This window comes from Durio zibethinus, chromosome 22 (assembly GCF_047325235.1).
Source record: "Durio zibethinus cultivar Kanyao isolate XHJ-2024 chromosome 22, ASM4732523v1, whole genome shotgun sequence".
Classification (NCBI taxonomy): Eukaryota; Viridiplantae; Streptophyta; class Magnoliopsida; order Malvales; family Malvaceae; genus Durio; species Durio zibethinus.
Window position 1 is genome coordinate 5,008,312 of NC_143183.1, and position 72,089 is coordinate 5,080,400.

Sequence of the window (72,089 nt, forward strand, 5' to 3'; positions counted from 1 at the left end):
CATCCTGAAGAGGTGGGGGTTTATATTTAAGATGAAAATATAACGAGTATTATGAGATGCCTTCCATTGTATAATCCCCTTAGATATAAAAAGAAAATTGTATACAGTATTTATTGCTTATCATAATATTGAATGACATATGGCGGCAAATGCTGACACTACGTTCTTGACAAAACCTACTATAAGAACAAAGCAAAGCAAATTGCAGACATCAAATTTATTCTAGGTTACACATTCAACTCATAATATGATCTTTCTTCTTTATTCAAGGAAAAAAAGGGGGGATACTTTGTTCATGCTTGAAGAAATTCTCTGGATCAATCATTGTCTTAACACGTACCAACCTGTCAAAGTTCTTCTTGAAATATTTACGACCCCAAACACTTGCTTGCGCATAACTTGTATTGCCCTCAATATTGTTCATTCCGATGTCAAGATCTCTGTAATTAATATACGCTGTTCTTGGAGATTTTGAAACATAGGAACTCATGTAACTGTATAGTTTCCGAATCCAGCTTATATACGTTTGAGAATTTATGTTGTCCTCTTCTCGCCATCGTATGTTGTAACTTATTTTGTACAAGTTACCGATTCTATGCGGGAATGGAATTGCAGTCGATGGGATTTGATCCATTTTACCTCCGTAAGCAACAAAGTTTAAGGTAGCGGATGTTGCTTCTTCCTCAAGAAGTTGGTTCCATATACCCTGGAATGCAATTTCAGGAAACGGTTTCTTCACATAATCAGATTTTGATTTGAAGGAAGGAGTAGCAACAAGAAAAGAAACTCTATAACTCCTGTCAAGTAAAATATTGGTTCGATTTGGAAGGAGGCCCAAGAAGATGATAGATTCGACAAAACTCATTTCAATGCAATCTTCTTTAACCAGTCCGAGTTCAGGGAATCTTTTTTGCATCAATGGAATGAGCTCATTTGTTTGACCAAGAAACAAGGAGCTAAAGGTAGCTACAACCGTCCTTTTCCCATCTTGACTAGAGTTCATCGTTGCGATCGTAATGGAGGGGTATATATCATCTGGAAGTTTGTGTGCAACATATTGCCAACGATGAAGAAGTTTGGTTGCATTTTGTTCCAAGGTCCTGCTTATGGAGAATGCAGTCACAGTTGCTGGAACAGTAACCAACTTTATTTTCCATGAAAGGACAATTCCAAAGCTTCCCCCTCCGCCTCCTCGAATGGCCCAAAACAGATCTTCCCCCATTGATTTTCTGTCAAGAACTCTCCCTTTAACATCAATAAATTGTGCATCAATTATATTATCAGCTGCAAGACCGTATTTTCGAAACAATAAGCCGTAACCTCCTCCGCTAATGAATCCCCCAAACCCCACAGAGTGGCCAAGAGCACCTGGAAAGGCAAGAGTTCTGCTCTTTTCAGCAAGTTTATAATATAATTCTCCCATAATTGCACCTGATTGAACCCATGCCACTTTATTTTCTACATCAACATCGATTGATCGAAAATTAAACAAATCAACGATGACAAATGGAACTTCAGAGACATAGGAAAGACCTTCAAAATCATGACCACCACTTCGAGTTCTAGTTTGGAGCCCATGTTTCTTTGAACAATGGATTGTTGCTTGAACATGGGAGATATTCAGTGGTGTTACAATAACCAAAGGCTTGAGGGTAGTTGGCGTAAGAAATCTAGAATTATGAATTAAAGACTCCAAAACAGATGAATATGATGAATTGGTTTGGGTGTATATAACTTTAGAAATGGAAGATGAGTCCTCAGGATGAAGTGAAGAAAGGCAATGAAGGAAATCCTCATGGGTGTTAGCTGAAGACGTTGCCCATGACAATGAGAAGAGAGCAACAAAAAGAAATGGAAACATTGAATATTGAAGAGATTTCATCTTTGAAATGATGATTTTGTGAAGGCTTCATCGGGAGCAGACCTTATTTATTTATAGGGTTATGGAACTGATTTGACCCGCCATGTGAATAAAATTTGCGCGCGCCGTAGATGTATGACTCTAAAAGCTAGCTATTTGCAGTCAAAATCATTCATTCCCTGACAAAATTAATTAGGTTTGAATCGTTAAAAAATTTTTAGATCTATCAATTGGGTACATGTGATGAATTTATTTTATATTAAATATGTGTAAAATATAAAATTATTATATTATAATTTATATTGATAAATTAAAATAAAATATATATTTTATTTTTATTAAATTTATATATAATTTTTATTAATTTTAAATTATTATATATTATTTTTATATCCTGTCAAATATTTTTATTTTTCAATAAAAAAATTTATAATCTGGATTAAACTAGGTATTCTCTCTAACTAGTTGCTCTTGACCGGTATCGAAAACCAATAGAGATCCCATGAACCAGTTTTCAGAATAGAAAAGATTCTAATGACTTTCATATCTTTCATTATCATTTTTTGCCGTCATAGATAAAGAAAATTATTTTATGATTATTTTCTTATACTTCCAAATAAAACGCCATTTTCACTGTCTGCTGACTTCTGTTATGATTGAAAAAGTCTATATATGAAAAAAAAAAAAAAAAAAAAAAAAACCCAATCGTTGGATGATGGTAGGCAATCTTGATTTTATTTTCCTCTCCTGCATATGTATGCAAAATGTTGACATGTCTTGATTTTTTTGTATCTCTTGCATTAGTAAGCTGAATGTGTTGAAATATCACAACACTTTCGGGTTTTGCGAGAAAGAAAAGTGAGAGGGTAATTATTTCTAAGATCTTTTAAAATTTAAAATGAATATGCTTTTAAGTTAGTTATACGTTAAAAAGAAAATTAAAAAATAATATTATAAATTTAAGATTAAAAGATAAAATAATTATTATGAAGGAAATAAACGTTGGATAAATTTTATTTTATTAATTTAATTTGTAGGGATATTAATTTTTATGTATCCTTATTTTTATTTTTGTAATATTAATTTTTAAATAAATAAATTTTTTTATTTTTTTAAGAAAAATTTTATTATATTGTAATTAAACTTACTCATAAATTAAGTTGTAAATCATATCTATAAGTAAGACTCAACTCGAATCAAGTTTTTAGATATGATTTTTAAGGCCTAAACTTGACCCAATCAAATTATTATTTTATTAATTAAAATTTTTTAATTTTAATTTTAAAATATATTTAAAAATATAAAAATATTAATATAAAATATTTTTTAATATTTTAATTTTAATAATAAAATAGGCCTATTCAAGTTTATAATGGACAAGTCAAGTTGACCTTGAGCAAGACTTTGTAAGTGTTATCCAAGCTTGGTTCAGTTTATAAAAATCTTTAGTTGCAATCTAAATAATTAAATTTTTTATTTTTTATTTATAATATTTCATTGAAAATTTTATATTAATATTTTATAAGTAAAAAAACTTGGTTTCTAAAAAAATATTTTATGATGATAAAATTTTATAAAATAAACGACAAATACACGTGATAGTATATAGTCAAATTGTATGTTTTAAACAAATAACAAATAAATTTGAAGAAAAATAGGTAATTTTCATTATCAAGATATAGATTTCCTTTTTCTATCTTAAAACTAAACCAAAAAAAAAAAAATTCTTAAGAAAATTAAGGATAAAAGAGTAATTTTACTTTTATATAATTATAAAAAATTACTATTATTTTCTTCTTAGTAAATGTCTATTACTATAACTACAACAAACAAAAAGTTTTATCATTATCATATTTTGTAATTTTATCTTTCAAATTGTTTTAATTTTAATGACTGCATTAATGGTTTTGTCAACAAAAGGACAATTTTGCTATGATAATAAAAATTCAGAGATTAATAAAACAACAATAATAATAAATTAAGTCTTATATCTCATAATTTTGAGATTAATTATATGAAAAGTAAAAAAAAAAAATTATACTAGATCGTTATTTTGAATCTTCTTATATCACTCATTTTTATTAATAATAACATTTTCATTTACTTCTGTAATTTTCTTATAATTTTTTATTATTTATATCCACATTTTTTATAATCTACTTTTAAAAATTTTGATCTCTCTTAAATATAAAAATTAATATATTACTTTTTAAAGTTGAAAGACTAAAATAATGTTCACCTCAAAAACTTTTAAAGATCGTGAAAGTAATTTACTCACGGGAGAAGCCGTATAGGAGGAGGAATATTTGCAAAAAAAAAAAAAAAAGGGTAAAAGGTGGAATATTATTTGTTTTAACGTTCTTTGGTTGAAATAAAAAAAAAAAAAAAAGATATATATTAAATTTATTTAATTAAATGTTGGTTCATTTATTGATTGGTTTGTTTATTTGATTAATGTATTTTTTTACATGTAATATTTGAACACAACAAAGTTTTTTTTTTTTTTTTTGTAATTCCAGCAGGATAATTATATTTAGCGTAAAAATCAACGAATTAAATTAAATAAATTAACATAAAGTTAGACGTAATCCACGTGTCATAGAACTTGAATTTGATACCTACCAATCTCAAAACCTCCTCCATAGAGACTAGGCCACACAGGCGATTTTTGAAAAAATTATAATGAAAAAAAATAATACAATTATTTTTCATTTTTCCCCTTAAAGAAGAGCTTTCCATCAGTTCAGTCTTAAAAATTCAAAAACTAAACTAAATGATTTTTCTTAGAATAGCCGATTGAATTAAAATGATTAACCAAAAATAACTGAATTTGACTTAGGTCAGCTGGTTTGGTTGCTTTGATCGGTTTTGGCTAAAAAAAAAATTATTTATATTGTTATATAAAGACTATGTTATATTTATATTATATAAAATAAATTATAAGTATATTATTATATATAATTTTAAATTATTATATAAATTATATTGTATTTATAATATATAATATATTTAAAAGTAAATTAATTGTCAATTAGTTAATTCTATTCGATTATCACTTTTAAAATTTAATAACCAACCAAATTAATTGAATAAATTGTTTTTTTCTAATTGGTTAATATCAAAATTGAACAAACCAAATTTGATCTATTAGATATCGAATTTAATGGACTGGTGCTACCTCCTATCTCCATCTATACATATTTGGGTACTATTTAACATGATATTTGATTGCAATGTTCCATGACAAGAATGAAAATATGTCTTTAGTTAAGATTAATGGGATTAACGATTGTAACTTTGGAGCTACCATCAAAAAAATGTATTCAGCTCATCTCTAGTTTGCATTTAAACTGGAGAGAACCTTTTTATTGTTAAGATGAATTAGGTGACTGCGTGAAACCAAAGGAAGCTAATTGAGATTTTTTTCTCTGGATAAGTGGAAGGAGAAGTTTTTGTTATAGACCGAGACAAAGTCCTCATGAAATTGAGAACCTTGGTAAAATTGTGCCTATCCAAAGTCATATTTGCGTAGAGGACTCGATGAAAATTTTCATCCATTCGATGTTTCTTTGAAGTTTGAATATAGGTACATAGAATCTGAGTTTCATGTATAATATTCAGATTTAAGCTTTCACTTTTTATTTATTTCTTTATTTTTTATTTGGGCAAAATAGAAATTTGAACCCTGGGTAAAGAAAAACATGAACCTACTGCTAATCAGTTTTACTAGCAACTAGAGTTGACAAATCTAATCCGAACCACAATCTACTCAAATGTGAATTTGAACCCGACTAAAGACGATACTAGGATTTTCAATTTGAAGGGATGAAGTAAAGGGACGTTTGGTCCAAAAGAAAATTAGATTACTTTGGAAATTTTGTTTTCTGCAATTTAGTTCTTTAGTGTGGTTTATGGTATCTGATTTCTAGAGATATTTTAAGATTTTTAATAGTGTCTAAATAGCCCGAGATCGGCAACCCACATCTCCATGAGGTTTTTTAGATTCTTGAAGGAAAATAATTTTGTCTTACTTTTGATCTTAATAATAAGTTTTTGGAGTCCATTTTACTTTTGAAAATTAATATAATTGTATAATAAATCGATATCCATTATGACATGAAAGCTACATTCATAATCACATGATTAGGTAAAGTTACATATCTAATCACATGATTAGACACCAAACAATGATCGGACACGTAATAAATTACATATAATAAAGATAATGTTTTTAAAAGAACAAACATAATAGAGTACTGCCAATTTAGGATTATGATTTTTTTTTGGAGAAGCACTATGTTTTTTCATATGAAACATAGTTAATCAATTAAAATAATAACAAAATAAATTAAATATTTTCAATATCAACGATGTTTCTTAATTTGAAAGCGTAATAATAGATAAAATATTATAATAGAATACTGATGATACTTTTAACTACGTTTTTTATGTTAAAAACGTAGTATTTGATAAATAGTAAATTTTCTATAAATCAATAACTACGTTTCTTCAATAACTATATTTCTTGTAAAAATGTAGTCATTGATAAACTGTAGTTGATCATTTAAAAAATTATCAAAATAAATTTGATATTTTTAATATCAATGATATTTTTTATTATGAAAACGTAGTAATAAATATAATATTTATAATAAAATATTTAAGATATTTATAACTACGCTTTTTATGCAAAAAATGTAATGTTTGATAAATAAAATATTTTTTTAATTTCAATAACTACATTTCTTATTACAAAAACATAGTAATTCCTCATCTAGAAACACAGTAACTTACAATTATCACTTTTTTAGTTTCAAAACATCGTTGATAATAGATAAAAAAAAAAAAACAACAACAACAACAGAATAAACTAACATTTAAACATGATATAAACCACAATTTCTTTTCAAACAACATCGCAAAGCTCTAGTCAAATCCTAAATTGTATCTTTTCTATTTTACACAACATCACATCTAGCTTTGTGATTTCATCTTTTTACGGTTTATTTTAGCTTATCTTTATCATTATACGATCAGACTACTCTCTATTTTGTACTATCTATTCTATATTATTTGTTTACGCCAAATGCCTTTTTGTTATATTAGTATATCTGAATTAGATCTAGGTTAGATATTGATTGAAAAGTTATTGATCTATCATATGTGTTCTTGATGTTGGTTTTTTTGTTCTTGATCTGCAAATGTTTTCTTACTATTTCATGATCTAATAAAATATTTTCTTACTATTTGTTTTTTGTTGAATGTGGCTTAAATCTCAATTTACCAAATGCACATTGTTGCTTTGGACACATATTTTCAACATTAACAAAAAAAAATTTTTGTAAACAGTTGACTCATTTACTAAAAAAAAAAAAAAGCAATTGGTAACAGTGCTTATTTTGCAAATGAATCGGATAGAGAATATGTTTCAACTGTTGTTTATTATTGCTGTGACATTAATTGCTATGAAACTTATAAAAAGATATAAAATCTATTATGTTGATGAAACCCTTGATAAACTTTAGATTAGGTCATTGAACTTAAACAAAATGGTTTTTTAGAATGATATATAGAATGTGGATAATTATAAAATGAATAGAAGAGTTTTTGTAAAATTATGTCAGTTGCTTCAAATAAAAAGAGGATTAAAGATATTTAGACATATATCAATAAAAAAAAAAAATGGTTGTTAGTTTTCTTTACATCATTACTCATCATACAAAAAATATGGTTAAGAAGCATCAAGTAGCTTCATCTGTAAATTCATTAAGTCAGAACATGTATTACTGGAGGAGATGATTAGTCTCAAATTTTATCCACAAATTCATTTCTTGCTTTGTCAATAAAAAACTTACCTATTGTGTTAGTTGCCATAACTGCCAATTGTGCCTCTAACTCAACAATTCATTCATTTTGTTAAACTATTAAAAATCCCAATTTAGCAGTTTTAAATGTGCGAGGTTTAGGTTTTGTCTTGAAATACATTGTTGGACAACCAATGGTAGGTTTTTTGGATTTAAAAATGATTTTTTTGTCAATAAGATAAGAATTACTGCATATTAAAAACACATAAAATAAATAATTTTAATAAAAATTACTCTTCAATAATTTTTTACAAAAAAAGATTGATTGAGCTAAAACAAATTTTGTTCATTGTGCATCACTAATTACATGTGAATATAGGGGATAAACCAAAAATTCAGAATTGTTGGCCTTAGCTAATATATATTTCCAAGTTAATCTGTCTTTAAACTCTCTGAATTTCAGACCAATAAATATAATACAAGTTTTTTATACCTAATTGGTAAATTAAAGCATTCTTATAAAAAAAAATAATACATTGGATTTCATAATCAATCAACATCAATCGAGCAATGTAATTGCATTCCATAATCAATAGACAGTAATTGAGCAATATAATTGCATTCCATAATCAATAGTAGTCTAATAACATTCCATAATCAATAAACATCAACCAAGCAATTTAATTGTATTAGACAGTGTAATTGCATTTTATAATCAATAAACATCAACTGAGTAATGTAATTGCATTTCATAATCAATAAACATTAATCGAGCAGTAATTTTAATTTAATTAATATAACTTACCTCAATGATCCCGTATATAATTTTTTTTATGGAATTTTTTTTCAACTGTCGTAGTTAATGGAGATCATCCCTACAACAAAAACATCTAATATGGTTAGTTATCTTCAACCTACCACTTAAGACAAATTGACCGTCAACATTGAATTTGACCTGTATTTCTTTTTAGTTGCTTGAAGCAACTTAAGTAATCCATTAGCTTTTCTTTTTTCAAATATGATGCGTCAACCAAATATTTTTTTCATGTTCAATTAAAGTAGACATGTTTTATTGAAAATCCATTAGAACAATGTTTATCTATATAAATAAATAAAAATAATATTTATTTACATTATTTATATTGTTTAAAAAGCAAACCTCATGTACCGTATTAAAAACCATAAAGATGTTGATAAGGTCTTCATAATTTATTTACAAAAATCATTTTTAAATCCTGGTTCTTCAAACGGTGCCGTCTCAAGTACATATAAAAGCTCAAAAAAAAAATTCTACCCATTTTTCTTTTCTTTCTTCTCTCTATAGGCCGACACTCCTTTTTCTCTCTAGAAATCCAGAAAAACAATAACACCAGCGCTGAAATTAGCAAATTCATGCCGAAAAACCGGAAATTCTTACCAAAACTTGGTCGAAAAAATGAAATAGTCGCCGTGATCTGCTTCGAGATATGCAATGTTGTCAAAAATTAAGAATTTAAATCGTAAACTAAAAATTATCATCAAAAAATTCAAAGATTGATCAAAATTTCAGAATTTTCCCAAAATTTTCCAAAAACTTTGTCAAATGGCCAATATCAACCCTCAATCACGCTTATTCTGCCAAAAACCATACTTAAAACCCTTGCAATATATAATCGAACCCCAAAAAAGTTCTCAAAATTTTGTGCTCCCACTACTTAAGCTCTCTTGCTTTTTCACTCTAGTTTACAATGAATATTTTGTTCACCCCGTCCTCGATTGCTGTGAAAACTTGGGTATTTATAAGGCTTGAATTCCAACAAGAATATAATTGCAAAATCAAAAGAGATTATGCTTGTAAAACTATTAAATTTATCCCAAAAATTTATCCTAACCTTCGAAAAGAATTTTATTTTTAACAAGAGTTAATCTAAATCTAGACCACTTAAATCCATCCAATGAAAAACTTGTTCTAATTCTTGGTTTTTACATTTTTTTCCTTTTTTCCCTTTTTTCAAAAGATAACAAGAAAATAGAATATCTAAAGATAAAAAAAAATAAAGATAAAGATAAAGAGATAAACAGAAGGAGGAAGATAATAATGTATAAAAACAAAATATAAAGATAAAGAAAGATAAATAAAATATAAAGATAACTAAAGCCCAAAGTGATAACGTAAGAAGAAAAAAAAAATTAAAATTATAAAATTATAAAAAAGATTGAATAAAAAATAAATAAAATAACGAGAGCACAAAATAGGCTGAATCTAACTCAAGCCCAAAGTAATTACGGCCCCAAACCCAAATAGCAGTTCAAATTAAATAAATTCAGTTATAAGCTCATTGAACCCAAATGAATTTCGAAGTTTAAAAGATCTAATAAAATGGCACGTTTACACTAATTGAAATTGTTAATTGTTAAAACTTGAGCAAACTTTATAAAGTATCAATCCAATCTGACCTAATCCAATTCACCTTAACACCTCTAGAAATAACTTTTTAAATTTGATCATTTGGCCAAGGATTTGTCCTTAATTTCCCTTTTTTCCTTTCTTTTCTTCTAGTAGTTCGATCAAACAAGTAGTGAAATTAGTAGCATAAAAAATAATGGACAAATTTGCAATATCTTAATATTCTTAATGACACCATGCATATTCCAAGTTTAATTTTGAATTAATAAATTGCATTTTTTTTTAAATTACATTTTTGTTTATACAAGTTTAGTATAAACAAATTTGCATCAGTTTGCACTCTAAATTACATGAAATAAATCATGGACGGCTTAAATAATTTTTTTAATGAAGTTGAAGGGCTTTTCTTAATGTATTATCTCATCCTAATACAAAACAAATTTTGCCCAAAGAAATAATTATCAATTTGGCTTAAATAGGTTAAATTAACCTATATAAAAACATTTATTTTGATTGAAATATTGATAGTTTCAGATTTTAATTGTATTCATATAATCATCTTAAAAAATTACATCTAACAAGTTTAATATTTATATTTTAATATATATATAATTTTTTTCTTATCTCTATGCTGAAAAAAAAATAGATATATAGTGGTTTTTTTTTTCTTTCCCCTAGGAGTTAAGGGATGGTGAGATGGTGTAATTAATTTTTATAAGGAAAACATAATTAGTTAAAATATATATATGACAACATATATAACTGAGGAGACTAGGGTTGGTAAATCAACTCGAAACCATCGGGTTTCGACCCGAATTTTTAGGGTCAGATTTTAAAAAAAAACGGGTTTTAGGGTCGGTTCGGGTCTATTTTCTTTTTTGGAATGTCGGATTCGGGTCGGTGTGGGGTTTATATGAAATCCGACCCTATCCGACCCGAAATATTTACCAAAATGCCCTTAATATATATATATAATTTTTTTTAGGATTTCTGAATTTTAGTTTCTTTTGGCAGTCTAGGTCTCCCGTCTGACCGTCTCCCATACTTTCAGTTGTAAGTCATCCTCATCCGTTCTGCTTCTGTATTTCTGCTTCTATCTGCCAGGCTGCTTTTGCATTTTTGCTTCTATTTGCTTCTGCATTTCTGCTTCTATCTGCCACATGATGAACATGTTTTGAGCTAACTTCATGTCGAGCGCTTAAGCTCCGCTTGTGGTCACTTGTTCCTCGCTTGTTCCAATCCTAGTACAGAGCTTGAGCTTCAGATCCGATTCTACACTACATATGCTTAAGCGTTTAAGCTCCGCTTGTGGTCACTCGTTCTTCGCTTGGTTCTACAAGGAGCATGCCCGAAGGGGCTATTACGCTCACTGCGCATTTGCATCACCACCTGAGCTTCGCCCAGCTCCTACGTCGACGGCCTACCACGAACTTGATCTGCTTATCCACCCATCTAGCCATCCCACCTTTCTTCCTCTGTTTAGGTTTCATCTATTTCTAGATTCTTTCCTTTAATTCAGCAAAGGAATCCTTCAAGCCAGAAAGAAGAAAGTCAATCGGACAGAAAAGAGAAAGAAGATGAGCCAATTTTAATCCCTAAGAGCTGTCGTTTCCCCTTTTTGAGAAAAAAAAAACTGCAACAGTCAAGCTTTCCTTTTAGTAATCTCGGGTCGGGTAAAATTCGGGTAAATAATATTTAAGCGGGTCGGAGTCGTGTTTTTCAGCTACAACCTCTGAGCGGGGTCAGGTCGAGTATCAGATAGAAGCATTAAAACATCGGGTCGGAGGCGAAAAAAGTAAAAAACCGACCCCTCCGCCCCGATGCCATCCCTAGAGGCGACGCGAGAGCTCAACCAAAAAAATAATAATAAAACTTGAAGAGTATGGAATTTATCTAAATTAGACTTTCAATTCAAGGCGATTTTCTCTGACTCTGAAGCGACACATAAGTAGACATGCAATAAAAAATTAAATTAAATTGCACTTGAAAGTCTTTGTATTTGAAAAACCATTTTATGAGGAATATCGACTTAATCTGTTCAATGAAAAGGTTTGATTGACTCAAACCTGTACGTTTTTTTCTTCTAAATAGAATACAATTATTTAATTGAGGCAAAGTCGGATTGCAATGCCTTAATGCAGACAAAATGTACATTTTCACCTAAAATATGAACATCAAGATAAGTAGCAAAGTCGTATTCAATAAATGTTCATTTATAACTATATATAAAAGAAATTTTCTTTGAAAGTGACGATTTTACTTTTCTAATTATTTGTTAATTACATAATACATGTCTAAATTTATTGTAGTGCTCCTTATTTCATAATCAAAATTATTATAATATTTTTCTTATAATTTATAACAGTAAATAAAAGTAGTTCTCCATTTACATTAACAATACAGATGAGCAATATCTTTAAAAAAATTACATGAATAATTTTGAAATAAAACAGTTCTAATAGAATTGCTATTTTTTAATAGAATTTTCTTACCCTTGCCCTTAAATTTTTTGGGGTAAATCATGTACTTTTTTTTCGTTTTCAGTTTCTCGATTGTATTTTTTTTATCCATTGTATCAAGTTTGCCAGCTATTGTCTTTGGTTACTAGCTATAGTCCTACGTAACTTTCATCATTTGAAATAATGTAGCCGGTTGAGACTTGTTCAAATTGTAAGCATAATTTTAAATTGCAAAAACCATATATGAATATTAGAATACTAAATTTAATAAGATTGCATATTTGTTTAGGCAATCATTTATGATAAGCAAAAATAATATCAATTCTTTAAAAAGAGATTAGGTCTTTCTCCTTACTCTTCTTTTATTAACGGTTCTCAATGAGTAGATACCATTATTTAAAAATGAAGAGGGGACCTTAAACAATTTATATTAAAGCCTAGAAATCTCCCCATTAAAGATTTATCAGCTTAAAAGCCTATATAATTGCTAAACTACACTGATTTAATAAGATGTACAATAGGTGATCACATTAAATTATTTGGGCTCCCATACTTATCTCATATTATGATTAAATTTATCAGCATATTTTATTAAATATTAAATCATCAATTAATAGTAGTCCACTTACTGAAAAATTCTAACATTCTCTCAAGTGGGCAATATTAATTGGTTGTTTGATTTTAAGAAAATATAATTTAAAAAATAATATTCTAGGCTGATTAACTTTACTTTGATATATCCACATTTTAAAAAACAATTTAGCCATTGAAATAACATCTTAATTATCCTATCCAATAAAATTATCTAATACGAAATCATGGCAACCATTATGCCCCATATTGACATAGGACCAATCCATGGTTATAATTATCAGAGTCTTTATTGACAATGGTCTTAGTTTGGTTGTGTAGAGAAAAAATAACACCTAAATATGATCTCAATATGTTATTTTTATTGTCAGTTCTCTTATTGATTTCTCTAAACTTGCTGAAAAATCTTCACGATATCTAAATATGCTTATATGTCTTTCCTTTATCCTTGAGGTTACTGACTGGTATCAATTATGAGATATACCCAAATGACATTAAGTCATACTTAAGAAAGATATCAAGTCCTAAAATTTTATATTGTGACATGTCAATATAAGATATGCACATGCAATAATAAATATATATACAAATAGCAACTATGATATATATATATATATAATAATTGTATCCACTTAACTTGATTGTTTCTTGTGGACTTATTCATTTCAAACTATATCTTATAGGTAATTAGTAATCACATGCGATGCATTTAATAAAGTAATGAAACCCAAAATAGTAATGGTTTCAAAAGCAAATTTACAATGCAGCATTGCCAAAATTAACTCAATACCTTAACAAGTTTTATTTTTCATACCTATAGATATACATATTATGAACTTGGTAATACCATAATCCTCACAAAAAGAAAATATGTCATTATTTTATCTAATTACAATGACTCCCACTAATCCGATGAATCCCAAACATGCTTCAATTAAACTTTGAATAATAATAAGAAGCACTTCCATAAATGGAGTTATAACAAAATTATGTATTGTTTACCCTTATGCCAAATGTGATAACTACTATTATTCTTGGACTTCCATGATATCACTTTAATAAACCACTTACAAATTACTAACATATTATGAACAAATTTTTATATTCATATGTTTATACAATACAAAATTTTTAATATTTTAATGTGAGATCATTTTTAATAAACTTGGAATTCATTGAATTACCAATTTTTATATCTAAAACGTGCCTAAACCAATAGCCTATTAACTCCCCCTGATCTTAACACATATAATATCTCCAAAACATCAACTTTAGGGCATTTATGAGATTTTACTAGTTTAAAACATATGCAGATGAACTCCCACTGATTTTGACTTTCTTTAAAAGAATAGTTTTGGCATTAATATAATAATAATAATGATGATAATAATAATAAATCAAAACTTTTATATTATCATTCTTTTAAATAATTTTCAAAATTAGTTCATATATAATTTAAAATAAGGGAAGTGAAAATTAACAAAACCTTTATATAGTTCATATATAATAAAATTCTTGTCCTCTTTCAATAGTAAATCAATAAAATTTAGGAAAATTATCAAGAAAGAAATTAAACTAATAAAACAAAACATATAGTTTTGCTTATTTTTATAAGACTTCATTCCTCAAAACTCTCATACGTGTGATAAGTGTAAAACAATATTCTCCCCTTCACATGTGAGTTTCTTAAAAGAAAATATTAAATTTTTTTAAAAACAAATTGTCAACAAATGACAACAAAATGCCCTTTAAAATTGATAACTGTTAGGTTTGATAATAGTAACTAAGATAATCAAACTAATATTTTAATTGAGAGTTAAACTACTAAAACAAATATTTATTAAATTATATTTTAACAACTCTCAATTTTACTTAAGTCAAATTGAAATATCATAACAGGTCTAAAACTTTTTATGTGGAACCTAAACCTCTTAGTTATTATAGATACTATACAACAAATGTATATATTCAGATGTGATAAATTAAAGTTACTAACAATTTACACTTTTACATGTTGTACAAAACATCAAAGAACTTATCACTAGTGGCAGACATTAACTTATGATGACATTTTTCTCAGCATATTGAAATTAACTACAAAAGCCAATCAATGATCTAAGGAGATAAGACTTTAATCAAGTTAATATCCTTACTAGTCTTATTGAAACAATCGAAGTGCCACATCACACCTTATAATAATGAAAAATATAAAGATTTTCTAAAATATATCCTTTTTAGGCAGATAAATTCCCTAGATCTATATATATTTTCACTTCATAAAGTATTTCACAATTATCTATAAATTAAAAACATATAATCACTCTCTTTGGGCAAGTAATCAAATGTAGTAATTTAGAGATAATCTCATAACAACATCAAAAATTTTATAATCATTATGGTTTTACTAATTTTGTTAATTTTATTTATACATGTGATCACTCCAAGTGAGATATTAATATAAATGTACCTTTATGGATCACTAAAAATTAAAACTTAGAATGCCCATTATCATTTTTTGCACCTTAAAAAAAATTTCAAATCATGCTCCATAAGTCATGCTTTCAATCAATATAAATATTTAGTATGCCATACTACCAAGTAAATGTCTCAACAATTAAAAATTCTTTATTATGGCATTTCAATTTTTCAAGCATGACTACAAGAAATTTCAAAATTAAAAATTGACTGGCCAAAAAAATCTACCCAGGTAGATACTTTATATTTACATGAGATTTAACAAATTACACAATCTTCATACCATAAATCTCAATATAACAGTATATGATGAATGCTAACAATGCATCTTTTCTAGACAATCATATACACATTATAATTATAGTATAAATCAATCTCATGTACATGCTAATATTCATGTGAGGAATATAATATTTTCAATATTACCAAACATGAGCTATGACATAGACATTAAGGCAAGTTAATCTAGCAAGCTTTAACAACATTATTTTTCAATCAAAATTTTTAATATATTGAAATTCACAAAATTAATTTTGTCTGCTCTTATAGACTAAAACTTTTACTTGTATCCATTTACTTTCACAATTCATCCTTTCTATTATCCAAAATCTTTATGATAATATTTACCGAGTTTCATGATACCAAAAGACATGCTCCAAATATTTATCAAAAAATAAATTTTTGCTTGCTACTCTCTCAAGATATTATAATATCATTATTATAAAACAACTAATATTTTATGAAAGCATACTTGATTTAGTAAATATTTTATAAAAGCAAAAGATTTTAAAAGCTAGCCTAATAATTTATGTGAAACAAATTTATTATGCAATTATTTAACACATGTTATATCTCATAACATAATTGCACAATTTAACAACAATCTCTCCCTCAATTTCATTAAACTAGCATAAAATCTAAAAATCTTTCATAAATCATTATAGTCAATAATATGTTTCATATGTCCATGAAAAACATGAGTTTCTAAAATATATATCACATTATGCACTTTATTAGACTTTAAATTTAATGCCTATAATTCTAAATCATAATTTTATGATATATATAAATAAAACTAAAATATTGTAAGCATATTAAATATATTTATCACATATAACGCATACTTTCAAAATAACCAAACTTAATTTCACATATTACATTTTTCATAAGCATAATCCTTATAAAATCACTTTTTCAAATGATGATAAATTGGAACAAAGTAATTTAGCAAACTTATTAATCATGTGTGTGACAATTATTTTCATGGATTGATATAACTAAACAATATTTAAAGTATTCAGAAATTATCTTAGGTAAAAATACTTTTGTCATCACAAAATGCAACATTTTAAAACAATTGGACAATAATCAACAAAATATTCAATACTTAACAATTATATCTAAAAAAAACCCATGACTTAATGAAGCTCTAAAATCACTTTTAATTGGAGTTTTTTAATCTTTATCATCAAATCAACTTTGATATCCAAGACAAAATAATACAACTTTTCACATATGAGCAACAATTCATACAAATAGCACTAGCTCATGATGTGTTATTTGTAATTAAACTAAAAAGTCTAGTACATCATCACGAACTCTCCTTTGGGCAGATAGACCTTCTAGACTAACATACCCTTAACAATTATGATTCATGTACACTCCAAATTCTCAAACACAATAACTCCCTTTAGGTAGGCAATTGTATAAGGTAATTTGACAATACTCCCATTCTTGTGTGTGAGAAAATCTTGCAAACTTCAATGAGTGAGCCACTTTAGCCACCAAACACCCATATTAATCAATTGTATATTCTCACACTGAGAAATTTGGATTGCACATAATATTAATTTGCATAATTAACTAAGTGTATGCAATTTGAACACTTCTCACAAGATACTTAACCATGATGTATCTTTTTGGGTCATTAAAAATTGATCACTCTTGTGTGAGAAACTAATAATTAATACGTATCTCGATGGATCATTATAGGTATAATATTTTCTTGTGAAATACTTAAATTGGATGTGTCTCACTAAATCAATAAGTAATTTATTACATTTAATTCAAGTGTCTTTAATTTTATAGATAATTTAATATTTTCATTCAATATTTTATTTTTATGTATCATGTATCAAAAAATAAAAATTTCACAAATGAACAATGATACATAATGCCAACATAGTCATGGGAAAAATAAACCAATGTAACAATTTTAAACTCTAATTATTTCAAATAAATAATAATTCAATATTATACAATAATCAAATGAAATTATAAAATAAATTACCAATTTGATTCTAGTTGTACCAAAACCTCATAGAGTTCTAACATCATTTGCCTTTCAAAATAATGCATGCTGCATTTTAAATGGATAACCAAAATTTAGTAAAAACAAATTTTACTAAATTTTTTAATTATGCATATAAAATTTAGGCTAAGAGTACATAAATCTTAAATATCATATAGGGAGAGTACATACCTTTAATAAACTCCAAGTATGCCAAAATATTTTATTATAAAATAAAATAACAGAATTATGTGCCTAAAATATAATAATTATTTAATCATTCATAATTATTATATAATAAATATTTTATGCCATTTAAAAATTTCATAAAAATAATAAATAAATGTAGCATAAAATTTCAAAACCAACAAAACAAACGGTGTTGAAAACGGATGCAATATGAGTCCAAATAGCCCAACTTATTGATTCTAGCACTATTCACTAACTCGATACTGTGCTGACTCAGTACTGTTCATTGAATCAGTATTATTCATGACTGGACATTGTTCATCTTCTCAATCTAACTGGTTAGACCTAACCCCAATGGGTCAAATTTGACCCAATTTGGATATATTTTGATTTTTTAAGCCGATTCGATGCTTTCTTGTGTTCTTCATGAAATTAAGGGTTCCAAAACTCAATTAAGCTATTGTTTTATCAAACTCATGTGAAAAATCACAACAAAACTACAAAAACAAGATCAATTGACCAAAAGAAACTTGATTGTTAAACTCATATTTAACATGTTTCAAGCTTTCTTCAAATTTCATGTTTTCTTTGATTTTTGATGCAATTGAATCTTTTAAACTTTAATTAACACATAGATTTCCTAAGCACATGCTTCAATTCACATCAAAACACATGAATCAACATAAATTTAAGCCAAAATTTTTGGATTAAAACTTATACATAATCGAATTTGGTTTATTTTAAGTTTGGGCATATAATCCAAAATTTTATGAAACTAAATACTTTTTTTCATCTCTATAGCACTTGGGTAACAATATTCGAGGACCAATTTGAATTAAAACCCATAAAATATCAAGGTTTTAATTAAATATTGAATTTGATTTAAATCTTGAACCAAAATCTTTAAAACCCAATTTCTCTCTTTATAAAATGAATTAGGAAATATTCTATACATGGTTTTAATTCTCTCACAAAAGAGAACAAAAACCCCTAATCAATTTTGGAAAATAAGTTCAAAAAGTTGGGTTGCGACAATCATATTATTTCACCAAAAACTTAATTTCATATTAAATTAAAATTTAAAATCATAATTTTGGATCATAATATCACATGATTAGGCTTTGATACCAAATATAAGTATAATTCTAAATCCAAAAAATCATATATGAATATTAGAACACCAAATTTAATTATATTACATACATGTTTGGTAATCATAAATAATAAGCGGAAGCAACACCAATTCTTGAAAAGATTTTAGGTTTTTTCCTTCACTCTTCTTTTACTGACAACTCTTAATGGGTAGATATCATTACTTAAAAATGAAGAAGGGACATTAATCAATTTATATGAAACCTTAGAAATCTCCCCATCAAAGGTTTACCAAATTAAAGGCCTATACAATGCCAAATCATACTGACCTAATAAGATGTACAAAGCTCATGCTTAGGTGATCACATTAAATTATTTGGACTCATACTTTTCTCGTATTAAGATTAAATTTATCAACTTATTTTATTAAACATTAAAATCATCAATTAATAGTAACTCATTTATTGAAAAATTCTAACACAAATGACACCTTTGTGAAAATTGATCATGTGATTTATACCTTTTGAAGAATGATTGAATTAATGATTTTTTTTTTAAATTGCAAAAAATTGTTTAAATCGTTAAAAGTAAGAACTGAATATACTAAAAACATCAAAATATCAAATAAAACAATTCTAATAGAATTAAAATCAATTAACGTTGAGTTAAGACGAATCTTTTTTATTGAAAGTTCTATCATAAGATAATTGAGCACGACTCCCAAATGCTTAAAAGCAATTGTTGATTAACCAAATACTCAATGAGCTTACAAAAAAAAAAAAAAAAAACACCAAATCAAGCAAATTTATCGCTGAAAATAGAGCTTTACAAAAAAGAATAAGAAGATAAAATCCTTAAAATCTGGCCCCATGAATAAGAAGATAAAAGTTTTTCCTTAAAATCTGGCCGCTCCTGATCTTTTGCTTATTTTTTAGGTAGTATAGTTGCTAACCATTTTCTTTCTAACTGCTGTTGATGGTTTCTTGCCAAATAAAACCTCCTGATTCGTCCAATTAAGCCTTACTTTGGCTAACATGGCCGCTAAATTGATTCCTTTAATACAAAATTAAAAATGCCATGTCAATTGAGATTGATTGAGTTGGTAAAATTCGAATATTTCGTTACTTTAAATATTTAGATTCAAATTCTATTATCAATAATCTTGTTTTATAAAAGATTTATAAATCTAATATAAAATCTCTTAAAAACCTATGATCTGCCTAACCCTGAATTAAAAAAATCTTCTAAACTTTCATGCACCAAAAAAGCTTACCACATCATTTGCCATACATACATATTTCACCATGCCACATCATTTGCCAAACCTATGTATCGAAAACATCTTAGTGGTTGACATGACATGTCTTTATTCTGCCACTTGTTCAATGTTGATTAGTTACCAAAATGCATGTCACTCCTTTCTAAATCATCCACGTCTGCCACATGTACCTTTTGATTAGCCTGTGGATTTTAGGTGTAAACAGATAATAATAATTTTGTCCTGTCTTCATTTAATTAAACATGTTAACATTATAATATAATGTTTGAGTGCATCTCCTGTCTGTTTTGGTGGCAGCAATGGCGGGGGTGAGTTGGAGGAGAAGGCATAGAGGAGGAGACGACGTACTCTTCTTCCATTCAGCTCTTTTCTTTCGTATTTTCTATAGTTATTGTATATTTCCATTGAATTTTATTTTTTGTATTTCTTTATTTTATGTATTTTAGTACTTTGGTTCCAGTATTTTTTTTATTTTTTAACAACTTCAGCCGCCGAGGCCAAATACACTAGCTTATAAGCCCAATTAATTGACCGAGCCCCAAACCTAATTAACCAATTAGGTCATGGGTCAATTAAGTTGATAATTATTTAACCCAAGTTATTTTGAAATTTTTAATTGTTCAGCATAAAGGATCAGAAACATGATGTTATCCTATGTCTTCTAAATCTGAAGTGCTATCAATTTGCCAAAAGGACACGTCACTTTATTGAAAAGAAATAATGGGACAAAAGAGTTAAAAAGTATATGACAAACAAAATTCTACAGAGATTACAAAGCGAAGTAGGTAATGAATGGAATAAAATTTATCGACCCTTTCGACTTATATCTAATGACCTTTTTCTTTGATCATGAAAAAAGAGGAGGAATACTTTGTTCATGTCTGAAGAAATTGTCTGGATCAATCATTGTCTTGACATATACCAACTTCTTAAAGTTATTCATGAAATACTTGCTACCCCAAACCTTTGCTTGTGCATGGCTTGTGTAACCTTCGTTGTTCATTCCGATGTCAAGATCCCTGTAATTAATATAAGCTTGTCGTGGAGATTTCGAAACAAAGGAACCCATGTAACTGTAAAGTCTCCTGCTCCAACTTATATACCTTTGAGATCTCATATTATCTCGTTCTTGCCAGCCCACGTTATACACGATTTTGTAGAGGTTACCAGCTCTGTGTGGGAATGGAGTTGCAGAATCTGAAATTTCATCCATTTTGCCTCCATAAGCAATAAAACTTATACTTGCGGAATGTGCTTCTTCCTCAAAAAGTTTTGACCATATCCCCTGGAATGCAATTTCAGGAATGGGTTTCCTCACATAATCAGATTTTGATTTGAAGGAAGGACTCAGAAGAGGACTTTGGAGGGTCCTGTCTAGTAAAACATTTAAGGTTTCATTTGAGAGTTGTCCCATGTAGAGAATTGATTCAATCCAGCTCATTTCAGTGCAATCTTCTCTCACCAATCCGAGCTCAGGGAATCTCTCTTGCATCAATGGAATGAGCTCATCAATGGTACCAAGAAAGGAGGCATGAAAGGAAGCTAGAACCGTCATCTTCCCTTCTTGACTAGAATTCACCCTTGAGAATGTAATGCCAGAGTAAAAGTTATCAGGAAGCTTTGGTGCAACGGATTGCCACCGGTGAACAAGTTTGGTCGCATTTTGTTCCAAGGTCTTGCTAACTATGTATACTGTCACTGTTGCTGGAACAGAAACCAACTGTACTTTCCATGCAACAACAATTCCAAAGCTACCCCCTCCACCACCTCTAATGGCCCAAAACAGATCTTCTCCCATGGCTTTTCTGTCAAGAACTCTCCCTTTAACATCAACAAGCTGTGCGTCAATTACATTATCTATTGCAAGACCGTATTTTCGAAACAATAAGCCATAACCTCCTCCACTCAAGTACCCTCCAATTCCTACAGTGGGGCAAAGACCAGCCGGAAAGGCAAGAGTACCGTTGCCTTTTTCTACAATGTTGTAATACAGTTCTCCTAAAATCGCACCTGATTGAACCCATGCAACTTTGTTTTCTATATCAATGTCAACTGATCGTAAATTGACCATATCAACGATGACAAACGGAACTTCAGAAACATAAGAAAGACCTTCGAAGTCATGACCACCGCTTCGAGTTCTAATTTGGAGCCCATGTTTTCTTGAACAATATATTGTTGATTGAATATGGGAAACATTTAATGGTGTTACAATGACCAAAGGTTTAGGGGTGGTTGGCGTAATGAATCTAAAATTTCGAATAGAAGAGTCTAAAACAGAAGAATATGAAGAATTATTTGGTGTATAGATAACTTTGGAAATAGAAGATGAGTTCTCGGGATGAAGAGACGAAAGGCACTGAAGAAAATTCTCATTGGCATGAGCTAAATCGATTGCCCATGATAATGAGACAAGAACAACAAAAAGAACTGAAGACGTTGAAAAGTGAAGGGACTTCATCGATTGATGATTATGTGCTGAGTTTATTGAGAGTTCTCCAATTTATAGGATTACATTACATGGGGGAAAAGCTTTGACTTTGAGATTAAGCCGCCATGTGCATTCAAATTGAGGTTTCTTATTTCAAGTTATAGGTTTGATTCGAAAAAACAATTGTTGTCAATATAATTGCCGGTGTGCGTTATTCGTTTCCTTCACAAAATCATCGATAACAAGCGATTGTAAGTAATGATGCCATTTGGTTTGACGCGCTCAAAAATTACCTGACCTGGTAATCAGCCATGTGACCAAATATAAATTTTCATAATTACTTTGCATTTTTTTAAAAGTATTTTGGGATTGAACTTCCTTGGATCAAACAAATGTATAGCTGAATTTATTCGATATAAAATAGGATAAAATTTACAAATAATGGGATTTGAACCTAAAAGTTCAACATTTCAAAAGATGTGATTTGAATTTAAAGCCTTAAAATTTTAGAATCTGCTTCTTAGCATTTGCATTCATGATAAATAAATTAATTTTTTTTATAATTGGAAAACTATAGGAAAATCGAACCAAGACAAACGTCAAAAACATGTTTATTATTTTTTATCAATTGTTCGGTTGACTCTTGAAATTTCAGAATAATTCGCCTTTGTTCAAGAGACAAGTGGTATGGTGGAAGTGGCAATTTCTTTTGCAGTTCCGTGCTTATGGTCAAAACCTCTAAACTGACTCAGGTGCAGACTTTTCTGCAGTAACCCAAGATATCCCCCGCCTCAGCAGGAACCTAGCTTGCTTGCCTTGCGCAGACGCGTTGATGTTAAGCCATTTTGAATCTATTGCTTACTTCTTTAAAATTTATCCGTTGTCAGAGCTCTGCAACTCAACATTTTTTTATATTAAACCCTTTATACAACAATTTTATTGTCCAACACTGTCGTCATCCTAAAAAACCAACTAATTCCAAGACAACAATTTGGCCTAAATTACATGAAAATGTCATCATGTTTTTTTTTTTATTAACTGCATCTAAAAACCTGTAGTTATCGAAATGTTTTCAAATTTGTTAAAAAAAAAATTTGAATAATAAATCATATTAAGCATTTAATTTAAAATAAATTAATAAGTTGAGAGATTTAAATTGAATATAAAATTATAAAAATTTTAAATTTCAATAAATATAAGATAATACCACTTCAAAGGTTTCATTCATTTGTAGGCAAAAATATCACTTGACAAACTCAAAAAAAAAAAAATAGTAATAATAATAGACAATAATAGAGCAATTATGAGTTTTGATAAAATATTAAGCATTCAACTTAAAATCAATTAATTTTAAGGTGAGAGACCTAATTTGAATACAAAATTACAAGAATTTTAAATTTTAATGAGTTAACATCTCGAACATTAAATTATAGTAAAATATTTAATATGATATTTAAATTTTAAAAATATCTAATGTAATTCTTGGTTAACTAATATAGTATTCACTCATAATGTTGTTAACCCCAAATAATGATATATGATAAATAAATAATTCTTCAAATATTATATTAATTAACAAATTTATAATTTATACATTATATTAAAAAAATTTTAAATTTAAATATCACATTAAATATTTTACTATAATTCATATATCATTCATACCGTTATCCCAAATTTAATAAATGTGTATAATATCACATAACAAATTATATGAAAAATTGTTTATTAATAATTGTCTAAATGACTTTGAAATGTAAGATAATTCCTCGAACTAAAGGAAAGGTAATTATTTAATTGAGAAATTGGCATCTTCAGGGTATGATAAAAGGAGAAAATTCCTTAAGACTAAGCCAAAGTCAAACGAAAATGAGAAAAATACTATTATTTTTACAAAACAAAAGTTGAAAAGTGTGAACACTTTTAATTAATTTGTGGAAGCTTTATTGAATGAAGATAGAGGCGAAAACTTGCTTTGAACTTGAATTTTTTTTCCAGTATGCAGAACATTTTTAATTAATCCAACTAAATTGACAAAACAATATTAAAAAATATGTAGTTGAAAAGGTAAATTTTGGCATATAAAAGTAAAGTACCAGGAAAAGACCGCCTACTGGCGAACTCAACCAAGAAAATGTTGATTGGATTACGTAGACTTTGATAAAAAAGTCTGAACTAAAAACAAAATCTGAATCTGACTTTGAATATTGACTGACTATTCGGCCATATATAGCTCACCAATATATTTTTATAATCATGTGCTTATTTTTATGGTCATTTGTGCCAAATCTGGTCCAAGATTAATGTCATATGATCTTTTTCTAAAATTAGATGTAATTAATTTGTTATTTTAAATTTAATAATTAACAATTACAAGTATGTTAAGGTATGACTTAGTCTATTACACGAGAGGTTTTATTCACTTGCCAAAAAAGGTATTATCCTTCTTTAGAGTCTTCTTAACTAAGAAATTTTTTTTAAGAGAACAAAAAATATATTTATATATATGATTTTAATTTAAGTTTTAAAAGATAAATTTCTGCAAAATTAAGATAACTCCCCGATACTTGCAATTTGCCTTCTTTAATTCTTTAGGCTACAGTTTCCTTTATATCAAATATAAATTTAAGATTTGTATTTGATTTATTGATAGTGCATGTATACTATTTATTATAGGTGCATGGCTAATTATTATCATATCATTGATGAATAAATTTTTAAATTTGAAAGCTTAAAAAAATAATACACTTAAATTTTAAATACTTAATTAGGTAAAACAAATTATTAAGTTTTTTTTTTTTAATTTTCTCTCTTTTATACGTTTACTATTCTAATAAATAATTTTTTTTTCAAGAAAATTGTTAATATATAAATGGGTAAACCCTTCACACCATAAACATTGTTCTCCATTGATGAACTATGAAAGAAGGAAAACAACATACATGCTTATGTACATCTCTTAAAAAAATAATTATAAAAAAAATGTTTACGAACTTATGAACTTATATGTATATTTTATGTATTATGTATCAATCAATATCAATACTATATATAAAAGTACCAACTTCAAATTGCCAATAGTAAACTGACACAGATATTTTTGACAATTTGTTAAATTAACTATTTTCGTTTTAATTAAATTTTTTGTTAAATTAAAATATTCATTAATTTTTATTTTTTTTCCTATAGTCTAGAAACTCAAAAAAAAAAAAAATCCTAAAATCCCTAAGACTGAAACCCGAAATAAAACAAGCCCACTGCTAGATTTTTTTCCTCACAATTTTGTGTGAATTGCCTGCTTCTTTTTTTTTTTTTTTTTTTTTTTGCTTCTGTGTTGAGTCCTTGTTGCTGTGATTGTGGCTATTTATATAGGGAATTAATCCTAGTTTTTGCCAAAAAAATCCCTGACGAAATAGGAGAGTTTTTTCCCAAACTAATGAACTTCATAAATTTATTATCTTAATTAGAGTACTATTAAACTTTATTTGCAAAAGCAGGTATTATAGTATAAGTAGATTCTACGTCAGCATAATAATTCTACGTTACTCTTCTTTCTCCGACCTCCCCTTCTCTAACCCCCTGCAACTCTGCTTAACTCTTTCATTTTTTTTTTCTTTTGCCAACAAAATAGACATTGGTTAGAGATGAAAAAAGTATCCAAAAATAAAATACTGAGAAAGTAAAGTGAAAAAAATGTGATTAGAAAATAATTCAGGGTATTATAACTTGATTTTGAATATTTTACTGCTGTCCTTGTAAACCCAGCAACTTCTACAAGAAGGGATAATTCTCCATAATAAAAAGATATCTCAAGAAGTTTCAAGAAACGTGCTTATTGGATAAATTATTTGGATCTTCTTGATCACAAGATTTTTTGAATGGTAATGAAAGAATAATATCAGTATTCACCAAATTCTTTGTCCATAACCTCCCACCACGGAAGTGCTTTTCAAACTTTATTATATAAGCTTTCTCTTGTCAAAAATTTTTCATTCTTTTCTTTTGTTTAATTTTTTTAGTTCTAGTTTTGAGTTTGCTCTTTCTCTCTTATTTTTTTGTAATGTGGGCTTTTGTATCAATAAATTTCTTAGATTTTGCTGATTTTTGGTGAGCCATGAGATCATTTCCTTCCCTTACCTCTTCTCCACATCTCTCTTTAAATTTAGTTTTCGTTTTTAGATTAAGGATTGAAAAAAAAGCTAACTGATCGAGAAGAGCCAATCAAACAATATGTAATGGTTTTGAAGCTGTAAAGTAAAGTGGATATAAAAGAAGTCAAATGAGTTGCTGTTTGACTAACAAATGCCCATCCAATCCAAAAAGAAGATATGCATCGTCGGTATATTGGGTTTCAAAGCCCCCATCTTCCTTGATTTCATCTTGGACAAAAATGGTTTCTTGCCCCACCTTGACTTAGTGCTTTAAGTTAAGGGATCTTGAGATTTTCTAGTTCCTTTGATTCCTCTTTAAAGTTCTTAAAAATTATGCTTTGTTAGTTGTGTAATTTTTTATTACTTTTTTTTAATGAAAACAAATAAACTAATGGAGAAGTAGTTCCGATTAAATTTTTGACAAAGTTTTAATTAATTAAAATTTTTTTATCTGACATGAAGTCCACCTATATAAAATACCTCATTTTAGGAATTAAATCTAAAACTATTCCAATTTAATAAATAAGACTAACGAGTGCCTTAGTCCAGGAAAATACTCCGAAATGGGATTTCTAGAGCAAGCGAATCTGTTGGGCACATCCGATTCTGATTTTTGTTTCTTTATTTCCGAGCTTTTCCCAAATTAAACTGTTTGTGCTTTTGCTATATTTTTTCTTGATTCTTAAGTTCAAACATTTCAAAAAATTCAATGTGATTCTTCCTTTCCAAAATTTTTCAATTTTTTTATTTTTTTGTTTTACTTTTTTTCAATTCATTTTTTTCTCTTTTTTAAAAAATAAAATGAAATAAATCAAAACAAAAAAAAAATCAAAGCCAGCTTATATTTGGGTTTTGAGGGCCAATTAATAATTATAGAGTCCCAAAAGCAATATAAAGTCCAATTAATCAAACCCAAAGTAAATGTTAGACTTTAAACTCTGCTTAACTAAAATTTTTTTAGGAACATAAAAACTGAATTTAATCTTGAATCCGAATTAAAAGGAATTTGAATTAAATCATATAAGAAATTGTTTTATCCAAATTAATCCGATTTTTTAAAAAACATTTCAAAAGACTCAAAATAAAATGATGTGTATCTAGTTTTCATTTATATCATTACAAAGCAAATGAGAGTAATGGTACATTAGTTATTGGCATGCTACTCATCATGCATGCATGCCCAAATTCCTAACAAATAAAAAGAGTCCTTTATTTTGCAACATAATTTCCAATTAATCTTTCTAAAAAAACTTCAATTTCCTGGGATTACCCTAATGATGGTTTTTCTTCAATCTAGAAAAATGAGGAGGGATACTTTGTTCATGCCTGAAAAAATTCTGTGGATCAACCATCGTCTTCACATGAACCAACCTGTCAAAGTTATTCATGAAATACTTACGACCCCATACACTTGCTTGAGTGAAACTTGTCTTACCCTTGCTATTAGTCCCGATGTCAAGGTCTCTGTAATTGATATACGACTGCCGTGGTGATTTTGAAACAAAGGAACCCATGTAACTATAAAGTCTCCTACTCCAACTTATATACCGTTGAGATCTTATATTGTCTTCTTCTTGCCAACCCACGCTGTATACCATTTTGTACAAGTTGCCAGCTCTGTGTGGGAATGGAGTTGCAGAGTCCGAAATTTCATCCATTTTGCCTCCATAGGCAATAAAACTTATGCTTGCGGAATGTGCTTCTTCCTCAAAAAGTTTTGACCATATCCCCTGGAATGCAATTTCAGGAATGGGTTTCCTCACATAATCAGATTTTGATTTGAAGGAAGGACTCAGAAGAGGACTTTGAAGAGTCCTATCAAGTAAAATATTCAAGGTTTCATTCGGAAGTTGGCCCATGTAGAGAATCGATTCAATCCAACTCATTTCAGTGCAGTCTTCCCTCACCAATCCGAGCTCAGGAAATCTCTCTTGCATCAATGGAATTAGCTCATCAATGCCCCCAAGAAAGGAAGCATGGAAGGAAGCTAGAATCGTCATCTTCCCATCTTGACTAGAATTCACCCTTGTTACAGTAACACCGGAGTAAAATTCATCTGGAAGTTTGGGTGCAACCGATTGCCAATGATGAATAAGTTTGGTCGCATTTTGTTCCAAGGTCTTGGTGATTGTGAATAGAGTCATAGTTGCTGGAACTGAAACCAACTGTACTTTCCAAGCAACAGCAATTCCAAAGCTACCCCCTCCTCCACCTCGAATGGCCCAAAACAGATCTTCTCCCATGGCTTTTCTGTCAAGAACTCTCCCTTTAACATCAACAAGCTGTGCGTCAATAACATTATCTGTTGCTAGACCGTATTTTCGAAACAATAAGCCATAACCGCCTCCACTCAAGTACCCTCCAATTCCTACAGTGGGGCAAAGACCAGCTGGAAAGGCAAGAGTACCGTTGCTTTGTTCTACAATGTTGTAATACAGTTCTCCTAGAATCGCACCTGATTGAACCCATGCAACTTTGTTTTCTATGTCAATGTCAACTGATCGTAAATTAACCATATCAACAATGACAAATGGAACTTCAGAGACATAAGAAAGACCTTCGAAGTCATGACCACCGCTTCTAATTCTAATTTGGAATCCATGCTTTCTTGAACAATAAATTGTTGCTTGAATATGGGAAACATGCAGCGGTGTTACAATGACAAAAGGCTTCGGGGTAGTTGGCGTATTGAATCTAAAATTTCGAATGGTAGAGTCTAAAACAGATGAATAAGAGGAATTATTTTGGGTGTAGATAACTTTTGAAATGGAAGAAGAGTCATTGGAATGAAGAGAAAGGCAATCAAGAAAATTCTCATCAGCATGAGCTGAAATTGCCCATGACAATGAGAAGAGAACAACAAAATGAAATGGAGACATTGAAAAGTGAAGAGACTTCATTGTTTGAAACTGATTATTTTCGAATAGGTGGTTTTTTATTTTAAGAGTTTATGAAGAGTTCCCTTATTTATAGATTTACACTATAGAGGGCAATGCTTTGTTTTGGTCAGCAAAATTCAATCCAATTGAAGTTTCTTCTAACATGGAATAAGTTTGGAAAAGGCTAAACAGTCTAAAAGGCCCTTAAACTATAATTAAAAAATCATTTAAATTCTTTTTTTTATTATAATCAATCAATTCTTTTAATATTTATTTACATTCAATTAAGCCATTATTTAGATAAAAAGTTAATATCATTAAATTTTTTTCAATTAAGATAAAATTTCATATAATATCAATAAAATATATAAAAGTTTGACACATGACGTAATTAATATATGTAAAAATTAAATAAAATAAATATTTTTCTTTTTCTTCTTTATTTTTGTTTCTCTTCTCTCTAAAATTTCTCCATTGGTTTAATTAACTATAGTTTAGGGATTAATTGATTTAATTTTTACACAACTAATTTTCATCCAATTAAGGGTTCAATTGAATTAAAATAAAAAATTAAGAGTTCAATTAATTACAATAAAATATTAAGGGCATAAATAATTTTTTTAATTATAAATAATGGATATTTTTGACCCTTTGAAAAATGATTGTAGTCAATAATCAATATTACATGCTGGTTTGTATATGTCATTCCCTTGCCTACTAAAATCTTGATTGTAAGCAATGATGCCATTGAGAATTTGACGCACTCAAACTAAAAATTACTGATTTGCTAATTTAGCATTTTTGACATTTCTAATTGATATTCCAATTAAGGGAAAGGTTATATACACATAAATATATACATATAAATAGACATATAATTGATTTTTTTCATATTTATTTTTTTATTTTTAAAAATATCATCATCAAACAATTATGTAAATATATATATATGTATGTATATTTCTCATGTGTATATAACATTTTCTTTTGATTAATGGTTTTTACAAAAATAACACATTAACAAAAAATTTATGTTTGATGCACTAATGTTAATTTATAAATACTATATATTATTAGCAAATTACATAATTAAATTTTATTAAAAATTAATTTTAAAATTTTAAAATATAAATATATTTAATCTTTTAAATATATTTAAAATTAATTTTTATGAGATGTTATGTTATATATAATTTACTGACACTGCATAACAATTTATTAACAAATGATCTCTCGATCAAAAGTAACAAATCTTTTTACGATTAAACATGTTTTTTCTTTTGGTCAAAAAAAGGGTGTTTCTTTACAATTTGACTGCTGACTTTTGAGATATTTAATAATAAAAAAGGGCTTTGCCAGAGAACAGTTTGGTGCCCTAACTCTGCAGGCACCAATCTCGACTTTAAAGTGGAACTTACGCACGCAAGGTTTTAAATCTGTGGGACTGGCCTGCATTTTTCAAACTCTTGTGTAGCATTTCTATGGACCTCTGTCATCCTGAAAATCCAATTTTTTCCAATAAGATGACAATTTGGCCTTTATTGACACTGAAAAGGCTACATTTTCTATAGTTGCTAACCTCGTTAGTCTTGCTTGGGGCAATTATTGAAAGTTTTATTTTACAATTGTTTGAAAATCTGCAGGACGGCTACTTTAAATTATTTTTTATAATCTTTTTAAATGAATTTTGAAACTTTAAAAAAAAAATTTTGCAATTTAGTTTACTTTATTTATCATATTTAGATATTTAGAGTGAAAATGGAGATAGAAAATAAAATATATTTTTGAGAACTAAACATACCTCTAAGTATGAAGATTTCGATAGACGATATTTGAATAGAAAATATGAATAAATTGTTTCAAAATTAATTGTCTCAATTACTTCAGAGTTGAGTAGTTTTTTTCTTTTCTGATCAGCCAAAGGAGAAATTTCTCATAAGACTGAGCCACAGTCCCCCATATAAGAACACGAGGATCAAAGTGGAAAAAGGTTGAAAATAGACAAATAACAACCCTTTGAAGTCAAATTTGGATTTGAAGCCAAAGTGATAGCGTTGATATTCATGCAAAAAAACAAAACTGGTTGTTTAAAATATGAAATTTGACATATTCAGGCAAAGGCTCGGAAATAGATTTAATAACTGGACGAGGCTTTCACCCTATCATAATTGAATTTTTTTTTACGATTAAGTTCTTCAATTATTGATATCATGATGTGATGAAAGTCTTTCCTATTACACTATCAAATATATTTTAGTGAAAGACTTAATAAAAAAAATTTAAATTTGACTTTCTAGTCTAAAATTAAAAATATAATAATATCCCTGTCCTAATTCTTGTTGGCAATTACTGCCCTGTCGAGTACAAAAACTATAAGATTTTCATAAATAATTTTCAGTTTTTGATTTGGTTTTGTGGCTTAAGAACCTGTATTGCAAGAGCTGCTTCTACTCTTGCTGCAGATGGTCCTCATGCCTCTGTGAAAAGAAATACTACAAATGGCTTGTATAGTCAAATAGGGAAACTCGAAAACCTTCAATTCTTAGTATAGACATGTCCAGTGTTGTATTTTGGAAAGAAGTTTAACATTTTGTGTTGAAATCATGGACCTTATGTTTAGATGAATTTTTGGAAACAATTTCAAAGCTTGGCATGATCAGATCTCAAAGTAAGCAATTATTTCAGAAATAAAATGATGCCTTGTGACATACTGACAATCAATTGAAAATTTATTTTATTAAGCGCACTGTTATTCTATTAATTATTGTCAATATTTAACTGTACTATAGTGGTTGGATATATGCATCAGCATTGGATTTATATGATGCAAACTCCATTTCCTTCGAACTGACGGTAAGTTCAGCATTCTAATGGTAAGAGACAACCTCTACAGTCTTCAATTTTTAAGCTTCCGTCGACTACTTCTTCCTAGTTCCTCTCTTTCTTTTCTTTCTCAACGACTCTGTTTCAACAAAATTGCACCTCTATAAGTAACTAAGGAAAAAAAATTTTCAATTTTTTTTTTCAACAAAATTGTGTTCTACAATTTCATATAAATTAGCCTTTGATCATAATTGTTAAAATGAATTATCTCACATCTAATAAATATTTAATTTTTTATAATTTTATATTCAAATTGAACCCCTCCATTGACTATCAATTTGTAGTAAGTTGAATGCTTAACATGCCAAATCTGTTACGTAAAAGATTTCTTCTATCTTCATACATATATGCGATAGAGGCCTGTTAAAGTGAGTTATCATATCTTTAATTAATATTTAATTTTTTGTAATCTTATATTCAAGTTAAATCTCTTCGTTTACAATCAATTGATTTTAAGTTGGATAGTTAATAGTCACTAACAAAGCCTTAGGTAGGCAAAGTGGGGAGGTGGACAGAGGGAGGAAATTGGGATGGATTTTAGTTGGCTTTGCTAGAAAGAGAAAGGAGCCGCCGATTACGACGGAGGAAAGGTAGAAGAAAAGAAATGGGGAACCATCAAATGAAGTTGAGGTTGTTAAAAAATAAAGTAAAAATAAGGAAACAATGGTGCCGACTGCTAATTGGATGATCCATTTACGCTCCATTGCTTGATTATTGTTGTAACCAATTTGCATGTTATTGGTTTTTAATCTCTTGATTTCATTTTTTTTTTATTGAATATGGTTTTTTTTCCTTTTTTTTTCAAAAAAAAAAATTGCCTAAAACTTTAATCATTTGTCATTATTTTTTATTGTATTTAAATCACATCGTCTTGATGTCAACGGAGTATATATGAGATAATATGTAAAGAAACGAAAATTTTAAGTTTTTTAATTATGAATCATTCAAAAAAATATTTAATTAGGAATTTTTATTCTTTAAATATCGAATTAACAAAAATGATATAGTTCCAATACTAAATTACTAATCAACCCTATAATTTTTAGTATAACTTGTAGACACCAAATTTGATTATTGTATTTTTTATTAATATTAATATTATTATTATTATTATTATTATTATTAATTAATTAATTAATTTTTTAAAAAAAGTAAAAAAACAAATCTTTTGGTTTCAACTCTGGCAGTTGAAATCAAGCTGCCAGAGTGACATTTTCTTTCTGACACTGCCTAACTTGACAACTTGAAATCTGGTGATCAAAAGTTATTGGATTGACACAAATTTTTCACAAAAAAAAATCTCAAAAAATCTGGGATATTGAATCCTAAAAGCTCTATAAATAAAGCTAAGTTCTGCAAAAACAAAAAGAAGAGAGAACTAAAAAAAAGAGGGAACACACAATAAAAAAAAAAAACAAAAAAAGAAGCAAACACAAAAAAAAAATTTCGATAATGAAATTCTCGATCTAGAAAGTTGTAAATTTTTTTTGAAAAATATGGGCTTGAAAAAGTGTTTAAAAAGCAAAAAGGATCATTGGGGGAATTTTTTTAAATTTTTGGAAATTTTTTTAGGTCGTCAGAAACTGGAAAAGTTTGAATTTTTCAGCGACCATTGAATTTTTTAGCACCAGAATCTGAAAAAGTTTGAATTTTTCGATAACTATTGAATTTTTCGGCTATCGAAATCTGGGGATCTTTGAATTTTTCGACACCGTTGAAGTTTTCGACCATCGATGCATAGTGGCAACTGACCAAAAACTAGGCTCCACGGTGGCCAGCGAGAGGTGTCGGGATTTTAGAGAGAGGGGCTCTAGGGTAGAGAGAGATGGGAAAGAAAAAATAAAAAAAAAATTGAAATAGGCTTTTTATAGGCCCTCCAAAACGACGTCGTTTTGGACGTCTTGATCGAATCCGACCAGCATAGGATCCGCGTGCTAACCCGACCCATTTCGTAGGTTTTTTCTTTTCATTTTCTTTTTATTTTTCGTTTTGATTTTATTTTTATTTTTTATGTTGATTTTTATGTTATTTTTTTTATGATTTTATTATTATTATTATTATTATTATTATTATTGTAATTTTATATTATTACTTGTAATAATTTTTTAAAAACAAATAAATAAAAAATAAAGCTGAAATAAAATAAAGACCTAAAAGAATATAAATAAAAAAATTAATAATAATTATTATTTAAAGAAAATAAATTCTATTACAAGCAAAAATATTATTTAAATTTCACTAAAGTGTTGGATAATTTTACAAAATAATTTTTGCTAAAAAAATAAATAAAAAATAAATTGTTTAAATGAATCTTTTAAATGTAATTTTTAGAGAAAGTTAAAAGAGTTTAATTTTCTTTAATTATTGCAAGTAAAAATAATTTTTCGGATTTCACCGTAGAGTTGGAATAATCCAAAATTATTTTTACTAAAATAAAATTTGATTTAAACAATATAAAACAATAATAATAATTAATAATAATTGATATCTTGAATTTTTTAAAATATATATATATATATAATTGAAAGAGTTCGATTTTCTTGAAACAAGAGATTAATATTTAGATTTTACCGGTGAGTCAGGATAATCTAAATTTCTTCTTATAAAAATATATTAAAGAATAAATAATACAAAATTTTAAAATAACCATATTATTTAGATTCCATCGAAAAGTCGGGATAATCTTAAAATTTGTTATAAATTTTGAGAACTCACCAAAGAGTCGGGATGTTCCAAAATTCTTTTTCAAATAAATAATTAAAATATTTTATGACGAAGTTTCAAGAATTTTATGAATGGTCAATTTTCTAAAAATATTTTCTAAATAATGATTTTCTATAAATTCCACCAAAGCGTTGGAGAATTTATAGAATACGAAATAATAATAATAATGTTAATTTCGAAACAGAAAAAAATATTTTAAAATAAATTTTAATAAATTAAACTTAAATAAAAAAGACCCTGTTATCAAAATTATAAGATTACACATATTTAAATGATACCGTTCTTTGAACAGGTGACGTAAGGGTGCTAATACCTTCCTCACTTGTAACCATACTCTCGGACCTAATCTTGATTTCGCAAACCTAAACTTCTTTTAGTAAATTTTAATTAATTTAAAAATTTTTTTACTAAAAAATGATATTTTGGGTGGCCAATCACACCCTATAAAAAGATTGGTGGTGACTCTGAAAATTTTCACCAAGTCTAGCGATCGAATCCCCCCGGACGAAAAATCGTTATGACAACTTAGCAACTCCGTTGGGGACATGTGAAAGTCAAGCCAAAAATTAAACATGCATCATCCAAAATTTGATTTTATGATCTTTTCGATATTTAATTTTAATTTCTTTTCTCCGAATATTAAAATTATTTTTTTTGTTTCATTTGGTTTTGATATGTTATTATTTTATATTATTGTTAATTATATTGTTAATTTTATTTGTTACATCCCTCACACGTGCACATTTGCATTCATGTATGAGCTCTATACCCGAGCTCCCAAATCTATCCCTTTTTAGGAGAAAGTAGAGTACCTATGCTTTCGTGAGGTTATAATGCCTCTGCATAGGCTAGCAAAATACTTTCACTCAAGTTGAACCCTTTTCGTCGGTAACCCGTTATGGGTGAGGATCGGATGCCTTACTAGTTCAGAGTGGATGATAGTGAGGATCAATTTGGAAACATTTTTAGCCTATGTTAATTAGCAAACCATGCATATAGTGAACCTTAAGAAACCAACGTTAGATAGGGCCATACCATTTTTCATTATACCATAAATTAGGACACATGAGGGAATATTTATTTTAATGTGGTTACTAACCCTATTTTGTTTTGCTTTCCTTTTGTTTCATGATCTTGCATCATCATAAACATTTACATATGGGTTGTGTTTATCAATATGCCAATATCAGTAAGAAGATTTTTAGTCTTGCTTCGAAAACACCATCATGATGTTCTCGGCTTCAAAGCTCACCGTGTGTGAATAGACCAATATGGTGATAGCTTTATCATTAGAAGCCCAAAGTAGAATGTGAAATTGTTTGAAAGAATCTGAACAAGAAATTTTCCTAAAGAAATCAAGTTGGGACTTCAGCAAAATGACATCTCTGAGTTGGTCGAGATCTGGCATTATGTAACAACTTTTAAGAAGATGGCTTTCAAGGAAAAATATGATCATATTGCTTCACTGCTTAAGGTGCCTACAAAAAATTAGTTGATAAGAGCTTTAGTTCAATTTTGAGATCCTGCATACAAATGTTTCATATTCAACAAAATAAATATGACCCCGACGATCGAAGAGCATACTACATTGTTATGGTTGCATCTTCCCAATCCAGACAAAATCTATTGGCGAGGTCAAAAACTTGGATCTTGAAAGAAACTCGCTTGTATGATGGAGGTCCCCACTCAAAATGTGAACTCATATATCCAAACAAAAGGCAAAAGTGATTGCATCTCGTGGGAAATCTTACGTGATTACATTATTAAACACTTAGAGGATGAATGAGGCATGAGAATGATAGCTTTGGCAATTTATGGATTGATCATCTTTTCAAAGGTTTTGGGGCACATTGAAGTATCAGTGATTGACTTTCTCGAGCAGGTGGATAATAAAATCAATATTGTTCCTTTTATACTGGCAAAGACCTTTAGATCATTGAATCATTACCTAAAAAGAGGAGGACGCTTCATAGGGTGTGTACAGTTACTCTACATTTAGGCAAAAAGTCATCTTCAACATCCTATGCGTAAATTTCATCCTACTTATAGTAATAAAAGTAGGCCAATTGAAAAATATTATGATGTTGAGTGGCCAAAATCAAAGACCAAGGAAGAGTGGGTATTGATTTTGCAAGATCTCATTAGTGCTTAGGTTATATGGAGAGCTCCATGGATGCCACAAGAAACCATGTTATAAAGGTGTGGTGATAAGCCATGGGTTCCACTTTTAGGACCATGGAGAGGTATAAGCTATGCTCCGACATTGGTTTATCGACAATTAGGGTCAGAGCAATTTGTCTCGATGACTCATGGGCTTCAAGAATTAGAATTTTCTTTTGAGGAATCAAGATTTCTAGAAAAGATAAAATAGATTATCATAGAGTGGAAGCAGACTCAGAGAGTAGATTGTAGGGGATATACGACAAAGCTACACCTGAATATCTTATATGGAGAAGTCAACGGGTCACAAGCAAAATTTGTCCTAAAGAAAACAGACCATGCCACCAAAAAAACACCCATTGTGAAAAAATTCTTGAGGATATAAAGATTATGAAGCGTAAATTTGAAGAAGAAAAAGAAATATGGGAGCTTGAAAAGAAAAGGCTTCAGCATGAGATTAATAAGTGAAAAAATAAGACTGATAAGAGTGAAGCAAAATCTTGAAGGCTTGAAAGAGAACAAGAAAATATTTCTAAAAGTTGGCATAAGTCTATCACCACAACAACTACAAAGTTTGAAAAATCTAGAAAAAAAATACAGAGCAGCTTCGATCCAATTTATTATCTAAGGAAAAAGAGCTTAGTCAATCTGTGAAAGAAAAGAAGGTACTACAAGGTCTCGTAGATGACTTAAAACAACAAATGCATTATTGATGTGAAGCCATTCAAGTTTTCAGAGAGGAACGAGATCAATTTGAATGTAGAGCATAGTATTGGAAGGAAAAATATCAGTTGAAAGAATTTCAAGCAACTCGCCTAGTAGAATAGATAAGAAAAGTTAGCTTTAAAGCAAGAGACATGGCCCAAGAGGCTAAACAAGTGAAAGAAGAGGTTTACCTTGGACAGTATAGCCAACGCTTGACCAATTTTCTAGAGAATGCTTATAAGCAGTACAAGCATGTAAGGCATTTCTTTTGAAAATTTTAATATTGTAATGAAAGAGGTATTTAGTAAAGATAATGTGAAGTTATGATATAGTGGTTCAAGTTCAGACTTAAAATCTTTTGCAAATATTGGATATGTAATAAGCACATCTTTTGCATTCAAGCATTCATGCATCATATGTGTGTTTCATTTTAAAATAAAAAAAAATGCATCATGACTAAAAAAAGAGACCTCAAAATAATAAATTTCAAAGAGTTTTCTTTAACTCAATCAGGTACAAAGATAGTTCGACCATCAAGAAAATATAGATCAGACCACTTGTTATCGTTACAACACTCATTCACAAGTTAAAATCATGAAAAGAGAGCAAGCATCTAGAATAGAAAAGATAGAAAAAGCTCAATTTAATATGTAAGAGCAAATGATTAGGTCTCAACAAGAGTTGATAGAACAAATGACTAGGACTCAAGAAGAGACCTGAAAAGAAATGGCTGCAATGATGGACATGATGAGGAAAATAACCAAATAAAAAGGGGTTGCTAAAGAAATAACTACTGAGAAAGAGCCTCAAGCCTAAGAAAATACTAGTGATAAGGAAGATCCATTGTATCTACCAGGGTTTACTCCACCCTATGCTCAAACCTCTCATCAAATGCATCTACAAATGACACAGCCTGAAAGATAGCCACATACTCAGTTTAATTTACCTTCCTTCACAGCTCAACCACGTAGTCAAGGACATGTTGGTTTAAATATTGGGGCAAGTCATGTTAAGCCCATTATGGTACCAGATTTAGATGACCCAAAAGAACAAGAAAACCTAAAGAAAGGCACTTCAAAGCAATCTGAGAATACAAAGGCACAGCAGAAGTTAGACCTCTTGGAAAAAAGGCTGCGAGCTGTTGAAGGTATAAATATTTTTGGCATAATTGATGCTAATGAACTCAGTTTGGTTTCAGATTTGACAATCTCACCAAAGTTCAAAGTACCATAATTTAAAAAATATAATGGAACCAAATGCCTTCATGCACATATCACTATATTTTGTAGAAAAATGACTAGGCATACAAACAATGACAAGTTACTTATCCATTGTTTTCAGGATAGTCTTACCTAATCAGCTATCATATGGTATATTCAACTAGACAGGAGTCGTATTCAATCATGGAAAGATCTAGCCAAAGAATTTATTACTTAATATAAGCATGTCACAAACATGGCTTTAGATAGACTCCTTACAAAACATGGAAAAGAAAACTAATGAAAATTTTAAAAAATATGCCCAGAGATGGTGAGATGTTGCCACTCAGGTTCAACCTCTTCTCATTGAGAAAGAAATAACTATTATGTTCATCAATACTCTTCGAGCACCAAACTATGATAGGCTCATTGGTCATGCCACAAAAAACTTTACTAATATGGTGATTACATGCGAGATAATAGAAAATGCCATTAAAATGGAAAGATTGATGGAGGTGATCTTTTTAGATCAAAGAAAGGAGGACCATCCAAGAAGAAAGATGCAAAAATGCAAGCTATCACCACTAAAAAACCAAAATCAAGACCTTTTATCCCATACCACTCATATCCTATATACCAACCTTCTTACCTAACCATTTCTAACATTTCCCAAAACCCATACCATTACCAACCAATGTAAACCCAAACACCTACTTTTCAAGCCAATATTTATCCCCGACCACTTTCACCATGACCATCTCCTCAGGCAAATACCATAAATTTTAATAAAAAGAAATCTTGAAATAATCAAGAGCAACAACGATTTGATCCAATTCTTATGACATACACAAAATTATTCCCTCAGTTATTCCAAAAACATTTGGTGGCTTGACAACCCATAGAGCCTTTGAAACCTCCATATCTGAAGTAGTATGATCCTGAAGCTTCCTGCAACTATCATTATGAAATTCAAGGCCATTCCTTGGAAAATTGTACAGCTTTTAAACATAGGGTCCAAAGCTTGATTGATAACAAAATTTTAAATTTCACAACCAAGGTCAGACCAAGGTGAAGGCCAATCTGTTACCTAATCATGGTATAGGATCAATAAATGCTTTAAATAGTGAGACAACTCAAAATATTAAAAGAAAAGTAAGCGAGATCAGAACCCTTATGGATGAAATATTTGCTACATTTATGAAAGCAAATATGATCATCTAATACTTGAAAACTCAAATGATGGAAATTTTTCATATAAATCAGATCACACTTGTGAATTCCATATGAGGATAGTTGGTCATTGGCTTCAAGATTGTAAAGCATTTCGAAAGGAGTTGCAGAGAATGATGGATTCTTTCTTAATTGAGTTTTATGAAGAACATGAAGAAAGTTCAATGAATATTGTGATGGAAGAATCGTTCAAAAATAGGCCTTACCAAATGAATTTTGAGCCTGTTACCATCTTTTATGAAGAGAAACCAAGTGTTAAGGTTAATAAGTCAGTTCATATGAATTTTAAGCCTTTCACGATCTTTTATGATGAAAAATTGAGTGTTAAATTGACAAACAAGTTTGCACAACTATGCCAAAGGTGACAATTAAGGTCCTTAGCCCATTCCCATACAAATCAAATAAGGTAGTCCCTTGGAAATATAATTGTAATATCATATCACATGGTTTGGATAATGGTTCTCTTCAATATGGCTCATGTGATGCAAGTACATCAAACATAACTGGCATTGGGGGTATAACTCAAAGTGGGCGGTGCTATACCCTAGAAACACTTGAGAGAACATGAAAAGAAAAAGCAAAGGAAATGGAAAAGAGCTTAAAAAAAGAAAATAAAGCATCAAATGATCAAGAGACTTCCCCAACCCTAGTCTTAAATTGAGAATGTAAAAATTCGATTACAGAAAAAAAAAACTTATGAGTTTTTAGAGCTTATTAAGCACAGTGAATATAGTGTGGTGAAGCAATTAAATTACTTACCAGCTCAAATTTTATGCTCTCGTTATTGTTAAATTCTGAGCCTCATAAAAATACTTTGCTCAAAATACTCAACAAGACTTATGTAGGTCCCAATATATTCATGAAAAAACTTGATCGCATAGTGGGAAATATCACAATGGGAAATTATATATCATTTAGTGATGATGAAATCTCATTTGGTGATAAAGGTGATGCTAAGGCCTTACATATCTCCATAAAATATAAAGACCATACACTGGCAAAGATGCTCATTGATAATGGATTTTCTTTGAATGTGATGCCTATGACTACACATCTAGATTGCCAGTTGACAAGATTACCAGTTGACATGTCTTACATGAATATAAGTCATATGATAGTGAGAGCTTTTGATAGGACTCATCGCGAAGTGATAGGCGACATCAAGCTACCAATCCAAATTGGACCATACACTTTTGATATAATCTTTCAAGTCATGGATATCGTTCTTTCATATAGCTGTCTTTTAGGAAAATCATAGATTCACATGGCATAAGCTGTTCCTTCCACTCTGCACTAGAAGGTAAAATTCATAATTAATGAAAAGGTGGTCATTATTACTGGTGAAGAAGATTTGTTGGTGACTAAACCTTCTATCGCATTATATATTGAAACAGCTGAGAAAGCTTCAGAATATTCTTTCAGATCTTTTGAATTCGTTAATGCAACCTATATAGGTGAAGGATCAAAAGTGCCTATTCCATGTCTATCTAAAGCTTCCAAAATGGCACTTAAAGAAGTGGTAGGGAAAGGACAACAATTATGGGCTAACTTGCAGGGAATACAATGACCATGGATGATGCCTAAGAAAGACGATTGGTTTGGGCTAGGGTACAAGCCAACTCGAAAAGGAAGAATGAAGTTTAAAGAGAAAAAAAGAGAAAAAAGGTTGGCTTATTTTTTGGGGTAAGAAATAGAGACTGAAGGCTTATCTTTTTCTCCTCTTTATAAGACTTTCATTTTAGCTGACTATATCTATCCAGATGTAATAAGAAACATAGAGAAAGAGTTTACACCATTATTAAAAGATATCTTCACTAAATATTTTATACCAATGGTGGGTGAAGAAAAGAAGAACGAAGATCCAAACTATCCATGGATTTATCTTACTTCTCCTGGTGTAAAACTAAAAAATTGGCATGTTGAAGAGCTACCTATTATTTTTAAATTTTCTCCAGAGTAATGTGTTGAACCTAATCTAAATGCTTTTGTTAAAAGCATTAAATGTCTTATGTGTGTTTGTTTCTTCATTTTCAATTGAATAAATGACAAGTGTAGCACATTTATCCATTTATTTTACCTCTTTCATTTCAATTGCTTGCATTACTATACATCTTTCTACATTTCATCCGTTTCACTTATTTTTAGGTATCTGAATAATGAATATGAAGATCATCATGACAATATTCCATGATTTGATTTTGAAAATTTTGTTTATATTAGTGAACTCGATGATGAAGAGAATATGGAAAACTATGACATATCCTCAAAATTATTGAGATTAGTAGAACAAGAAGAGAAGCAAATCATGCCTCATCAAGAAGCTACTAAAGTTATTAATTTGAGGGATGAAAAAACTAAAAAAGAGGTTAAGATTGATACTTCAATGTCATCACCAATAAAGCAGAAGCTGATAAAGTTACTATATAAATATGTAGATGTATTTGCTTAGTTGTATCAAGCTATGTCGGGGCTAGACATTAAAATTGTAATGCGTAAGCTACCACTGAAGCCTGAGTGCAAACTAATTAAACAGAAGCTAAGAAGGATGAAACTTGAAATATTGTTAAAAATAAAAGAAAAAGTAAAAAAACAATTTGATGCGAAGTTCTTCAAAGTGATCAAATATCCCGAATAGGTGGTGAATATAGTCTCAGTACCCAAAAAAGATGGTAAAACGAGAATGTATGTTAATTATCGAGATCTAAATAGAGCCAATCCAAAAGATAATTTTTCATTGCCTTACATTGACACTTTAGTGGATAATACCACTAGGCACTCTTTATTTTCATTCATGGATGAATTTTCAGGCTATAATCAAATTAAAATGGCACAAGAAGATATGAAAAAGATTACTTTTGTGATAGTATGGGGAATATTTTGCTATAAAGTCATGCCCTTTGGTTTGAAAAATGTTGGGGCAACATATCATAGAGCCATGGTAACTCTATTCCATGATATGATGCATAAAGAAATAAAGGTGTATGTGGATGATATGATTACCAAATCTCATGAAAAAAATCATGTGACTAATCTTAGAAAGCTATTTGAGAGATTAAGAAAGTTTTAGCTCAAGCTCATTCTAGCTAAATGAACTTTTGGTGCAACCTCAGGAAAATTACTGGAATTTATTATTAGTAAAAGAGAAATAGAGGTGGATCCAAGAGCTACCACCTCGGCGCACATAAAAAAAAGTAAGAGAATTTTTAGAGAGATTAAATTATATTGCTCATTTCATTTCCCAACTTACAACCAAATGTGATCCCATATTTAAGATTCTTTGAAAACACGAGTCAGGAGAATGGGATGAAGATTGTCAAATAGCATTTGAAAAAGTTAAAGAATACTTATCAAACCCACCAGTATTAATATCGTCTGTCCTTGAAAAACCTCTTATCCTATATTTAATAGTGCATGAAAAATCAATGGGATGTGTTTTGGGGCAACATGATGAAACATAAAGGAAAGAATAAGCCATTTATTACTTGAGCAAAAAGTTTACTGATTACGAGTCAAAGTATTCATCATTGGAAAATATGTGTTATGTATTAGCTTAGATAGCTCGTCAGCTCAGACAATATATGTTGTATCATATTACTTGGCTCATTACAAAATTCGACCCAATCAAGTACATCTTTGAAAAGCCTTCATTGTCGAAAAGAATAACAAGATGGCAAGTGTTACTTTCTGAATATGACATTGTATATGTATCCCAAAAGGCAATCAAAGGAAGTGCCATTGTTGAATTTCTTGCAGAATGCACTCATGAAGATTATGTACCTGTGATATTTGATTTTTTAGATAAAGACTTAATGTTTGTACTGCACCTAGATAAAGAAAAGCATAATGAAGATATATGGAATATGCATTTTGATGGTGCATCAAATACTTTGAGGCATGGCATTGGAGTAGTTTTGATATCTCCATAAGGGAATTACTAACCAATCACTATGAAACTAAATTTTGATTGCACTAATAATGTAGCAAAATATGAAACATGTGTTTTGGGTCTTCAAGCTGCTCTTGAAATGAAGGCCCATGCTTTAAAAGTTTATGGAGACTCTGTCTTAGTCATATACCAATTACGATGAAAATGAGAAACCAGAGACTTAAAATTGATTTTATACCAAAAGTACATATCAAAATTGATTAAAGAATTTGAGAATATTTAGTTTCATCATTTACCTCGAGAAGAGAATAAGATGGCTGATGCATTGGCTACATTGGCAGTAATGTTTAAATTAAATAAAAATGTTAAAATCTAACCCATCAAATTGAGCTTACGAGAGAAACCAGCTCACTGTTCAAATGTTAAGGAAGGAGTTGATGGAAAACCATGGTATTTTGACATATTACAATATTACATATCAACAGTACCCAAAGCATATATTATATAATGATAAGAGAATGTTGAGAAGGTTGGCAATGGGTTTCTTTCTAGATGAAAAAATTTTATATAAAAAAAGTTAAGACCAAACACTATTGAGATGTATGAATGTTGTGAAAGCCAAAAAGTTACTAAAAAAAATTCATGGAGATGTTTGTGAAACTCATGCAAATGGTCACATGATGACTAAGCAAATAATGAGAGTAGGATACTATTGGTTGACAATGAAAAAAGATTGCATTGACTATGCTAGAAAATGCTATAAATGTCAAATTTATGTAGACAAGATTCAAGTTCCTCCAACGTCCTTGCATGTTATGTCAACACCTTGGCCTTTCTCTATGTGGGGAATAGATATGATAGGGCTATTACACCAAAAGCCTCAAATGGACATCGATTCATTTTAATGGTAATTGACTACTTCATAAAGTGGGTAAAGGTAGCTTTATATGCCAATGTGACAAGAATGGTAGTTTGCAATTTCATCAAGAAAGAGATCATATATCGATATGGCCTTTCAAAAAGGGTCATTTAGGATAATGCTCTTAATTTGAATAATAAAATAATGATTGAGGTTTGTGCTCAATTTAAAACCAAACACCATAAATCAGCGCCTTATCGTTTAAAGATGAATGGGGCAGTTGAAGTAGCCAATAAGAGCATAAAGAGAAATATTGAAAAGATGACAGATGTGTATAAAGATTGGCATGAAAAGCTACCATTTGCATTACACGCTTATCGAACTTCGATTCGTACATCTACAAGAGCTATACCATTTTCATTGGTATATAGGATAAAGGCAGTGTTACCCATTGAAGTTGAAATTCCTTCTTTGCGAGTTTTCATGGAAGTTGAGTTAGAAGAAGCTGAGTGGGTTCGCGCTAGATATGAACAATTGAATCTCATTGAAGAAAAGAGATTAGCTACACTTTGCCATGGCCAATTGTATCAAAGAAAAATGATGCGAGTTCATGACGAGAAAGTTCACCTACGATAATTTCGAGAGGGAAAATTAATATTGAAGAAAATTATTCTTAACCAACAGGATCCTCGAGGAAAATGGACTCTTAATTGGGGAGGCCCATATATGGTAAAAAAAGCTTTTTCTAGTGAGGCACTGATCTTAGCAAGAATGGAAGGAGATGATCTGCCAAATCCAATTAATGTTGATACAGTAAAAAAGTATTATGCTTAAAAAAATAAAAAAAAAGTAAAATGAGTTGAAAAGATATCTGAATTGAAAACCTGAAAAGACAGCTTAGATAAAAAAAAGAGAGGGATAATGAATAGAGTGGCTCAATTCTTAATATATGCCAAAAGATTTCATTGGTTTTGGGTTAATTTGGTCTGCTGCATTTTTAAAAAGTCAAATGCACCAATCAAGAATTTTCAAAAAAGAATCCATGATGAATTAGTTCATGACGATCTGAATATTTGTTATGTAATTACTTATTGTCCTTGTTATATCATTTTTTATAATACATGAAATATTTTTCCCTTTTACCGAAATAAAATACCTCTTTGTTTATCTTTCATTTTGTCCTTCTCATTAAAAAAGAGAAATGCGCAATGTGTTATAATTGTTTGAAATTCAAAAGATGATGAAGGAATAACAATGACCATAAAAGACACACACATTATTTTAAAGAAGATTTAAAATGATAAGCAAAATAGTAAAGAATAAAGGTTAATGAGAAGAGTGGCTTATGAGTCATAAAGTGGTCAACATGGAATATGGGATATGAAGAGAAATTTTTTTTATCTAAACTTAATCAACTACTGGAATGCATAGGATTCAAGAGAAGAAGAAAGGAAACAAACTTTGAGAAATTTTAAGGATTAAAGGAAAATGACAATGAAAAAAAAGAGAAAAAAGATGGTCTTTTCATTTGCATAATAAGTGCATTTGCATTATGATCATCATTTATTGCATGGCATTGCAAAAACATGAAAATGTCATTAACGCATTCATGTAACATGACAGATGTATAAGTCTAGGACAATCTAAGACCAACAAAAGAAAAAGTCAAAAGCAAGAAAAATGTGAACCCTCTATTTAGAGAAATCTTTTAAATACCATTGCCTCTCAAATTTTAACATTTAAAGTTTGTTGCCTCTAGTCAAAGGAGCTTTTTGAATTTAAAGTTTGTTGCCTCTGATGAAAAGAGCTTTTTAACATTTAAAGTTTGTTGCTTCTGGTCAGAGGAGTTTTTAATTTCAAGAGTCTCTGGTCAGAGGACTCTATCAAAATTAGGCATGATTTGTAAGACCAAATGGCATAATCTATAAGTCCTCTCAAATTTTTAATTTAAAGTTTGTTGCCTTTGGTTAAATGAGCCATTTAAAGTTCATTGCCACTAGTCAGAAAAGCCTTGTAACATTTAAAATTTGTTACCTCTGGTCAAAAGAGCCTTTAGAATTTAAAATTTGTTGCCTCTGGTCAAAGGAACCTTTTGAATTTAAAGTTTGTTGTCTCTGGTGAGAGGAGCTTTTTAACATTTAAAGTTTGTTGCTTTGGTTAAAGGAGATTTTGGAATTTAAAGTTTATTGCCTTTGATTAAAAGAGCTTTTGGATTTAAAGTTTGTTGCCTTTAGTGAGATGAGCCTTTTGAATTTAAAGTTCATTGCCTTTGGTTAAAGATGTTTTTGAATTTAAAGTTCGTTGCCTCTGGTAAGAAGAGTTTTTTGAATTTAAAGCTTTATAACCTCTGTTTAGAGGAGCCTTTCAAATTTTCTTTCAAAAAAAAAACTTTATGTTTAATGTTTAATTTTTTGTATGTGTTTACCTGAACAAAATTGTTGTCTTTTTGTCTTTGCTTTATTCTTGATTCTTAGAAATAAGCAAATAATGGCAGTTGTAGACACCAAATTTGACTACTATATTTTTTTATTAATATTATTATTATTATTAATTAATTAATTAATTTTAAAAAAAAAAGTAAAAAAATAAATCTTTTGGTTTCAACTCTGGCAGCTGAAATCAAGCGGCCAGAGTGACGTTTTCTTTCTGATACTGCCTAACTTGGCAGCCTGAAATCTGGTGACCAAATCACCGAATAGACATAAATTTTTCACAAAAAAAGATCCCAGAAGATCTAGGATCTTAAATCCCAAAAGCTCTATAAATAAAGCTAAGTTCTGTAAAAACAAAAAGAAGAGAGAACAAAAAAAAGGGGGGGAACACACAATCAAAAAATAAAAGAACAACAACAACAAACATAAAAAACAAAATTTCCTGAGAATGAAATTCTCGATTTAGAAAGTTGTAGATTTTTTTTGAAAAATATGGTCTTGAAAAAGTGTTTAGAAAGCAAAAAGGATCATTGGGGGAATTTTTAAAAAAATTTTTGGGTTCCCAGAAACTGAAAAAGTTTGAATTTTTCGGCGACCATTGAATTTTTCAGCATCGAAATCTGGAAAAGTTTCAATTTTTTTGTGGCCGTTGAATTTTTCGACCACCGCAATATGGGGATCTTTGAATTTTTTTATACAGTTGAAGTTTTCGACCATCGGTGCACGACGATAACCAATCAAAAACTAGGCTCCACGGCGGCCAGCGAGGGGCGTCAAGATTTTAAAGAAAAGGGCTCTGGGGTAAAAACAGAGAGGGGAAAGAAAAAATTAAAAAAAAAAATTGAAACAGATTTTTTATAAACCTTCCAAAATGACATCGTTTTGGACGCATGGATCGAACCCGACCTGCGCAGGATCCACACGCCAACCAAACCTGTTTCGTAGGTTTTTTCTTTTCTTTTTCTTTTTATTTTTCGTTTTGATTTTTATTTTTATTTTTTATGTTGATTTTGATGTTATTTTTTTTATGATATTATTATTATTGTTGTTGTTGTTGTTGTTGTAATTTTATATTATTACTTGTAATAATTTTTTAAAAACAAATAAATAAATAGAATAAAAAATGAAGCTGAAATAAAATAAATACCTAAAAAAATATAAATAAAAAAATTAATAATAATAATTATTTAAAGAAAATAAATTCTATTACAAGCAAAAATATTATTTAAATTTCACTAAAGTGTTGGATAATTTTAAAAAATAATTTTTGCTAAAAAAATAAATAATAAATAAAATAAAAAATTAATTGTTTAAATGAATATTTTAAATGTAATTTTTAGAGAAAACTAAAAGAGTTTAATTTTTTTAATTATTTCAAGTAAAAATAATTTTTCAGATTTCACCATAGAGTTGAGATAATCCAAAATTATTTTTACTAAAATAAAGATTGATTTAAATAATATAAAAAATTAATAAAAAATAAAATTAATAGTAATTAATATCTTGAATTTTTTAAAATATATATGTATAGAAAATTGAAAGAGTTCGATTTTCTTTAAACAAGATATTAATATTTAAATTTCACCGGTGAGTCGAGATAATCTAAATTTCTTCTTATAAAAAAATATTAAAGAATAAATAATACAAAATTTTAAAATAACCATAATATTTAGATTCCACCGAAGAGTCGAGATAATCTTAAAATTTGTTATAAATTTTGAGAACTCACCAAAGAATCGAGATGTTCCTAAAATCTTTTTTTAAATAAATAATTAAAATATCTTATGACGAAGTTTCGAGAATTTTGTGAATGGTCAACTTTCTTGAAATATTTTCTAAATAATGATTTTCTATAAATTTCACCAAAGCGTTGAAGAATTTATAGAATACGAAATAATAATAATGTTAATTTCAAAAAGAGAAAAATGTTTTAAAATAAATTTTAAGAAATTAAACTTAAATAAAAATGACTCCGTTATCAAAATTATAGGATTATGCATGTTTAAATGGTATTGTTCTTTGAACAAATGACACAAAGGTGTTAATACCTTATTTACTCGTAACCGTATTCCCGAATTTAGTCTTAATTTCATAGATCTAAACTTCTTTTAGTAAGTTTTAATTAATTTTAAATTTTTTTTTACTAAAAGATGATATTTTAGGTGATCAATCACACCCTATAAAAAGATTGGTGACGACTCCAAAAATATAAAAAGATTGGTGACAACTCAAAAAAATTTTATCAAATCTAACGATCGAGTTCTCCCGAACAAAAAATTATTATAACATAACTAATTTGTTAAAATTTCTCGCCTTTTGATATCTCCTTTTAAGAACCTTGAATGCAAAATATTTGTGTGTAAAGAATATATATATATATATATATATATATATATATATGAGGAGAAATATGTTACATTTTTTTTTTTTAAATTTATATCAAAATAAATTTTTAAATCTTAACAATTTTGATTCAAAAATAAAAAATAATTTAACAGTCATGGTTTAATGAATTCTCTTTTACTACTCCCAACGGGGAAAAAAGTTATCCTTGCTTTCTTGGCAACCAGATAATGGCCAAATATTCCTTTACAAGTCTCTTTTTTTTTTTTTTTTAACACACAAAAACCCTCTAATTTTAAAAAAGAAAATAAAAATAAATCACCTATTTTTTGTACAAAATTAAGATTATAAATTTTTATTTTCATTATTATTATTATTATTATTATTATACTTATCAACTTTAAAAAATTAATTACTAAAATCTAGTTATCAGAATTATTAAAATAGTATTCCTCCTAATATTCATCGTTTAGTTTATCTAAATAAATCTAAAAGAATATTTTCTATCAAATAAATCCAATAAATATATTTTATAGATTACAGCATCCAATCAAGAAAATTTTATCCTTATTTCAATTAGACTGTGAACATTATCTTAAAAAAAAAAAGAGACTGTGAACATGGCTAGCAACACCTCTCATCATCAGTAAACTTCCTCTAGCAATCTCATTTACCTTATTTTAACTTTATTTGTTTTGAATCATGTCACTCTCTATAATTTTTTTTTTAATCTATGAAATGGGATTTGAACCTTTGTACCTTAAAGAAGGTTCTTTCCCCTGTATTTTCTTCCTGGTTTGTCAGTGAGTTACTTTTCCCCATTTTGAAGAAGAATATGGATTCAACTCCTATGCTTGGAAACATGACAGAATTGGGTTTTGGGGTTTTGGGGTTTTGGAAGAGTTCTCATTATTGTTTGACCAAAAGGAAAAGTGTATCTTCATTATTTCTTGGCTAAATTTTGATCAGTTGCTTTTCTTTAACCCAATGACAAAGACCAGATCAGGATTGTTCCTAATTGAACTTAATCAAACCAAGGAATTTAACATGATCTAAGAGATTGGATCTGCTTGTACACACACACACACACACACACACACACACACACACATATATATATATATATTCATTGTGGCCTCAATCTATGCCTGGATTTTTATCCCATCCAATATCTGCTACAGCAATCCAATTTGGACTACTAATTATATCTTTTTTATACGATAATATAATGTATTTATTGTAGACTGAATGAGATCATTGTATAGTGATGGATTTTTTATTATTGTGGTTGGTTTTTTTTTTTTTTTCTTATGATTGCCAGTCCTCTAGAACGCCATAGTAGGAAGGATTTTCCAAATATGGGAAAGTTTTAATTTGTTTCTTGCTTTAGCAGAATCAAGAATCCTAAGAAATCTGGCCGCTTTTTTCTCAATCCACATCCGAGTGTAAGACACAGGCAACCACATAATAAAATCCAAGTAAACCCCATAACAAATCTGGCAGATGAAAAACCAGCTGAGTATCCGAGTTCTGTTCCTGCGGCTATAGAATCAATGAACATGATCGAAGCTGGTAATCATCATGGAGTGGGAAACGAAGGAAAAGGTGATGAAATATCTGGTCACCAAAGCATTGAAAAAGCGATAGAGGAGAGCCTGGCAATGAAAATAAAAAGGATTCCTGTAGCTAAAATCAGCGGTTCTGAGTCTGAAGTTGTTGCAAGGGAACGGACGGATGATTCTATCAGGAGGAACTTGGAAAATGGTAAAACAACACAATTAAGAGAAACTTTAAATTCGAATAAAGCTGGAGCAGATTCGATGGCGGTAGAAGAAGATTTCAAAGTAGAAAATTACCAGCTGAATGATCTCCAAAGAGGCAGAGGAGAGATTGAAATCAATACTCGCCAGGGAAATCATGTAGATTGTGTTGGTGAAACCAGTGATGGTGCTGATTCGAACATGGTTCAAATTTCACAGAAGAGTCCAAAATGTCGGACACTGAGAGACCCGATGATTTTGCAAGATAATGGTGCTGTCGGCAATAACCAGGCCATGAACATCTGTTCGGATGCTTCCCCTGGAACTGCCTACCAGCCTTCAACAGAAGAAGGTATTCTTTCATAAATTGGTTTCTCTTTCGTTTGCATTAGCCTTAAATGGAGACTGAATAAGTCTATCCTCCATGTTTGATTGTTTTAATTAATTGGTTTTCTAGCAACTCCAAAAGTAGCAGAGAAACTGAATTTGGAGAAGCAAGACACTGAACTGGAGGCTTACATTTTAGACAAATTAAGCTTGCTAGAGCCATCTTTCAGGACATTGTTTGAACCAAGTGTTGCAGGCACCAACTCCACTGGCTCTTCAGACAATAAGACAGGACAGGAACCTGGGAAGTCAAAAAGGAAAAAGAAAATCCGGGATGTCGTTGCAAATGTAACAAACTCATCGAGTGCGAAGAAACAGCAGCAATCTCCTGATCTGGAAGACATTTTATATGAGACAGATGTAAAAGGGATATTAAAAATGAGATGGGAAGAAGATAGGAAAAAGAGTCAAGTGAAGAACCAAAGAACAAGATCAAGATGGCCAAGATCATGCTTTTGCTGCCCCCGTAGTAACATCACAGGGAAAAATATGGAGTGGGAATTTCAGCTGGAGGAGTACAGTTCTGCTTGGTGAAAAAAAAAACAAACAAACAACCATTTCATTACATTGCCTTGCAATATTGTTTTTATAAAGGAGATGATTCTGGTTTCAATCTAGTTGGAGTAAATTGCAATGTACGGTATATTACAAATAGAGATATTAAAATTTGGGCTGTTTTCACTTTTCTTGTTCTCAAATTATTTTGCTTGAATAGAATGCAATTAATTATAAACTAAAAACATTATTCCCGATTCTTCTGAAGATGAGTTAAAAAATTTTTGTATGAATTCAAACATCAGATGATAAGAATATCAGATAAATAGTATGAAACTAAAAAGAAAATGATAATATCCAAAGAAATTCTTTACTATCAGCTTTCGATTTTTATTACATAAAATTAAAATTATAAATTTTTATTTAATTGTAATGACAACTGAATAAGGATAAAACTTTGTAATTATACTATGAATCAAATATTAAATATTATCATTGTATTTCAATTTCCTTGAATTTTACCATTATACTTTCAATTTTATTGAATTGTAATTACCACTATGCTTTAAAATTTTGTTGATTTTTGGAAATGAAATAACGAAAACAATGAAAATGTACCATTTCATTTTAAATATATGTATAATAAAGTGAATATGTTAAGTATATAATATTATTTCGGCATGTAACAATTTAAAAAAAATGAAGGATATAATATAAAAAAGATTAGTTGAAAAAAATAAAAAGAAAATGATCATAATTGAATATTTATCAATTCGGTTTTAATTATTATAATACTCGTATATATCTTAAGCTTAAATCTATATGTTGATGAAAATATAGTGATGACAAATTTATTTATTTTAAATTAAAAACTATTTATAATAAGTACCCAAATTAAAAGGTTGCAATATTTAAATAAAAATAATTTTTGTTACTATGTATTCAATAAATATATAAAATAAAGAATAATATATATATATATAAATACAATAAATTTTGAGGGGTAGTTTTATAATTGCCTAATAGATTGGGATGGATTGATTATTTTTTAAACTAATTTAAACTAGACTTATATTGAATTATGCTCAAAACTGAAAAACTTGATTGAAATTTACCCTTGTCATTTGTGTCATTTTTTAATAGTTTTCGACTTTTTAAAATATATGTTTAATTTTCTTTTTCAATAAAAGTTGTGATTGTTAAAAATATTTGATCAGATTGATATTAACATATTGTAATGCAAACAAATATAAATTACTTTGAAAATTTTTAAAAAATATATATATTTCCTCATTTAAAATTTCCTCATTTTAATTAAAAAATTTTCTGGTAACCAAGAAATGTGCAAAACACTGAACGAAATAGTTCACACTGAACTTAATAGTTCAATTGTGCACAGAGAAGGCATCCCTACTGAAGAATGTCTCTTAATTCAGTCATGGGGCATTCATAATCCTAATTTACAGATGAACAGCATACAAACTGTACCCACAGTGGCCTACCCTTCACTTTCCTTTTCTCTCTTTTAATATCAGCTGGATACCTTGCAGGAGAATTCCATTCTTTCCCTGCTTCCATATTGGTTGGCTCAGCTACAGGTGTTTCAGGGCTCTGCATTGATCTAACTTTGGTAACCAAGGCTCCATCATCTTTGGCTACTTTCTTCTCTCTTGGAATAACAACAGCTGGGTTTTCTTTTGAATGAGGGGACTTTGGTTTGGTTTCACTATTGGCTTCCCCCAGTAGGTTCTTCAGAGGAGTGTGCTGCTTCGCGTTCCAGTTAGTTACCTTTGCTATGATCTCTTCATTCTTCTTTCTTCCTGGAGACTCGTTTGCCACATGAGTAAGAGAAGGAAACCAACCAGCTTGCAGAGGTGAGGCTCTGGGATTTTGTGCATTCTGTACCGTCTGGATTTCAGAAGCAGAAGTTTTTTGGTCACCCCCTCCAGGTTCAACCAATGTCATGAAAGATGGTGGCTCAAATTCATCAGATTTATCAGAATGCTGTTCTTCAGATGCAACTTTTGACTTCTTAATGTTGGCTTTCTCTGCTTCTGAAAATGGATGTGAACCAGTTGATGGTAAAGTTTCAGTTTCGATGACAGCTTGGTTATCTGATTGGGTTGAAAGAACTGTTCCATGCACAAAAACAAGAAATGGACTTAATTCTTGGAGCCCAATGCACTCACTTTTATGCTATGAAATAAATTAAGGTATTTATTTATGGAATAGCATCATAGAAAGTCAGGGTTACATCCTAGATGAGCTTGCACTTGAATATACCACAGAAGCTCATCAATCGAAGTTCAAAAAGGAGGGAAAATGCAATGATCCATTAATTAATCAAAGAAAAAAGTAAAGTAACAGAGTCTCAGCTATAGAAGTCAAGACTATTCCTAGAAATATGCACACACAACAACAACAACAAATATATTTATACTATATACATAATTTGTCTACCAACAACTTTAAGTAGCCTAATTCAGATCAAACTAGTGCTAAACTTCATATAAGTTCATAAATGGTTACTTAAGTCTGATTCCAAGTACTTTATCATGCTAAGTTTATACCACAAAGTTCTCACCACATATTTAATGAGCAAGAAGATGCTAATGTACCTGAAATAGATCCCCAGTGGCCTTCCAAACTATCAGTTTGACTACTTGATTCAATTGAAAAATCACCTAAAGTTGAATCAAGTTGAGGTTTAACAGGGCCATTATCAGTCTTCCCTTGCAAAATTACAGTGCTACCCCCAGAAGCATCCACTCCAGACTCTCTGGTATGGCTATCATCAACAGCAACAGAACTTTGACCAGTAGGCTCAGTATATGAAGGTAAATGCATTGACTCTTTCTTCAATTGATCCTGTGTAGTTCTCTCAATCTCATTTCCTCCACTATTGTCTACTGCAGAAGCCATAAGAACTACACTAGCACACTCTCCTTGTATCTTGTTATCACTACTTATTTTGGATTCCTTTATGTCATCTTGACTGTTTGAAACTCCATCCAAGCACGGGCCTTCAGTCTCATTCACTTCCTCTGTTACAACGGGGGATTGATGATGGGTGCTAATGGATTCAGATGTAGAATTGGTCTTTATTGAAACGTAACCCTCCTCTGGTCTAATGCAACTTCCAACCACATTGGTAACATAATTTTCAGTTTTTCTTGTCCCAATATCATCAGAATTGTCAACTTCAAGTAAGTTGGATGCTGTATTAGTTTGGGACAGAGAAGAAGAATGATATGTAGATTCACATGATGTTTCAGTGTTTTTCTCATAATTTTCATCATTAATTCTTCTGATGTTGTCACCTCCAGCTCCAGCCTTTTCAGGATTATCCATATTATCACCGCCAACTACATTATCTAACTTTTTGGTCTGAACATCAGTATGCTCAAACATAGGTTTCACATCAGGTAAAACATTTATCATGCTTCCAGAGAAACCGGTCTGATGCAGATCATCAGCATCATAAAACTGCTGTTCTTCAAGAAAGCAGACTTTCTGGTCCTTCTCGTTCTCAGTTGCATCAGCATCAACAGGAGAAAATGCACCAGACCCCTTATTGACCTGAAGCACATCAGCTTTCCCCTCAACAAGCACTTCTTTAACCATAGCCTCATTATTGCCACCAAGTTTATAGCTATCTTCAGCAACATCCATGTATGAAGTATCTACCTTGATATCTTTATCCAGCTGATTTGACAGAAGAGTATCAGATTTCTCCTGTGAAACATGGTCTCTGACTTCATCTTCCTTATCAATTATTTCTTCAAAAGCTACGGCCTCCGATTTGGGTAACTTCACTCTCTCATGATCTTTAAAACCCTCTAGCTTGATTTCAGCATTGTCTACAACAGGAAAATCATCAGGAACTGAAAGCACATCAAAGCTTTCCTTTTCCTTTTCCTTTTTGTCATAGACTTCATTTGAAATGACAGTAATGGCAGAGCCAGAAGCTTGTGCTGGATCAGTCTGTATTTGAAAGGTATCTGTAGACACATTCATATCTTTCGCAGATTCAGCTTTAGGGGAAAGATCATCATTGACCATTCTGAGAGCCAATTTGTCACTATTCTCCTTTAATTCAACAATTTTGTCAGCCAACCCAGTCTCTGAAGTTATATCCTCTGCCTTTTCAGATGTTACACTTGCATCCTCACTGTTTGATGCCACAATGTCCATTAGGTTTCTTTCTGTAGTGATTCCCGCATTTCCCTTTGCATCAGTCTCTTGCTCACCATTTTCACTCATGGATGTCTTAGAATTCAACCTATCACTAAACTCTTCCTTCAGTTGGGCCATATCGCCTGTCAAAACCATATCTGAAGTTGCATCCAGTCTCTTTTCCGAAAGAGAAACTGTTTCAGATATTTCGCCAGCACGTTCGCTGGGCAGAATCAAGGCACCTGCAAAGTTTTTGTTTAAGTTGACTTCTTCATTTTCACTGGCATCAGCCTCTAGCCCGAGAGAGCATTCTGCTACCCTATCACCAGCACTGACTTCCCTCCTCTCTTCTGAGACAACCATTGGGGTTTCTGTTTTGATGGGGACCACATCAATAGTAGAACCATTTCCATCCTTGAAATCTTTACTATAGCTCAAGCCAAGATCTTGGTGCTCTGGTGCGCCCATAGACAGAACAGGATTTTCTTTTTGGCTTGTGTCAGCTGAATTCCGTAGGGGTTGAAGGATTTCTACATACGTAAATGAAACCAAGTTGTTAAAATTGTCAAAAAAAAAAAATGTTAAAATTAGATCAACAGTTATACTAGAAAAAATACCAATTAGCAACTCAATTGATGCTATTCAACAGAAAAGCACTGTGAGTTCAATGAGAGTTTCATTTCTTTCATTCTAAATTTAAATGACAAGAATGGCAATTTGCATGTATTTTTATCTGTTCTAGGATTCAGCAAGTTTAGCTTACTATAGACACTATAGTCGGATACAGGTGGAAACATATACAAAATCCCTGAAGCACTCAAAACAGTAAATTCCAATACAAAACTTAATGGGAAGTAGGGCTTAAACTGGCTCGATAAAACTGCAATGCAAACTAAATTATAAGCTTATCCAGGATTTGATGTGGTTACTTGATTTTTGTTAATGAAAAACAAAATTGTGAACACCAAAAAATCAACCACCTGCAAAATGACATGACATGTGAGCTAACACAGAATTATCTGTTTCATCTTCTGAAAAATTTCAGATCTTCTAGTTACGCTTTACAAATTACACATTGATTGACAGATCATAGAGTGTTTGCATCTGTCTCAAACTTTGCAATCAAGCACTAAACCATAACTTGCTATCTACAACATAAGACATGGAAGTGTTGTCATTTTGCAGAGAGATGAAACTTCAAAAATACATCATTTTTGAAACTTCAATCAGTCATCTTGAAGTAAGAACTGACCTCCACCATTTATATATAGGGATAGTACAACTGATCTGCCATTGAATTGGTAGAGGCCAACTCAGTTTTGAATTTACAAAATAACCAATCAATCAAACAAAAACTTAGATGAAGTTTGAGTGTATTAGTCATAAAAGCCAGTTGAATTTTATCACACTCACCTACTGCTTTGACTTTATTTAATGTCTCATCTAATCGCACCATCAAGTCTATTATTCAATATAATAGCCAGAAACTAAAGGAATGGAGAAAGACTACCGCTACGCGCTGCGGATATGCCATTTAATTCACAAGCAACTTCTTCTACACATAATTAAATTTCTTAGACAAACCATTTATTGGGGCATCTAAACAGGCACACATGTCACACACAAAGAAGCCAGCATCAATTTATAATCAAGTCTAATAAAAAACTTACCCGTATCTTCACAATCTATGAAAGAAATGGAGGCAGTAAGATCCTTCTCAGCAATCTTGTCTGCTTTGCTAGCATCAACCAAACTGTCCTGCCTTCCCAGACCAAATCCACTATCTTGAAATTCCATTGCAGCATCAGAAAAGACTTCATTTTCAGATCTATTGGACATTGTTCCAATTCCACTAATGCTTTTCTCCAGACTACAGCTTTCCATAACCTTTGGAACTTGAGCAACTAGGTTCACCAAAATTTACATATTAGATAATAAATTCAATAAACACTTTATGCCTCCCACCAAACTCTTTAAAATTCACAAAAATTATCCCAACTCGTCCATTTACTTAGATCCAAAATTTTTACCTTCTCCATATATATAGACAGAGATAATGATTATGAAAAGAGTGAAATTCCAGGCAATTAGGAAATGAGACATGTTTACTTACTTGGAGATTTGTTATCCTCGTCAGAAAGTGGTTCATCATCAGAAGCAGTTGTATGGATGCTATCCCCAGAGACGACTATCCTGTACCCTTCAATGGTTCCACAGATCTTCTTGTGAGCACGCCTGTGTTTTGCACTTGGATGTGGGTTTGGAAAAGGCCACCCACATTTGTGACACAAATGAACTCCATGGCTCTCATGCCCTGCAAAATCAAGGAAATCTCATTAACCAGTTTTAAAAACATAAAAATGAAGAAATCATTTTAAACATTAGAACCAAAAGAGAAAAACAGAAGAAAATGAAAAAGTGATCACTTTTAGAAACAAGAAATATCTGATATAAGCAAGTAGTTCTTGAAGGGAAAGAAAATGAAATTAAAAGCAAAAGGAAGAAAAGTTACTGTTTTTTCAAGAAACAAGAAAACCCAGAAATAGTTTTTCCTAATAAAATGACTAAGCAAGAAAAAAAGGGAAAAACCAAACAACTCAAAGTCCCCACAACTGATGAAAAAGGCATGAACATAAAACTAAACCATAGGGAAAAAGGAAATAGAAAGACCTGACGAATGATTTTTTCCCTGATCTTGATTATCCATGTTATAAGTATCAAAAAGAAGAAGAAGCAAAATTTAGAGTTCTACAGAGTGTTTAGAGATGAGAAAAATATAGAGAAACAAGAAGATGATGAAGAGACTTAATAAACCAAAACAAGGGGGTTTTCTGCAAAGAAAATTAAAACCAACAAAGGGAAGACTTGACTTTTATGCAGTGAGCAATATAGCAAGTAATAATAGTGAAAAGGTACAAAGGGTTTAGCAAAGAACAGGCTTTTTCTTTTACAATTTGCATTACAAGTAAGTTTCCATGGTGGGTCTAACTCTCATAAGAGGAAGTGTACGGGACAGCAATCGACTCTTTAACTCTATATATGATGATGATGATGATGATGATGATGATGAAGGCTTATCCTGTAACCCATGTGCGCATGTTATCAAATATCAACAACCTCTGCCCCATTTTTTCGTTGTTATTATCTCCCGCTACTAACCACTCCATGAATGAGAATTATAAAGAGGTTGCTTATAAAAGGGTTGCACCTAAGCAAATCCTTCATTGCAAATTTAGTTAAAGAAATGCTTCTCCCTTTGAAGAAAGTATTGATGGTCACATTATTTGCTGATAACTTGCTATAAGAAAAATTTTAAAGTTCTTGAGTTCCCTGTATAGGCATGTAATTGGTGAAAAAATGAAATAGAAAGAGTTTGTATTGCTCATTGTAGAAACTAATCAAGAAACTAAAAAAAAATTGGATATTCAAAAGAAATTATAGGTTAAACCTTTTATGTTACTTGGAACAAATCAACAAAGAACTTTTATAAAAGAAAGAAATATGTCTGTACTTGTAATTTAGTTTTAGTTTCTCAATTATTGCACAGGAGAAACAGTTCATATTGATAAAGATGTACATTAGAAAACAAAGTTTATCTCATGTATAATCCAAATTGAAATAAAATAAAATCTATTAGTACAATTACAACTCTAAATACAAAATAATTCAATCATAGCTTTTACTCTTATTTTATTTATCAAATAAAGCTATTTAATTAAAGTTTTTCAATAAAATTGAAATTTTTATTTATAAAATTAATAAATCATATTAATTTACTAATATAATTATAGATGAGTGATCCTAAAATGTTTTCATTTTTTTATCCTTAAATTAAAATTAAATTCATCATTTATTTGTATCAAAATAATATTTTTAATTTTAAACATGAATTTAATTTTGATGTCAAAAAAATATAAAAATTTTAAATTTTACTCTGATATAAATTTATATCTAATTATAATTATATAACATTTTTATTTACAATACCTCAATGATGAATGTACAACTCGTACAGCAGATTCTACCACATTACATAAACAGAAAATTACAACTAGATGCAGGTGATTAGAACTTTGGTTGCACATGGAGCTACCGAGCCCAAAAATGACAATCTTTAAATTTCTGCAAAGCTATAAATTCACATTGCTGTGACCAATCAAATTCCAACAGACAATGGGAAACCTAATCTTGACTAAACCCCAGCCACCAGACAAAAGCCATTTGCAACTAAACGTTGTTTTTTGTCCAATCAGGAGCCGCTGTTACATAGATACGTTTCCCACATACGACGCAATCCCAATTATTTGTTTTTCTCTTTACGCTTATGTTATAGTTTTCTTTTGTAAAATTGCCATCACTTTTACAAACTGCAACCAACTTTGACTACCTAACCGTACAACAGAGATGCGCTGCATTATACTGTACACACACCAAAACGACAAGAAAAAAAAAATTAATGTGAGCCATGCTTATAAATAATTTATAAAATAGATTGTAAATCCAATGCTATCCTTTCCCACTAATGTTGTTATTTTTATGGTAAGAGAAGATCGCAGTTTGCAGTGACAGATTTTTTTTTGTTTGTTTGTTTTTTTTTTACCGAATCTTTTAAAATATCTGATAATTATTTTAAATTTTGATTAATTTAAAATCAAATCAAATTTTATAAAAAAAACAAACTCTTTTAAATTTATTTTTTTCATTTAATTTTTTTGTGTGTGTGTTTATTTATTATAAGTAGCATCTATTTGATGTTGGTGTAGATCAGTTGTGAACTGTGAATATTGTTGGGCAAGGGTAATGAGTGAATGCCGAGGGTTGACTGATTCTAGGTTTTGATTAAATATTAAGCAGTGATAAGGAGGGAAAGGGTTAGAGAATCCAAAAATATATGTTCACTGATAGTATAAAAATAAGGAAATAGATTATAAATTTTAAATTAATTAAATATTATTTTTTAAAAAATAATTATATGAATAAATTAAATTAAAATATGTATTTCATTATTATTATTTTGTTTATATTTAAATCTTATATAAATATATAAAAATCAAAATCTTTGGTAAAAAAAATTTTCAATATGAATAGCCTATATTTTTGACATATAAACGATTTTGAAAATTGTTATGTGTCTTGTATTTTATTTGAACTATTTTCAAAAAAATTAAATTAATTACATTTATTTTTTTATTATTTACCTTAAATCATTCTCAATTAAATTTATATTAAAGATAATAAAACTTTGATTGACATCATCATAGAATTTGTGTTCTCTTTTTCTAATTGTAATATTCAACTCTTAAATTATATTTGTGTAAAAAAAAAATTCACTTTCCATTTTTTGAATATATGATCTATTTATTTACTTCACTTTTTAAGTTATGTATATACGTTTAATATGTATATATATATTAATTTTAAAATAATTAAAAGATGATTAAATCAATTAAAATTAATTTTGAAATATATCAAATAAAATAAATGTCATTACCATTATTACACTAATTTAAAAATCCTTGCACTAATTTCAAATAAAATAAATTTTAATTATCAAGTGTAAATTACTTTTAATTTAAAATACTATTATTGATTTTTATTTGATTCTTAACTTAATTTTAATTAATTAGACATTCGAAAGTTAAAATCATCACATTATTATTTTCAAAACCCATGTTATAAATAATAGTGTTTTGGGATACTCGAGAAATAAATTGCATCCCTGTAATATTTTTTCCTACTGTTGTGATATTCTTTTACTTACAATAAATCTAGCTTAAATTTTCTTTCTTTTTATTTATGATGTTATATAGATGGATTAGATACACAAATTACTTTATGTTTGGTTTTGTATTATTTTGGATGCTACTTTATTTTTTTTATTTTGTGTTAAGATCTTTTAAATTAATTCTTCATCATAATTGTATAATGATATTTTTTGAAAAAAAAAATCATTCTAAAAAAAAATTTTAAAATTAAGCAAAATTTCTTGAAAATTTAATATTTTGGATTTTTTTTTTTAAGTTTTGGCTATTACTATTAGTTTGATTATAGTTTAAATTATACATATATTTGTATATAATTGTGTACAATTTTTTTAGTTTTTGTTATGATATCAATTTATATGCCAAATTTTCATTATACTTTATCATGAAATAAATGAGCAAGCTACATGATAAATTATATATAAAAAAAAAAGTGATCACTTATCACCTATCTTATCATATGTATCAAATATATTTTTTATTTTTTATTTTTTGTATGAAGTGAAGTGATTTATTTTTTTCTTAATGATATAATTTTTTTTTTCATTTGTCATTTGATATTATGTTTGTTATTTTGATATTATCACTTTCATGATTTAACTTGAAGTGAAATTAATTACTATCCAAGTTAATGAAAATTGACAGAAGTAACACTTTAGTATTAATTTTTTGATAAATGTAATAAGATAAGTATTACATTAAATTTGAATTAAATCAAAATTTCTAATTATTAGCCAATATATATATAAATAAAAATTCAATTACAAATTCAAATAAAAAAAGAATTTGCTACTCATATATTTAAATATTTATATACATAATCATCGCTCAATCAAAATTTTCATTAATTCTATTTTTATTATCTTTTTATTTTATGGTGTTTATAGATTAAATGTGCATTATTACTAATCATCGCTCAATCAAAATTTTCATTAATTCTATTTTTATTATCTTTTTATTTTATGGTGTTTATAGATTAAATGTGCATTATTACTAATTCAAATTTTTTTGATGTAATTACATCTTCTAATATATTGTTATTATTAACCAACTATTAATATTTAAATTATTTTATTTTATTTTATTTAAAAATTATTATAAATTATAATTATCATTCATGCATCTAAAAGGTTAAATTTAGTATATGTTAATATTTGATACATAATTAATATAAAATTTTTATTACAAATAAATTAAAAAAATGATACATGTATGTATATTTTAAAAAATAAAATTTTAATTAAAAAATAATATATATATCACCCTCTTAATTTTACATACATAATTAAAATTTTATATTAATTATATATCAAATATTAACTCATATATATATATATATAAGTTGTTCAAACATGCAAAGTATTTTTCTACTCATTTATTGCGATTTAGACTACAGAGACGTCAATAAAACTCAATCGCAAGTTGGTTTCGATAGTTAAGGTCGTTGGGATCGAATCTTAACAAAAATGATGGTCATGGTTTTAGCTAAGCATGAAACAAGTTTTTGCATCCAACCCACTTCCTTGATCTTTCCACCTCAGTACAACCACTCCAACTTTGGATTTGTCATATTCGAGATATATATTTATAATCTGTATCGAAGTACGTTGATTAGACATGTCAATTGTGATCTGAAAATTTATTCAATTCATTTTATTTAATTCGATTTTATTATAAAAAAATCAAAAACCCAAATTGTTCATTTTGAAATTGAATGCAGCTTGAAATTAACCTGAATCCGAATTCAAATGGATTTGAGTTTGAATTAACTCGAAAGATTAATTTGAAATAATTAAAAATTAAATTAAATATAATTTCATTAAAAAACATTGATTTAATAAAAATAATAATATAATATAAGTGATTAATTTATATTAATTCTCTTTTAAATTATCTATTAAATTTTTTTCTTTACTTTACAAAATATTTTATTATATTGATATATTGGAAATGATTAATTTTATTGTTATATTACAAAATGATTAATTTCTTTTTTTTTTATTGTTATATCGGAAACGTCTTTACAATTTTATTTTCTATTTTTATTTTTAATTTAAAAATTATGAAATAATTTTTTAATCTAATATAATAAATAAAATTTATTATTTAATACATTAATAAATAATTTGAATAAATTTAAGATTTATCAATAAATTTTATTACTTATTAACAAATTTTATATAATAAATACATTTTATTAATATTAAATAATTAAAATTTTTATTATATACAACTTTTAATCTAATATTTTTAATGATCATTTTCTCTTTTTATTAAAATTCATCTCATTATCATCATTTTTTTTCATCCAAATCTATATCTTAACATTAATTTTAGTTTTACCGTTATAACAACTAATCTCACTTTCATTATTATTTTTAATTTTAACTAAACTAATCCCATCATCAATCCAAATAAATCCTAAAATTAGTGAAAAATATCAACTTAATATATATTTCTTAATATCAAACTAATATAAATTATATATGTTATATTACTTATAAAATTTCTTATAAGTTATAATAAGATTTAAAATAAATTACATATTTTTTTAATTATCATGGGTATACATATCATTTAGAATAAAATTTTATAATTTCTTATAATTAAACATAGGTATCAACTATAATATGATTTAGAATAAAATATGCAAAACAAGTCATTGATTTGTGTATATACATTATGTTGTAATTATATTTTTAATTTCTTATTGTATAATTTTTCATATATTATGTAATGAGCTATTAAATAATGAGTTACAATTATACTAAAATTATTATTTATATTGTAATTATATTATTAATATAAAAAATAATTATGTATTAAATGTGTATCACAATTAAATATTTAAAATAATTTTTATATGATTATAATTGTCATAACGTCTAGATCCGGGGATCTATCGCTAGACATTGGACTTTAAGGAGTCGCCACCAATCTTTTTTATCTAGGTGCGATTGGCCACCTAAGGAATCTGTCCTTCAAGGGAACACCTAAGTTTAAGGGCCCTTAAAAGAATAGGTTCAGGTCTACTAACCAGAACAAGGTTCGGGAGTTCGATTACTTGTGAGGAAGGTTATAGCACCCTCACAACGCCCATCAAAAGATGGTACCAGCTTGAATTTGTGTTATCCAAAAGCCTTAAAATTTTACCAAGTAATTAATTATTGGAAACTTTTCTCAATTGACTCTAATACTTTTAGCAGAAAATTGAGAAAATTCTCTCACCTCAAGAGTATGCAAGAAAAACTACTGTTTCACTTACAGAGGCTCCGTCGTCGGATTATTTAAAGAAAAAAACAAAATAAAATTAAGATAGAAAGGAAGGAAAGAATGACTTTTTTTTTAGGGAAAATTGATACTTTCAACTTTTCTCCAAAAATATTTTTTGGAAATTTCGATTTTCAAGGAAAATTGATACTTTCAACTTTTCCTCAAAAACCCTTTTTTTGAAAATTTATTTCTAAGGAAAATTGATACTTTCAACTTTTCCCCAAAAATATTTTTTTTGAAATTTTGATTTTCAAGGAAAATTGATACTTTCAACTTTTCCCTAAAAATATTTTTTTGGAAATTTATTCTTAAGGAAAATTGATACTTTCAACTTTTCCCTAAAAATATTTTTTAGAAATTTATTCTTAAGGAAAATTGATACTTTCAACTTTTTCCTAAAAATAATTTTTTTTGAAATTTATTTCTGAGAAAAATTGATACTTTCACCTTTTTCCCAAAAATATTTTTTGGAAATTTATTTCTAAGGAAAATTGATACTTTCAACTTTTCCCTAAAAATATTTTATTTTGAAAATTTATTTTTCTTTTAAGGAAAATTGATACTTTCAACTTTTCCTTAAAAATATATTTTTTTAGAATTTTTTTATTTTTATTTAAAGAAAATAAAATAATAAAAAATAAATAAAAAGAATATTACATAAACCTAATCTAATAAATAAAAAATAAACAAATAAAATAAACAAATAAACAAAGAAATAAAAAAAAATTCAAAAAAAAAAAAACCTTGAGCGGCTCGGATCGCGGCTCGGCTCGGCTCGGAGTGGGCTGGCACGCGCGGGTCAGAAAGCGGGTCGACGCCCGGGTCGGGTCGGGCTACGGCAAAACGCGCGGATCCTCTGATTAACTTAAAGCCAAAACGACGTCGTTTTGGGAGGGTATAAAAGGCAATCCCCTTCGTTTTTTTGGCAGAACGCTTCTCCCTCTCTCTTCTCTCTAGAAAATGAAGAACACCGGTGCCGGATTCTGAGAAAGTCGCCGGAATCTGAAAATTTCACCGGAATTTGGCCGAAAGTCTGCCGATTTCTGGGAATATTCGCCGGTTTCTGGGATTCCTCGCCGGAAACTGGGCAGGTGGCCGGAAACTTCAAATTTGGCCGGAATTGTCGTCGAAAAATTCAAACTTGGTCGAAAAAATTCACCGGAATCTGGAATTTCCAGAAATTCCCAGAAAAAAAAAATTTGAAAAATTCCCAAAAAATTCCCGATGATTCCTAGAACTCTCCTAAACCTTTTCTTAGCCTTCTACACTCTTCTATTCGCCTTTTCCCCTCAAATCAGTAGCTCAGGCTCACTGTTTTCTGTGTTCAGCATTGTTCCAGAGGGTCCCTTTTATAAGGATTGATCAGGAGTTTCTGATCAATCCCAATTCCCCTTTGGACGGGAATTCAATCTTTGAATCCAGTCTGGACTCTTCTGATTGAATTCTCACTCCCAGTGGGATTCTTCAACTTTCAATCTTAGCCATCCAGAATTAAAATCAAAATAAATAAAAAAAAAAACTAGATAATCAAAAGATATGATAGTATAAAAATAAAAAAATAATATCAGATAATTCGAAAAAAAAAATCAGATAAAATTAACAGATAATAAAAAAAAAATAACATAAGATAAACCCAAAAATATATTACAAAAAAAAAAAAGATAATAATAATAATAAATATATAACTATATACATACAATACATATAAATCTAATCTAAATAAAAATAAATACACAAAGATATACATAATAATAATAATAATAATAATAATAAAATACATAAAATACAAAAAAAGAAAAAGAAAAGAAAGAAAAAAAAATACAGGATTGAAATGGGCCTTACCCATTTGGGCCAGGCCCAATTGATCTGGGCCCGGACCCAATTGGGTGTCTACAGCTGCCCCTCTTTGCACATTTTCTGTGAAACAGAAATTGCGCAAAGACGTAGACACCCAATCAAGACTCAACTCAACATTTTTATTTTTTGATTTTTTTTATAAAATTTTTGTTTTTTGTTTTTTGTTTTTTGTTTTTTTGTTTTTTTTTTGTTTTTGTTTTTTTTTTTTTTGCCGAAGTTCCTCTAAACAGAGGCACCACGACTTTGGAAAAATAAATTGCTCCTCTCAACAGAGGCACCACGACTTTGAAAAGTAAATTGCTCCTCTAAACAGAGGCACCACGACTTTGAAAAGTAAATTGCTCCTCTCAACAGAGGTACCACGACTTTGGAAAAGTAAATTGCTCCTCTAAATAGAGGCACCACGACTTTGGAAAGTAAATTGCTCCTCTCAACAGAGGTACCACGACTTTGAAAAAATAAATTGCTCCTCTAAACAGAGGCACCACTTTTGGAAAGTAAATTGCTCCTCTCAACAGAGGTACCACGACTTTGGAAAAATAAATTGCTCATCTAAACAGAGGCAATGGAACTTTGAAAAATAAATTGCTCCTCTAAACAGAGGCAACGAACTTTGAAAAAGTAAATTGCTCCTCTAAACAGAGGCACCACGACTTTTGAAAAGCAAATTGCTCCTCTAAACAGAGGCAACGAACTTTGGAAAATAAATTGCTCCTCTAAACAGAGGCAACGAACTTTGAAAAGTAAATACTCCTAGACGATCATGTCTGAAGGAGTTGAAAGTTGTGTTTGAAGGGATTTCAGGAGATTATGCCCAAAGGTCTTATAAATCAACCCTGATACCAAGAGACATCCTATTTCAAGGATTAGGAACTTACCTGACAAGTTTCTTCTCAAACTTGCAAAGTCTTTTCATACCTGTCTTTTCCATGTGGGATGTTGGAACACCCCTGCTTCTTGAATTTGTACACTATACTTTCCTGAAAGTAGTGTATGCTATGCAAATGCATATGGATTTCAATGCATGCTATGCAAATGTTGGTCAATCAATTCCTGTTCAATGTATGGTACTCAAGTTTCTCAAGCTCTTTTCTTTCTTGGGTGTCAAGCCCTTTGATTCCTCAAGGATCCAATTACACTGCTCTTCTAGGATCGAACTAGTGTAACTCTTAATTGTCTCTTCCGCTTAGATTCTTCCTTGTTCTGTTTTTCAATACTTTGGAATAAGCTTCATCAATCGATCATCCCTTGACCATCATTCAATGAATTTCTCAGCGCTAGCAAATTTCATAACAAATTTTAAAACAAATTTCATCCACCATCACTGGGTCCTTGCCTCAGCATCAACCATTCCAAAACAAACTCTGTCCACTGATTGTTCCCACCATTCGACCAATTCATCCTTGTACTCATCACTTGGTTGTATCGCTTTTCATAATTTGCCCCATCATATTCTTGATTTGGTCACATCATATATCCTTCCCAATCATCTCTTTTAGGTTTCTACCACCATCATCTTAGATTTCTTTTCAAATGAATGCAAGACTCTTTTAAGCACATATTCATTCATTCATTATCATTTCAATTCTTGACAAATATAATGCAATCAAGCATTTTTTCAATTTATTCTAGGGGTGAAACAATAAGAGAACAGAAGGTGAATTATGGTAAAGATAATCAATGAAGATCTGTTTTGGTACAAAGCAAATGGGAAATGAGGTGAATTGGATACATGTCATTGGGATGGATGGTATGTCCAAATGATGAATATTCAGACAATTCTCAACATTAATCTAGGATTTTTTTTCAAAAACTCATTCCATTTACAGTTGAAGTCATCTTGAGTTTAGCAAACTTTGCCCCAGTCTTTGAGAGATCTTCAGATGTCTTTGATCTTTCATTCATGTGAGCCATTTGACTTGATTTTTTTTCTACTAAAATCACCCTTTCAGGTTTTCAATTTGAATCTCTTTTTTTCATTTTCTCATTTTTTCCTTCTTTTTTTCTCATTTTTTCTTTTTTTTCCTTTTTTTTTTTCATCATTTTTTTCATCCATTGTTGATATCTTTCATACGTCCAACTTTAGACCATGATTTCATTGCTTCCTCATGAGCATACCTTCGCTCAACATATGATCATTCAAGTTGAGTATTCACACTTGATCTAAATGGACTTTTCAAGGTTGTAATGTAGGCCAAGGTGAAGGGTCATAAAAAAATGGATATAATAGGCTCAAAACATATATTAAAAAGGTTCAAGACCAAAGGATCATTTGATGCAGCTTGGCATTTTGCCCCACATCATTTCACTGCTTTTTTCTTTCTTCACACAAAGGATTCTCATTACTTTGCCCCAAGTCATGTGTGGCATTTTTTCTTTTTCTTTTTTTCTTTTTTATTTTTTTATTTTTGAGACCTTTTGTAAAAATTTTTTCAAAAATTGCCCCCCAGTGTAGAGGGTGATCCTTGGTTGGGGTTTCTCCGAAAAAGAAATCATAATAGGCTCAAAGGGGTAGCAATAAATGGTTTTTCGAATGGTAAAAGAAAGATGGCCATTTTTCATCTCAATTATGAATACTTTTCTTGAACATCATCTATTCAACAGAACTCATGATCCTGTATAAAAGATTGCACACCTTCAAGACATATCTATTTCACCTTCAGTAACAGCTTACTTTTTGCTCAAATCATCTCCTCACATTACCGTGGATGAGTTCTCAAAATTAAATCCCAGAATCATTGTTATCATTGTCTAAATATTCATCATCTGAACTCTAAGAAAGGGAGTATAAAGTTATGAAAGGTAACAAAGCATAGAGTAATGGTCAAGTGAAAGAGAAAAATGTAATGAAATGCATTGACTTGCCTTTATTAAAATGATAACAAGTGAAGTCATATTGCAAAAAAATCCAACAATCACTCGAAAAGAAATCTTAAAATGACAAAAAACCTTCAACCCGCCTTATCTCCATTAAAAATTAGCTCCCTATATGATCAGGTGAAGAAATCCCCATTGACATCTTGCCCCTCAATTCATTGTGACTCTCCAGATCCTTTCTGTTCTTGACTTTCACTCAGTACGCTAACATGAGGTGTTGTTGTTTTTCCCTGATCAAAACTTACCATTCCATCATTGATCAACCGTTGCACCTTATACTTTAAAGCAGTGTAATTTTTAGTAGAATGGCCAGTAATTCCATAATGATAATCACAATGGGCTGTAGGATCATACCACTTTGGATAGGGTGGTTTAAGCGGTTCCACATGGCTGGGGGCAATCAAGTGGCTATTATAAAGTTCTCGATATAACTCTGTATAAGTCATAGGGATTGGATCAAATACAGGTTTTTCTCGAGTAGTTCTTTGTTCTCGTGAACCACTTGCTGGGTTAGTAGGGCGAATTTGAGTTCTTACAGGAGCTTGAATATTAAGGCAGTAAGTGGATGAATAAGATGGTTGTGGAGCTAGCTGGTATGGGTAGGATGAGGCATTATTCACAGCAGGATAGTATGAAGAGTAACCTTGGGATGGATAGGGTTGATAACCCCTGAATTGTTGTCTATCAAAGCTCATAGCTTGAGCTTCAGCTTCTTTCTTTTCTGATGTCTTCTTGGTTTCTCCTCCTCTCAACTTGCCATTTTTTATGGCACTTTCAATAATTTCTCCAGAGATTACCATGTCAGCAAAATTCTTTGTTGCATTCCCTATCATCTTTTCATAATAGGGAGGTTTTAAAGTGCTAACAAATAGCACTGTGGTCTCTTTCTCTGTCAGTGGAGATTGTACCTGTGAAGCAATATCCCTCCACCTCTGGGCATACTCTTTAAAAGACTCATTTGACTTTTTCTCCAGGTTCTGCAAAGACAAATGGTCAGGAGCCAAATCGATGATATGTCGATATTGACTGATAAAGTCATGTGCCATATCGCTCCAAGAGCGAATACGAGTCCTGTCCAACTGAACATACTATCTGGTCGCAGAGTCAGTAAGACTATCCTGGAAGACATGCATCAAGAGTTTTTCATCATGTGCATGAGCCGCCATCTTCCTGCAATACATGGTGATGTGGGTT

The 72,089-nt window shown here is 29.5% G+C and overlaps 2 protein-coding genes and 2 pseudogenes across 2 annotated transcripts; all 4 read right to left on the minus strand.

Annotated features, from left to right (window-relative positions):
* Positions 1 to 86: 86 nt before the first annotated feature.
* On the minus strand, positions 87 to 1,932 carry LOC111307271 (tetrahydroberberine oxidase-like). The gene has a single exon (XM_022905291.2). The coding sequence runs from the start codon at positions 1,880 to 1,882 to the stop codon at positions 266 to 268; it is 1,617 nt and encodes a 538-aa protein (XP_022761026.2). The 5' UTR covers positions 1,883 to 1,932; the 3' UTR covers positions 87 to 265.
* Positions 1,933 to 21,108: 19,176 nt separating this feature from the next.
* LOC111307274 (tetrahydroberberine oxidase pseudogene) lies at positions 21,109 to 22,895 on the minus strand (annotated as a pseudogene).
* Positions 22,896 to 28,130: 5,235 nt separating this feature from the next.
* On the minus strand, positions 28,131 to 29,920 carry LOC111307050 (tetrahydroberberine oxidase pseudogene; annotated as a pseudogene).
* A 24,315-nt stretch (positions 29,921 to 54,235) lies between these two features.
* On the minus strand, positions 54,236 to 60,135 carry LOC111307820 (uncharacterized). Its single transcript, XM_089751620.1, has 5 exons — positions 59,797 to 60,135; positions 59,240 to 59,440; positions 58,797 to 59,030; positions 55,569 to 57,656; positions 54,236 to 55,082 (listed from the first exon to the last, which is right to left on the minus strand). Exons 1-5 carry the CDS (start codon positions 59,831 to 59,833, stop codon positions 54,406 to 54,408), a joined length of 3,237 nt encoding a protein of 1,078 aa, XP_089607746.1. The 5' UTR covers positions 59,834 to 60,135; the 3' UTR covers positions 54,236 to 54,405.
* Positions 60,136 to 72,089: the final 11,954 nt, after the last annotated feature.

Excerpts from the sequence above, each read along its gene's own strand:
- LOC111307271 (XM_022905291.2), bottom strand. The coding sequence starts at position 1,882 with ATGAAATCTCTTCAATATTCAATGTTTCCATTTCTTTTTGTTGCTCTC.
- LOC111307820 (XM_089751620.1), bottom strand. The coding sequence starts at position 59,833 with ATGGATAATCAAGATCAGGGAAAAAATCATTCGTCAG. Across the intron at positions 59,441-59,796 it reads GGGAAAAAATCATTCGTCAG|GGCATGAGAGCCATGGAGTT; the intron begins GTCTTTCTATTT and ends TTGATTTTGCAG. Across the intron at positions 59,031-59,239 it reads CGAGGATAACAAATCTCCAA|TTGCTCAAGTTCCAAAGGTT; the intron begins GTAAGTAAACAT and ends TGGTGAACCTAG.